This window comes from Rutidosis leptorrhynchoides, chromosome 11 (assembly GCF_046630445.1).
Source record: "Rutidosis leptorrhynchoides isolate AG116_Rl617_1_P2 chromosome 11, CSIRO_AGI_Rlap_v1, whole genome shotgun sequence".
Lineage (NCBI taxonomy): Eukaryota > Viridiplantae > Streptophyta > Magnoliopsida > Asterales > Asteraceae > Rutidosis > Rutidosis leptorrhynchoides.
The window spans coordinates 346496648-346568736 of record NC_092343.1 but is presented as its reverse complement, the minus strand read 5'-3'; positions in this window follow the sequence as shown (position 1 = coordinate 346568736).

Below are 72089 nucleotides of genomic sequence, written 5' to 3'. Positions count from 1 at the left end.
AATATGTCCGTCTGGTTTTTGTCCATAACAGTCCATCAGTCATAAATATAAAGTGCGAGTGTCCTCGTCAAATTATTCTTATACCCGAAGTTAAATATTCCAACTAATTGGGGACTTAAACTGTAACAAGATTTTAATACTTTGTTTAATAATTACACTAGGATGTCGACTGAGTGTAACCCAAGGTTTTAATATTTTGTTATCAATTATACCAAGTGTCCTTGTACATAATTTCACCCCTGTTTTAATTATTCTAGTGGCTATTAATCCATTCCCGTGTCCGGTTAAATGAACGATTATTCGTACATATAAATACCCCACCCATCGTGTCCGATCGAGTGTATATGGTAATTTATAGGGACGCCCAATTGTAAATCTTTATATTAACATTAACAAACTATCATTTAGTTAAACAAATATAAAGCCCATTAATAGCCCATAGTCTAATTTCCACAAGTGTCGTTCTTTTGTCCAAACCCCAATTATGGTACAAAGCCCAATTACCCAATTTTAGTAATTAGCCCAACATCATGATTACTTCGGATTAAGTAAGCATAATAATAACTTAGCTACGAAACATTAATATAAAAAGGTTGAACATAACTTACAATGATTAAAAATAGCGTAGCGTTACACGGACAGAATTTCGACTTACACACTTACAACATTTGCTAACATACCCTTATTATTAGAATTATAATTAAAATTAAAATATAAATTATAAATATATATATATATATATATATATACATATATATATATATATATATATATATATATATATATATATATATATATATATATATATATATATATATTACGATATAGATAGAGAGATGGATGGATATATTGTGATTTTTGCGATCAGAATTCGTTTGCTTTTATAGGGATTTTCAAACTTTGGGGCTCCGCGACTCGCGACATTTTTGGCCTTCAAACTCCGCGAGTCGCGGAGATTGAAAATACAGCTCACATTCTTTGGAGTCTTTCTTGCCGACGATTTATTTATAAATATAATATATATATAATTAATATAATTAATTATATATTATATTATATTTATATACATAGTTAACTTGTAATTTTTAGTCCGTTGCGTCGAGCGTTGAGAGTTGACTCTGGTCCCGGTTCCGGATTTTCGAACGTCCTTGCGTACAATTTTATATTTTGTACTTTGCGTTTTGAATCTTGTACTTTTGTAATTTCGAGACGTTTCTTATCAATAATTGGAACCTCTTTGATTGTCTTTTGTACTTTTGAGCTTTTTGGTCGTTTGCGTCTTCAATTCGTCGAATCTGTCTTTTGTCTTCACCTTTTATTATTTAAACGAATATCACTTGTAAATAGAACAATTGCAACTAAAAGCTTGTCTTTCTTGAGGAATAATGCTATGAAATATATGTTCGTTTTTAGCATTATCACACTACCGTGGTCAGCATTCAAGCACTTGATGAACGAGAAGTACCGTCCCAGAACCGAGGTCAATAAGCTCAAGACAGAACTTAGAGGGTTACGAACCCAAGGATTTGATATTACCACGTACGAAAGACGATTCACAGAATTGTGCCTATTGTGTCCGGGAGCGTTCGAAGATGAGGAAGAGAAGATCGACGCGTTTGTGAAAGGATTACCGGAAAGAATCCAAGAAGATATAAGTTCACACGAGCCCGCCTCCATACAACAGGCATGTAGAATGGCTCACAAACTAGTGAACCAGATTGAAGAAAGAATTAAAGAACAGACTGCTGAAGAGGCCAATGTGAAGCAAGTCAAAAGAAAGTGGGAGGAAAACGGTGATAAGAATCACCAATACAACAACAACAACAATTACAACAATAATCGCAACAATTATCCCAACAATCGCAACATCAATCGCAACTACAACAAACGGCCCAACAACAACAACAACAACAACTACAACAATTATCCCAACAACAATAATAACCGCAACAACAACAACAATCAGAAGCAGCTATGCCAGAGGTGTGAAAAGTATCACTCGGGGTTCTGCACCAAATTTTGCAACAAGTGTAAAAGAAATGGTCATAGCGCGGCGAAGTGTGAGGTCTACGGACCAGGGGTTAATAGAACGAAAGGAACAAATGGTGTCGGAACGAGTAATGGCGGAGCAAGTAGTGTCGGAGCAAGTTATGCCAATGTAGTTTGTTATAAATGTGGAAAACCGGGCCACATTATTAGAAATTGCCCGAACCAGGAGAACACGAATGGACAAGGCCGCGAAAGAGTTTTCAATATTAATACGGCAGAGGCACAGGAAGACCCGGAGCTTGTTACGGGTACGTTTCTTATTGACAATAAATCTGCTTACGTTTTATTTGATTCGGGTGCGGATAGAAGCTATATGAGTAGAGATTATTGTGCTAAATTAAGTTTTCTATTGACGCCTTTGGATAGTAAATTTTTACTCGAATTAGCAAATGGTAAATTAATTTCAGCAGATAATATATGTCAGAATCGAGAAATTAAACTGGTTAGCGAAACATTTAAGATTGATTTGATACCAGTAGAGTTAGGGAGTTTTTATGTGATAATCGGTATGGACTGGTTGAAAGAAGTGAAAGCAGAGATCGTTTGTTACAAAAATGCAATTCGCATTATACGAGAAAAAGGAAAACCCTTAATGGTGTACAGAGAAAAGGGCAACACGAAGCTACATCTTATTAGTAATTTGAAGGCACAAAAACTAATAAGAAAAGGTTGCTATGCTGTTCTAGCACACGTCGAGAAAGTACAAACTGAAGAAAAGAGCATCAATGATGTTCCCATTGCAAAAGAATTTCCCGATGTATTTCCGAAAGAATTACCGGGATTACCCCCACATCGATCCGTTGAATTTCAAATAGATCTTGTACCAGGAGCTGCACCAATAGCTCGTGCTCCTTGCAGACTCGCACCCAGCGAGATGAAAGAACTGCAAAGCCAATTACAAGAACTTTTAGAGCGTGGTTTCATTCGACCAAGCACATCACCGTGGGGAGCTCCTGTTTTGTTTGTCAAGAAGAAAGATGGTACATTCAGGTTGTGTATCGACTACCGAGAGTTGAACAAACATACTATCAAGAACCGCTACCCACTACCGAGAATCGACAACTTATTTGATCAACTACAAGGCTCGTCTGTTTATTCAAAGATTGACTTACGTTCCGGGTATCATCAAATGCGGGTGAAAGAAGATGATATTCCAAAGACTGCTTTCAGAACACGTTACGGTCATTACGAGTTTATGGTCATGCCATTTGGTTTAACTAATGCACCAGCTGTGTTCATGGACCTTATGAACCGAGTGTGTGGACCATACCTTGACAAGTTTGTCATTGTTTTCATTGATGACATACTTATTTACTTAAAGAATGACCAAGAACACGGTGAACATTTGAGAAAGGTGTTAGAAGTATTGAGGAAGGAAGAATTGTACGCTAAGTTTTCAAAGTGTGCATTTTGGTTGGAAGAAGTTCAATTCCTCGGTCACATAGTGAACAAAGAAGGTATTAAGGTGGATCCGGCAAAGATAGAAACTGTTGAAAAGTGGAAACCCCAAAAACTCCGAAACACATACGCCAGTTTTTAGGACTACCTGGTTACTACAGAAGGTTCATCCAAGACTTTTCCAGAATAGCAAAACCCTTGACTGCATTAACGCATAAAGGGAAGAAATTTGAATGGAATGATGAACAAGAGAAAGCGTTTCAGTTATTGAAGAAAAAGCTAACTACGGCACCTATATTGTCATTGCCTGAAGGGAATGATGATTTTGTGATTTATTGTGACGCATCAAAGCAAGGTCTCGGTTGTGTATTAATGCAACGAACGAAGGTGATTGCTTATGTGTCTAGACAATTGAAGATTCACGAGAAAAATTATACGACGCATGATTTGGAATTAGGCGCGGTTGTTTTTGCATTAAAGACTTGGAGGCACTACTTATATGGGGTCAAAAGTATTATATATACCGACCACAAAAGTCTTCAACACATATTTAATCAGAAACAACTGAATATGAGGCAGCGTAGGTGGATTGAATTGTTGAATGATTACGACTTTGAGATTCGTTACCACCCGGGGAAGGCAAATGTGGTAGCCGATGCCTTGAGCAGGAAGGACAGAGAACCCATTCGAGTAAAATCTATGAATATAATGATTCATAATAACCTTACTACTCAAATAAAGGAGGCGCAACAAGGAGTTTTAAAAGAAGGAAATTTAAAGGATGAAATACCCAAAGGATCGGAGCAGCATCTTAATATTCGGGAAGACGGAACCCGGTATAGGGCTGAAAGGATTTGGGTACCAAAATTTGGAGATATGAGAGAAATGGTACTTAGAGAAGCTCATAAAACCAGATACTCAATAGATCCTGGAACGGGGAAGATGTACAAGGATCTCAAGAAACATTTTTGGTGGCCGGGTATGAAAGCCGATATTGCTAAATACGTAGGAGAATGTTTGACGTGTTCTAAGGTCAAAGCTGAGCATCAGAAACCATCAGGTCTACTTCAACAACCCGAAATCCTAGAATGGAAATGGGAAAATATTACCATGGATTTCATCACTAAATTGCCAAGGACTGCAAGTGGTTTTGATACTATTTGGGTAATAGTTGATCGTCTCACCAAATCAGCACACTTCCTGCCAATAAGAGAAGATGACAAGATGGAGAAGTTGGCACGACTGTATTTGAAGGAAGTCGTCTCCAGACATGGAATACCAATCTCTATTATCTCTGATAGGGATGGCAGATTTATTTCAAGATTCTGGCAGACATTACAGCAAGCATTAGGAACTCGTCTAGACATGAGTACTGCTATCATCCACAAACTGATGGGCAGAGCGAAAGGACGATACAAACGCTTGAAGACATGCTACGAGCATGTGTTATTGATTTCGGAAACAGTTGGGATCGACATCTACCGTTAGCAGAATTTTCCTACAACAACAGCTACCATTCAAGCATTGAGATGGCGCCGTTTGAAGCACTTTATGGTAGAAAGTGCAGGTCTCCGATTTGTTGGAGTGAAGTGGGGGATAGACAGATTACGGGTCCGGAGATTATACAAGAAACTACCGAGAAGATCATCCAAATTCAACAACGGTTGAAAACCGCCCAAAGTCGACAAAAGAGCTACGCTGACATTAAAAGAAAAGATATAGAATTTGAAATTGGAGAGATGGTCATGCTTAAAGTTGCACCTTGGAAAGGCGTTGTTCGATTTGGTAAACGAGGGAAATTAAATCCAAGGTATATTGGACCATTAAAGATTATTGATCGTGTCGGACCAGTAGCTTACCGACTTGAGTTACCTCAACAACTCGCGGCTGTACATAACACTTTCCACGTCTGGAATTTGAAGAAATATTTTGCTAAAGAAGATCTCACTATTCTGTTAGATGAAATCCAAATCAACTAAAAACTTCAATTCATCGAAGAACCCGTCGAAATAATAGATCGTGAGGTTAAAAGACTTAAGCAAAACAAGATACCAATTGTTAAGGTTCGATGGAATGCTCGTAGAGGACCCGAGTTCACCTGGGAGTGTGAAGATCAGATGAAGAAGAAATACCCGCATCTATTTCCAGAAGATTCGTCAACACCTTCAACAGCTTAAAATTTCGGGACGAAATTTATTTAACGGGTAGGTACTGTAGTGACCCGAACTTTTCCATGTTTATATATATTAATTGAGATTGATATTTACATGATTAAATGTTTCCAACATGTTAAGCAATCAAACTTGTTAAGACTTGATTAACTGAAATATGTTTCATATAGACAATTGACCACCCAAGTTGACCGGCGATTCACGAACGTTAAAACTTGTAAAAACGACATGACGATATATATATGGATATACATATGGTTAACATGAGATTATGATAAGTAAGTATCTCCATAAGTATATTAACAATGAGTTATATACATATAAACATGACTACTAACTTAAGGATTTCGAAACGAGACATATATGTAACGATTATCGTTGTAACGACATTTAAATGTATATATATCATATTAAGATATATTAATATATCATAATATCATGATAATATAATAATTTAACATCTCATTAGATATAATAAACAATGGGTTAACAACATTAATTGAGATCGTTAACTTAAAGGTTTCAAAACAACACTTACATGTAACGACTAACGATGACTTAACGACTCAGTTAAAATGTATATACATGTAGTGTATTTAGATGTATTAAAATACTTTTGGAAGACTTCAAGACATATATTAAAACACTCATACTTAATGAAAATGGTTACAGTTACTTTCCCATTCTTTTCTTTCATCAAGAATTCTAGTCGTATTCTTACCCGTATTATACACAGCTTCAAAACGTACTTACTATGGGTATATACCAATAGGAACTAGCATGGAATTCCACTCTTGATTATGTCATGTATGACTAATCAATTTTAACTTCTACCATGAGCTAGTCAACTAACTAGAACTTCTTTTAACCCCACTCACCACTCACCAATTACCACTCATCATTCACTCCATTTCACTTCCAATTCTCTTTTTAATTCTCTCTCAACACACACACACACTATTATGAATGTATTTTTCCAGTAGTTAATCATAATCTTCATCAAAAATCACTTCAAGAATCAAGCTATAATCATCATAGGAAGAACACTTCAAGAACACTTCAAAAATCACTTCAAGTTTACTAATTTACTTCCAAGCTTTCTAATCCATTCCAAGTAATCATCTAAGATCAAGAAACCTTTGTTATATACAGTAGGTTATCTTTCTTATTCAAGGTAATATTCATATTCAAACTTTGATTCAATTTCTATAACTATAAACTATCTTAATTCGAGTAAAAATCTTACTTGAACTTGTTTTTGTGTCATGATCCTACTTCAAGAACTTTCAAGCCATCCAAGATCCTTTGAAGCTAGATCATTTCTTGTCACTTCCAGTAGGTTTACCTACTAAACTTGAGGTAGTAATGATGTTCATAACATCATTCGATTCATATATATAAAACTATCTTATTCGAAGGTTAAAACTCGTAATCACTAGAACATAGTTTAGTTAATTCTAAACTTGTTCGCAAACAAAAGTTAATCCTTCTAACTTGACTTTTAAAATTAACTAAACACATGTTCTATATCTATATGATATGCTAACTTAATGATTTAAAACCTGGAAACACGAAAAACACCGTAAAACCGGATTTACGCCGTCGTAGTAACACCGTGGGCTGTTTTGGGTTAGTTAATTACAAACTATGATAAACCTTGATTTAAAAGTTGTTTTTCTGAGAAAATGATTTTTATTATGAACATGTAACTATATCCAAAAATTATGGTTAAACTCAAAGTGGAAGTATGTTTTCTAAAATGGTCATCTAGACGTCGTTCTTTCGACTGAAATGACTACCTTTACAAAAACGACTTGTAACTTATTTTTCCGACTATAAACCTATACTTTTTCTATTTAGATTCATAAAAATAGAGTTCAATATGAAACCATAGCAATTTGATTCACTAAAACGGATTTAAAATGAAGAAGTTATGGGTAAAACAAGATTGGATAATTTTTCTCATTTTAGCTACGTGAAAATTGGTAACAAATCTATTCCAACCATAACTTAATCAACTTGTATTGTATATTATGTAATCTTGAGATACCATAGACATGTATACAATGTTTCGACCTATCATGTCGACACATCTATATATATTTCGAAACAACCATAGACACTCTATATGTGAATGTTGGAGTTAGCTATACAGGGTTGAGGTTGATTCCAAAATATGTATAGTTTGAGTTGTGATCAATACTGAGATACGTATACACTGGGTCGTGGATTGATTCAAGATAATATTTATCAATTTATTTCTGTATATCTAAATGTGGACAACTAGTTGTAGGTTACTAACGAGGACAACTGACTTAATAAACTTAAAACATCAAAATATATTAAAAGTGTTGTAAATATATTTTGAACATACTTTGATATATATGTATATATTGTTATAGGTTCGTGAATCAACCAGTGGCCAAGTCTTACTTCCCGACGAAGTAAAAATCTGTGAAAGTGAGTTATAGTCCCACTTTTAAAATCTAATATTTTTGGGATGAGAATACATGCAGGTTTTATAAATGATTTACAAAATAGACACAAGTACGTGAAACTACATTCTATGGTTGAATTATCGAAATCGAATATGCCCCTTTTTATTAAGTCTGGTAATCTAAGAATTAGGAAACAGACACCCTAATTGACGCGAATCCTAAAGATAGATCTATTGGGCCTAACACACCCCATCCAAAGTACCGGATGCTTTAGTACTTCGAAATTTATATCATATCCGAAGGGTGTCCCGGAATGATGGGGATATTCTTATATATATGCATCTTGTTAATGTCGGTTACCAGGTGTTCACCATATAAATGATTTTTATCTCTATGTATGGGATGTGTATTGAAATATGAAATCTTGTGGTCTATTGTTACGATTTGATATATATAGGTTAAACCTATAACTCACCAACATTTTTGTTGACGTTTAAAGCATGTTTATTCTCAGGTGAATACTAAGAGCTTCCGCTGTTGCATACTAAAATAAGGACAAGATTTGGAGTCCATGTTTGTATGATATTGTGTAAAAACTGCATTCAAGAAACTGATTTCGATGTAACATATTTGTATTGTAAACCATTATGTAATGGTCGTGTGTAAACAGGATATTTTAGATTATCATTATTTGATAATCTACGTAAAGCTTTTTAAACCTTTATTTATGAAATAAAGGTTATGGTTTGTTTTAAAAATGAATGCAGTCTTTGAAAAACGTCTCATATAGAGGTCAAAACCTAGCAACGAAATCAATTAATATGGAACGTTTTTAATCAATAAGAACGGGACATTTCACTTTAATCCACTTCTATCTCTTTCTCTCTACAATAATTAGTCATACTTTCAAGGCCTTCGACTCTGAGCGGGAAAATTAGTACCCGGAGAAGAACGCTGAATATTGTATTAGCAGCGGTCTAGAGTCTTGAAGTTGTCACTTTTGTACTTTTGGAACTCAATTAATCTACTGGTACTTCTATCCTTTATCTTTATATAATGTCTTCCATTGTTATGATTTACTATATTGTGACCATGATTAGCGAGTAGTTATCTTTAGTGTATGCGATTATGTAGTTAGTTATAATGCCGAAATAATATTATGGTTTGTCTATGTTGTAGAAATGCTTTCCGATTATGCTTTAAACTCAATCGCTTTTCCATCTAATAGAACGTAGTTATTGGCACTCATATTAGGAAGTCGCGAACCCCAATCCAGATTACATTATATGTGTCACCCTTGGTAAGGGAGGTCTTTTGGATACAACGCATGTTTGACCGAGGCACACCGGTTGTAGTAGATCCACCGAGCTTTGGATTCTAATTGAGGACTCTTTCGTAGTGAAACACCTAACTAGGCCTATATTACATAGTCGGTCTTAAGACCATGCTAGTGTAGTCACCAAGCATATAAACTTCGTACGTGCACACTGAAGCATAGCGATTGTTGTAAGCTATACCTCTGCTAAGTAAGGCCATGGAAACTGATCACTGCTGATTAGTACACTGCACCATAATGCGGTCTCAAGCATTGCACCCCTCTTGAGGGATTCATAGTTAATTAAGGAACTGTTTGTTTATACACATAAAGGATTAGACCGTTAGGATAATCGAACGTGTTCATGCAAGTTAAAACTAAACTTGGCCAGGGTGTTCTTTATGGTTAAACTCTTTTAAAGGGCCTAACTATCTTTTAAAACCCAATCATTAACGAAAGAATCAATATGCATCACGTCTCTCGGATACGGCAAATCTCATATTTCATTATGCTTAAGAAAGTTTAGACCATTGTCGCGGAATTAATACGTCACCTGTAACATCCCGCCTTTTTCCGGTTACTTTCCGTTTAACTATTTTAAAGTCCGTTATATATTTATAACATCTTTCGTTAATACGCGTTTTAAATTATCTCGATTAGGTAATTCACGCACCCGATTCAAACTTGAGGGACTAAAATTGACACGGGGCAAACTAGTTGACTAGGTCAACTAGTCCACCCCAATCACCACCATTCAACCATCTCCATCTCTCTCTCTTTCTCTCTAGCAAGAACACACACACAATTACCAAATTCATTCAATCATCATCTAAATTCGATCTAGGAGGCTTACAACAAAATAAATTACATATTCGTGATCCTCTCTTCATCCTCTTCATTTTGATACCAACTTCATCTCGTTTGGGTAACATTTCTAAAACTCTAGATTTCTCTAAATTCGTGTTTTTGATTTGAAATGGTGTTAGTTAGTGTCTATGGCTCATTGTGATGTCGTGTATGTAATTTGTAGGCTCGATCTTGTTATTTGGTGTAACTAGCATGAACACTAAAAATGGGTTAGTTTAACCTTTGATTTTGAATGATAAAATGTGTTTAGATGTTAATGGTTGTGTGTTCAAAGTGTTAGTTACTTCATTAACTTCGTTTTGGTGTGTTGATTGACATGAAAACCTTACATTAACATGATTATTGGTTTTGAGATTTTGGTTAGGGTTTGATAAGCTTTATACGAACTTTTGATGTATCAAATGCTATGAAATATTGTTGATAAGTGTTTTGTTGCAACGTGTGTTTGATTACCTTCGAAACGGCATATCATACATGTAAATTGGTTACCCGAATCATGAAATGCGTTTTTAGAACTTGAACCTTTGATTATGAACGTTTAATGCGGTTTTGGGTTGTTGTAGGTGTTAAATTACTTGTTGAAATGTGTCTAGTCGTTTTCTTCGTCAAATTACCTTCCCAACGGTATAAAATACTTGACTTGATTATTTGCGGATCATAAATTGTGTTTATTTGGTTTTTGGTTCGTGTACTTAGAAGTTTCTGCATCAGACTTGAATACCAACCTGGACGCCGTCCAGATCCTTGGACGCCGTCCCATATTTCAAAGTTGGACGCCGTCCAGATATTTGGACGCCGTCCCAGCCTTCAAAGCGGGACGCCGTCCAGAAAATCTGGACGCCGTCCAGATGCACTGACAGGCTTCTGTCTTCGTTGGTCATTTTACGAAAAATGTTTGCTATGCTATGGACCTCCGATTCACATGTAACTTGTTCTAACATGCTCATATATGATTAAAAACCTCAAAAAAATAGTTCGGGACCCGACCCGAACGTGTTGACTTTTTGTTGACTTTGACCCGACCTAAGTTGACTTTTAATCAAACTTAACCAAATGTTTGTGAAATCGTTCTAACATGCTTTTATACTTGTACCTTGCATGAAACATGACAATTTGATTCACATGCTATTATGATCGAGTCTTAACGAGCCATAGGACTAATTGAACATCTTTGACCTATCGTGTGTACCGTTATTGATACAACCTATTGTTTAGGTCAAGACTAGCATTGTTCTTTGCACACGTTTACTTGTTGAAGTACTTTACTACTCGTGCACTCAAGGAGAGATCATAGTCCCACTTTTACTCTTTTTGAACTTATATTTGGGATGAGAAAACATAAACATTTCTTTTACTAAGTGAACCCAAGTACAGGAAAACAAACATTCTACATACGAGTTTAGAACAAAATCCTCAATTCGATTATCATTAGTTACACTTGCAGGGTGTAAGTGTAGGCGTGAACTTATGTTGTATGGCCATATGGGTTTGACAAACCCTCATCTCGGACGGTTCGCTACCGTCCACAGATGAAATATATTTTCGAGAAACAGTGTTGTTCTAGCACTATGAATGGTGCATCAACGGACGGAATGTTAAGCCTTGATAATTGGGTGCTCGTGAATATTATCTTTTAGAATGTATTACTATTTTATCTTTGATGTAAATCTTGTGGTTCGACTTACTTTTACTCACTTACTTACTTAAACCTATGATTTCACCAACGTTTTCGTTGACAGATTTCTATGTTTTTCTCAGGTCCCTGAACGTTTTGTGATACATGCTTCTGCTCATTATTTTGATACTTGCATTGGATGTCGAGTATATATGCATACATGGAGCGTCTTTTCTCTACTTTTAAATTTTGTCGCATAAGTTTCATTTGTACTTATAACTTTGTAACGTAACTTGTGGTGGAACAATTCTTATAAACTTTGAACAATCTTTACACTTGAAATGAATGCGACATATCTTTTGGTCAAACGTTGTTTTAAAGACTTATGACCACGTAACGGGACCTAAGTAGACGGTGCCGTCAATGACAATTTTGTCGGGTTGCTACAGATGGTATCAGAGCCAGGTTTAATGCCGTTTATGAGCGGGTTAATCGTATAGGGGGTTCTCACAGTGTTACCTGTGACGAAGCATTGGCTCTTACTCCTCACGGTCCCTATTAGGGTTGGCTGTACGTTACCGAGAGGCGGGCCATAAAATCAGTGTCTGAGGTACGCTCAGTGGTCACCAGGCGGTTAGCTGGGAAGGCACTGAGTGGGATGCGTCCCCACTATTTTATAGATGGTATCAGAGCATTGGTTTTAGGGATTTAGAGTTCATTGGTGTCGACCCCGAGTCATAGGGTACATTGGTGAGTCTAGACTACAACCGGCATATAGACTTGAAGTAGGAATTACTTGACTACTTGTGCATTTATACTCGAACGCTTCTACTCATATCTACTCTTAGTTCATCTTAATCTCACGTTGTTTAATTTGATTGACACGCCACCTTGACTATATGAAATGATGTCGAATGCACATATGAATCAGGGTAATATAATTTCCGGGATTATATTACGGTGACTCATATGAACGTTCCGACATTGTGGCATAAAGAATTTAAGGCGAGTCAAGGAAAATTTTCTCTCTATCTTTATTCCGTATCACGGTTAGTATTATTTAGAATACTAATCAACAGTATTCTTTTGTTTTGAAGGAACAATGCCTCTTCGCCGTGCGCCTCGCCGTGAAACTCCCGAACAAGCTCTACAACGCATGATAGCCACCGCTGTAGATGCGGCCATGGCCGGTCACTCATCCAACAACAATAATAATAATAACCACAACAACAACAACAACAACAATGGAGCCGGTAACTCAAACGAGGGATGCTCCTATAAAGCTTTCATGGGGTGCAAACCTCAAACTTTCGATGGAACCGGAGGACCGGTTGCTCTCACTCGATGGTTTGAGCAAACGGAAGCCGTTTTCAGCATAAGCGGTTGTCGGGACCAAGACAAGGTCAAGTACTCCACTCACACTTTCTCCGGCGTCACTCTCACTTGGTGGAACACCTATGTACAATCGGTGGGTACCGATGAAGCCCACGCTCTCTCTTGGTCCGATTTGAAAGGAAAGATGATCACCGAATACTTTCCGCGCGAGGAAACCCGAAAGCTCGAACAAGAGCTAAGAACTCTAAAAGCGGTCGGAAACGATCTCAAGGCCTATAATCAACGATTTTCTGAACTAGCCTTGATGTGCCCAAACCTTGTGAACCCCGAGTCTTTAAGGGTTGAACTTTACATGGATGGTCTTCCAAAGAGTATCAAACACGGAGTAATGTCATCCAAACCCCCTAATCATCAAGCAGCTTTGAACATGGCCCACAAATTGATAGAGACGATGGACGAAATCGTAGTACCGGCACCTAAAGCCGAGGACAAGTCGGGTAACAACAAAAGAAAATGGGAAGCCACTCCATCAAGCAACTACAACAACAATACCTTCACCAAAAAGCCTTTCAACAACGACGGCAAGAAAGGTTATGTCGGAACTCAACCTTTTTGCAACAAATGTCACAAGCACCACTCGGGTGAATACGGCAAGCTAATTTGCCACCGGTGCCAAGGAGTTGGTCATAAGGCCAACAATTGCACAAGCGCCGCCCCCATCGCTCGAAAGGGTCCCAATACTCCAAAAACGGTAACTTGTTACGAATGTGGCCAAACGGGCCATTATAGAAATGCATGCCCGAAGAGGAAACATAACCCCAATACGCACGGCCGAGCTTTCAACATCAACACCGAGGAAGCCCGAGATGATAATGAATTGGTCACGGGTACGTTTCTTCTCAACAACACTTATATTACTTGTTTATTCGATTCGGGTGCTGATAAGAGTTTTGTATCCAAGACTTTGACTGACTCTTTTAATACTCCACCACATCCACTAGATACCACTTATACCATTAAAGTTGCCAACGGAAAACTATTGAGTGCCGACACATATTACCGGGGGTGTACGTTAAACATTTTGGCTAATGAGTTTGAAATCGACTTGATACCCATGGAACTAGGTAGCTTCGATGTAATAATCGGTATGAATTGGCTAGCCAAAATGAAATCTCACATCCTTTGTGATCTTAACGCAATCCGAATCCCTATCGAGAATGGTGAACCTTTGATTGTTTATGGCGATAAGAGTTGCACCAGACTCAACCTCGTTTCGTGCCTTAAAGTTAGAAAACTACTCCGTAAGGGTTGTTTTGCGATCCTTGCTCACGTTAAGAAAGTCGAGTCCGATGAGAAGCACATCGATGATGTGCCAATTGTTAGTGACTATTCCGATGTATTTCCCGACGAATTGCCGGGTCTTCCACCTCATCGACAGGTAGAATTCCAAATCGATCTTATTCCGGGAGCCACACCCGTAGCATGTGCACCGTATAGACTTGCTCCATCCGAAATGCAAGAATTGCAAAGTCAAATCCAAGAACTACTTGACCGTGGTTTTATCCAACCTAGCCATTCACAATGGGGCGCTCCGATTTTGTTTGTTAAAAAGAAAGACGGATCCCTACGAATGTGCATTGATTATCGTGAACTAAACAAATTGACGGTTAGGAACCGATATCCTCTTCCTCGCATCGATGACCTCTTTGATCAATTACAAGGGTCTTGTGTATATTTGAAAATCGATCTCCGCTCGGGTTATCATCAATTAAGGGTTAAGGGGGAAGATGTCTCCAAAACCACTTTCCGAACTCGTTATGGTAGTTATGAATTTCTTGTAATGCCATTTGGTCTCACTAACGCACCGACGGTGTTCATGGATCTTATGAACCGCGTGTGCAAACCGTATCTCGATAAATTCGTTATTGTGTTCATCGATGACATATTGATCTATTCTAAAAATGAAGAAGAGCACGAACAACATGTAGTGACCCGAACTTTTCCATGTTTATATATATTAATTGAGATTGATATTTACATGATTAAATGTTTCCAACATGTTAAGCAATCAAACTTGTTAAGACTTGATTAATTGAAATATGTTTCATATAGACAATTGACCACCCAAGTTGACCGGCGATTCACGAACGTTAAAACTTGTAAAAACGACATGACGATATATATATGGATATACATATGGTTAACATGAGATTATGATAAGTAAGTGATGATGTAGCGTGAGGGTACGAAATAGTATTATTTTTACTAGAAAATACTACAAAATATGACACAAGTTTTATTAATTTACGGATGGGATATACCTAAACCTTGCTACAACACTATAGGCAGTGTACCTAATCGTAGAGTAGTGTAGTTTTTAGTAAGTCCGGTTCGTTCCACAGGGAGCTGGTGATACTTACTATATTTTTAAAAACTATATTTATACAAAATATATATAATTATATAAGTAGTAATATTATTATAAAAGGGGGGTTTTACCGTTTAATGACCGGTTTGTCGATTCTATATTTTAAGCGCAAAGATAAATGACGATAATTAAAGTGCGTAAAATAATGACAATAAATAAAATGACAGTAAATAAAATTGCGAGTAATAAAATGACAGTAAATAAAGATACGATGAGAAATATAATAAAAGAATTATGCTTATTTAAACTTCCGTAATCATGATGTTTGTTGATTTTAATTTATTACCATGGGTTAATTGTCCTTTGTCCTGGTTTATTTGATACGTCTATCTGGTTTTTGTCCATAATAGTCCATCGGTCATAAATATAAAGTGCGAGTATCCTCGTCAAATTACCCTTATACCCGAAGTCAAATATTCCAACTGATTAAGGATTTAAACTGTGACGCAGTTATCACTTCTGTCAACAATTACACCAGTTATCACTGTATGTAATCCACCCCTGTGTTAATTAGTTTATGAATATTAATTCATCCACTTGATCAGAATGAATAATCAATTACCCAACCTAATTGATTAATTAAATGATTATAACAGATTCCATATGAACATCACTAAATAGGACAACCATAATCATTATTAATTATTAGGTTAATTAATTTGAAGATAGGTTCGACAGACTCCAATGAGTTGTCACTCAATTAGACAATACCCCCCATCTATTAATAGTCAATAGTCCAATTTCCACAAGTGTCGGTCTTTTGCCCAAACCTTAATTATGGTACAAAGCCCAATTACCCAATTTTAGTAATTAGCCCAACATCATGATTACTTCATTTTAAATAAGCATAATAACGACTTAGCTACGAGACATTAATGTAAAAAGGTTGAACATAACTTACAATGATTAAAAATAGCGTAGCGTTACACGGACAGAATTTCGACTTACACACTCAAACGATCTCTATCATAAATCTTATTATTATCATAATTTAAAATTAAAATTAAGATTATTGTTATATCTGATTACATTAACATTATGATAGAGAATTATAAATATAGATATTGATATTTGATATAGAAAAATAAGAAAAAAGATAGAAAGAAAAAAAGATCGAAAAAATATCTCTCCCTAATTCATCGAACATATCGTTCCTTTTATAGGAAAATTAGAATTCAAATTTTCATTTACGACCCCTGAACTATGCTCAATTAACAACTTTTTATTATTTAATATTATTCTTATTATGAATTATTTAAATATTATATTTTATTCTTGTGCATAGTTGACTTGTAATTTTTACACCGTTGCGTCGAGCGTTGAGAGTTGGTTCATGCCTCGGTTCTGGATTTTCGAACGTCCTTTCGTATAATTTAATATCTTGTACTTTGCGTTTTGTAACTTGTACTCTTGTCATTTTTAGACGTTCTTCATCAATAATTTGAACCTTTTTGACTGTATCTTGTACTTTTGAGCTTTTTGGACGTTTTGGTCTTTCAAATCTTCGTTTTTGTCTTTAAATCTTCATTTTCGAGCGATTTGCGTCTTTCGTCTTCGCACTTATTTATTTAACTATTACAACTAAAAATAAGGAAATTACATTTAAAAACTTTACATATTGGAACGATATTGCTACTAAATATATGTTCATTTGGAGCACTATCAAATATCCCCACACTTGAGCGTTGCTTGTCCTCAAGCAATACAGAACTTGAAATAAAAACATACATGAATCACTTTTTTATTCATCACATTTTGTACATCAGTGATTTTGATATAGCGGTATAAACAATGACAGTAATGATGGTTAAAGGTGGGTGTGTCATCCACAGTTGCCTCGGGTTTAGGTCAACGACACTTGCAATCAAATAGCCGATTTACTTTCGGTTTCCAAAGCAAAGTGCACATTTGAAAGGTGGTTTACAGTCCCACATGACTATTAAAATGTAGATCCTTAAGGAAATTGGATCTTTATGAAAACATTTGATCTTTTTGAAAATTTAATCTAGCTTTTACCCTAGATAAGTTTTCCGGAATAACCCTTCACCGGTGTTTGCAAAATATTTTTGTGGGTTGTGTGGGTTTCAGATTTGAAACTTTTAGCTCAACACTTGTGGTTTTGTGTTACCCACTTGCTAACCTTGTATTAGGAAAGCAACACGTCCAGTTTACTTGTCCCGTATATTACCTTTCGGCAAACTACCGTCCGGTTGTAAAGGAAAGCGATGAACAAGAAACTGTTAAGGCAATGTCCCGTGACATGCAGATGATTATGGTCTTATTAACGTGTCGGATGCTAGAACTATCCTTGGTAGGAGCGATAGTAAAGATCATCCTATAATTTTTCGGTCTGGCACAAGGTCCTGTCTCCGACCATGCTATGCAACCACCGTTCTTACGGTTGACACCCGATTTGGTTCAGGTGACCTAATGAATTCTGATGAATTCTCAGGATTTTACGTTCAATGGTAATGAACGCATTGAAAATGGGTTTTCAGAAAACAAATCGGTTTGTATTTTTGATCAAAATATTTTCTCGTTCAAGCTCGAGTTTAGATATCATTGAATTCCATGAGTTTGAATTCTCAATCTTTAAGGTCAATCTCTAGGATTGAGTAATATCAGTCTTAAAAGCTGATTTTTAATCTTTAAGGAGATTATCCTTTCTGGGGATCTGATTCATTAGTCTTATCAAGCTAATTTGCACGGTGCCCCCCCATTATACGAGATAAATCCTTCTCATGGTTAGGATAAATCTGACCACTTGGCAACCCTGTTTGATGCTGAGGTCCGTGGATTTCCTGCTGATTTTAGAGATGACTTTTCTAGATTTTTCGTCAACCTACAGCTGGTCTGGACGACAACTTCATGACCTAAATCAAGAAGCGCGTGTCTTTTTCGGAAGACTTTACTTCCTTCAAATGATGGAATTGATTCATCGTGTAGATCCATCTTTCTTTCAAATGTATTACAGTAAACCGGGTAAAACTGATTAGTATCGTCCAAAGCAAAAGTACCTGCAATAATCTTGTACAAAAATATGTGATATTTGTTTTAAATTGAATAACTTGGTACATTCTTCCCACACTTAGTTTCTTTCTTTGCCTTTTTATTTTCTTTTATTTCATTTTAAATGAATTCAAGCGTTTTAGGGTGTTTCTCAATTTATGTCCTTTCCGAGGTAACGATAATTTCGGTATTATCACCTAGTTTTCACCGTTCATAAATATGTATAAACATGATTTTGACTTCATTTAATTGAAAATTTTTCAAATTTTCACAAAATTTGGCAAATAAACTAAGTATAAACCTGAGAGAATTTATAACCCTTCCCCACACTTAAGATCATGCAATGCCCTCATTTGCATGAAATCAGACTATAATTTAAATTCATGAGGGTGATTAGCGTAGAAAAGTGATTAAAAATACCGAGTTTGTAATTACAAAGCTCGTCGAATGATAGATGGCGCCTCATCGTTCATTCCTTCATTTGTTATATCATATTTGTTGTTTTGCGTCTTGTCGTCAAAATTAGTACCTTTTGCTTAACTTTAATGACAGTCTTTGAAAGTGCATTGTTTTACTCTATTTTGTACATAAGATAAAATACAAACATATATATATATATGTATATATATTTTTGAAGTTTGGTTTATAACCCCACTTTTCAAAAATTTATAAAGTATAATATTTTTGGCATACTTTAAATCAATAAAATTAAAAATAATGATAACAAAATTTGTCGCCCCGCCCTCGGGTAAAGTAATTTCGGCTCTATGACCTAGTCTTCAACTTACGACGAATTTTATAAATCATTTTTTTTTTTTTCAACTTAATGAAATAAAGTAAATTTTGTTTTTAAATATCACACAAAACTTAAAAGCATATTAATTTCATATAAAACCTAAAAAAACAAAAATTCAGAATGGGGGGAGAAAACTAGTTCTTTAGTGTCTGCTAGCGGAAAAGACCAATCGGATTCCATTCTCGGAACTACACGAGAACAGAACAACTAACTCTAGATAGCATTTTCTTTTTAGAACATTTGAATCTCCCCACACTTAGGTAGCCGTGGTGTCAAAATTGTGATTAACTTTATCGTCAATTTCTCTTGGTCCATAATCAACTTGCATATCCGTGACTTTTTCTTTAAGCCATTGGTCGGATTCCTGTGTAATATCCATAATTTCAACTAGTTTCTCCTTTTCTTTAGGTGATAGATTGGATACTAACCGGTTACATAACTTAAAGTTCCCCTTGGTTCTAGCATCGCGAATCCGTTTAATAAGTTTCTTCATTGAACTATTAATAATGGGATCATTTAATTTCGTATCAACAACGGGGTTCTTTGTTATCATGTCATCATTAGGTGTTACTTCATTTTCCCCACACTTAGGCGTTTCATTATTGCTAAGTATTACCGTTGGAGTTGGTAAAACAACATGGTTATTACCAATCGTTTTTACTGGTTCAACGGTTTTAGTTGGTGGAGATTTAGACTTTCGAATCATAAAGGTGATTGATTTGTTACCACTTTTAAGTGTCATTCTTCCATTTCCTACATCAAATAACGCCCCGGTGGACGCAAAGAATGGTCGACCTAAAATTAGAGGAACGTTTGGGTCCTCTTCTATGTCAATGACAATAAATTCGACTAGAAAGGTTAAATTGCCTACTTGAACGGGTAGGTTGTCAGCAATTCCAACTGGGTGTTTAATGGTTTGATCAAAGAGTCGAACACTCATATCCGTTGGACTTAACTTACCTACTCCTAATCTCTTATATAATGAAAGAGGCATAACACTTACACTTGCACCTAAATCTGCTAGTGCATCATACATGACACAATCACTAAGTAGACAAGGAACAATAAATTCACCCGGATCACCTATCCTAGGAGGAGGTTTTGGTGGAACTGTCTTCACCGGGTTTACTTCTACGGCTTTTGTTTCTTGTACTTTCTTATTCTTTTTCTTCTTCTTCTTTCCAGAGGTATCACAATCTTTATTACCTATCACTTGCTCATACTCAACTCCTTTTCTTGGAAACGGGATGGGTGGTTTGTATGGTGCCACCACTGGCTTTACATACTCGGGTGGTGGTGGTGGTGGTGTAACTTCTTCATTGTTACTCACATCTAAAACCTTCCCATCTTCTGGAGCTAGTTTTTCAGAATTTGTTGATACCATATTAACATTCTCATTCCGAGGATTTACTTCAGTATTACTCGGTAGCTTTCCTTGTTCCCTCTCACTCATCATGCTAGCAAGAGTACCTACGTGTTTTTCTAGATTCAAAATGGAAGCTTGTTGAGTTCTTAATGACTGATCAAATCTCTCGTTCGTTTGGGTTTGAGTTTCAATAAATTGTGTTTGAGATTCAACTAGCTTGAATACCACGTCTTCCATATTTGACTTTTTCTCTTCAGTTTGTTGTTGTGGTTTATATAAGCCAGGTCTTTGTTGATTGAAAGTGTTGTTTTGAGTTGGTTGGTTATTCGGACCTTGTTGGTTATACCAGTTATTTTCGGGTCCTTTTGGATTGTAAAGAATGTTTTGATTTCGATTTAAGTTTAGCCTTGGGGGTTGATAATTATTTTGATAATTATTTCCAGGCCTTTGGTTCATATAGGAAACATTCTCTCGTTGTTCCATCGTTGGTTCAATGTGACAATCTTTCAATAAGTGTGGTCCACCGCATTGCTCACAACTGATTCGTATTGCGTGAATATCTTTATTCATCTTTTCCATTCGTCTTTCGAAAGCATCTATTTTTGCGGAAACGGAATCAAAGTCATGGCTAGAATCGGCTCTAGCCGCTTTAGATGATCGAAAGATATCTTTTTCTTGGTGCCACTCATGCGAGTGGGAGGCTGTGTTATCAATAATTTTGTAAGCTTCAGTTGCGGTTTTCTTCATAATGGAACCACCAGCGGTTATGTCGATGTCTTTTCGTGTGGCGATGTCTACGCCTTTATAGAAGATTTGTACTATTTGAAAAGTATCTAATCCGTGTTGAGGACATCCTCTCAACATCCTTCCGAATCTTGTCCACGCCTCATATAATGTTTCATTTGGATTTTGCGCGAACGTAACAATTTCTCCTTGAAGTCTCACGGCTTTAGATGCCGGAAAGAATCGTTTAAGAAATTTTTCAACTAAAACATCCCATGTGTCAATCGCCCCTTCAGGTAACGATTCTAACCAATCTTTGGCTTCTCCCTTTAAAGTCCAGGGAAATAACATGAGATAGATCTGCTCATCTTCCACTTCTCGAATTTTGAATAGTGTACAAATTCTTTTAAACGTACGAAGGTGTTCGTTAGGATCTTCATTCGGTGCACCACTGAATTGGCATTGGTTAGTTACCATGTGTAGAATTTGTCCTTTGATTTCATAATCTGGCGCATTAACTTCTGGTTTAATAATGGCATGACCTTGGCCCGTGCGTGTGGCTCTCATTCGATCTTCCATACTTAGAGGTTCCGTTACTTCCATAATTGAATTTGTTGAATACGAATCACTAGAGGACTCTGATTTAACGGTTTGTGGTTCAGGAGGAATAATTAGTGGTTCAGGATCTTGGAATTGTCCTTGAATATGCTCCGGGTTCTTAATTGTGAAGTCGGGTTCAAAAGATGAATTATCGGAAATTTGAGTTAGAGTTCTTGGTCGACTAGATGATGATTCTAAAGAAAAATCAACGGCAGCTATATTTGTTAAACGATGTCTTGATCGAGTTACAGGTGGTGAACGTACAAAAGGTGGTGAACGTCTTGCTCGGTGCATTCACTGAATATCCTATTAGTTTTAAAAATGAAAGAAAAATTATAATAAGTTATCCAACCAATAGACTTTTCTGATTTTGCCCACGTTTCGAATAGCCAAAAGATGCAGCAGAGGGGCAGGATTCGTTTGGTCTCAATATAATTGAGGACTGTTTGGCTCCAATAACCCGGTCCACGTACAAATCCAACTATTACTACGAACCAGAAAATTTTGATGTCTATCAATTTAACCACTTAAAATAAATTTTCGTAATTTTAAGAAATTTAGAGAAGAAGTAGAAAAAAATTCTAAGTCCTAAAAACTAGAATGGCGAGAAATAAGAAAGAAATAGATTGCGCGTCGAAAAATGTCGAAAAATAAAAGGTCGAAAAATAGGCGTCGAAAAATAAAAATAAGAAAGTAGTGCGAAATACGGCGTCGTAAAATTCTAAAGCACCTAAAACTTAGTCTAAGGAATAAGCACTTAAGGGATTTTACGGCAAAGCCTAAAAATTCTAGAAGTAAAAATAACTATGGCAAAACTAAACTTAATACTAAAAGTTGCGACTATAGTCTAAAAATCTAAAGGTAATAAAACTAAAAAAAAACATTTTTTTTTTTATAGACAAAATTTTAAAAATATATATATTATTTTTTTTAATAATTTTTTTTTTTTTTTTTTTTTTTTTTTTTTTTTACGTTTTTGTTTTTTTTTTTTTTTTTACGTTTTTTTTTTTTTTTTTTTTTTTTTTTTTTTTTTTTAAAAACGATTTTTTTTTTTACAAATTAATAATTTTTTTATAATTATAATTTTTTTTTTAAAACTTTTTTTTTTTTAATTCATTTACTATTCATGAATAGTAAATGAAAATAAATTAATTAATTTACTATTCACATGAAAGCGACATGATAGCAATTATTAATTATAAGTTACATAATATACCCCTGAAGTATTTAATAAATACGACTTTTTTTTTTTTAAAATTTACGTAAATGTTTGATTCTTAAATATTCTTAAATATTTTTATATTATTATATTCTATTTCAATATTATTATATTATTATATTCTATTTCAATATTATTATATTATTATATTTTATTTCAATATTATTATAATTAAAAATATAGCGTTTTAGCGCTCCCCGGCAGCGGCGCCAAAAACTTGATGATGTAGCGTGAGGGTACGAAATAGTATTATTTTTACTAGAAAATACTACAAAATATGACACAAGTTTTATTAATTTACGGATGGGATATACCTAAACCTTGCTACAACACTATAGGCAGTGTACCTAATCGTAGAGTAGTGTAGTTTTTAGTAAGTCCGGTTCGTTCCACAGGGAGCTGGTGATACTTACTATATTTTTAAAAACTATATTTATACAAAATATATATAATTATATAAGTAGTAATATTATTATAAAAGGGGGGTTTTACCGTTTAATGACCGGTTTGTCGATTCTATATTTTAAGCGCAAAGATAAATGACGATAATTAAAGTGCGTAAAATAATGACAATAAATAAAATGACAGTAAATAAAATTGCGAGTAATAAAATGACAGTAAATAAAGATACGATGAGAAATATAATAAAAGAATTATGCTTATTTAAACTTCCGTAATCATGATGTTTGTTGATTTTAATTTATTACCATGGGTTAATTGTCCTTTGTCCTGGTTTATTTGATACGTCTATCTGGTTTTTGTCCATAATAGTCCATCGGTCATAAATATAAAGTGCGAGTATCCTCGTCAAATTACCCTTATACCCGAAGTCAAATATTCCAACTGATTAAGGATTTAAACTGTGACGCAGTTATCACTTCTGTCAACAATTACACCAGTTATCACTGTATGTAATCCACCCCTGTGTTAATTAGTTTATGAATATTAATTCATCCACTTGATCAGAATGAATAATCAATTACCCAACCTAATTGATTAATTAAATGATTATAACAGATTCCATATGAACATCACTAAATAGGACAACCATAATCATTATTAATTATTAGGTTAATTAATTTGAAGATAGGTTCGACAGACTCCAATGAGTTGTCACTCAATTAGACAATACCCCCCATCTATTAATAGTCAATAGTCCAATTTCCACAAGTGTCGGTCTTTTGCCCAAACCTTAATTATGGTACAAAGCCCAATTACCCAATTTTAGTAATTAGCCCAACATCATGATTACTTCATTTTAAATAAGCATAATAACGACTTAGCTACGAGACATTAATGTAAAAAGGTTGAACATAACTTACAATGATTAAAAATAGCGTAGCGTTACACGGACAGAATTTCGACTTACACACTCAAACGATCTCTATCATAAATCTTATTATTATCATAATTTAAAATTAAAATTAAGATTATTGTTATATCTGATTACATTAACATTATGATAGAGAATTATAAATATAGATATTGATATTTGATATAGAAAAATAAGAAAAAAGATAGAAAGAAAAAAAGATCGAAAAAATATCTCTCCCTAATTCATCGAACATATCGTTCCTTTTATAGGAAAATTAGAATTCAAATTTTCATTTACGACCCCTGAACTATGCTCAATTAACAACTTTTTATTATTTAATATTATTCTTATTATGAATTATTTAAATATTATATTTTATTCTTGTGCATAGTTGACTTGTAATTTTTACACCGTTGCGTCGAGCGTTGAGAGTTGGTTCATGCCTCGGTTCTGGATTTTCGAACGTCCTTTCGTATAATTTAATATCTTGTACTTTGCGTTTTGTAACTTGTACTCTTGTCATTTTTAGACGTTCTTCATCAATAATTTGAACCTTTTTGACTGTATCTTGTACTTTTGAGCTTTTTGGACGTTTTGGTCTTTCAAATCTTCGTTTTTGTCTTTAAATCTTCATTTTCGAGCGATTTGCGTCTTTCGTCTTCGCACTTATTTATTTAACTATTACAACTAAAAATAAGGAAATTACATTTAAAAACTTTACATATTGGAACGATATTGCTACTAAATATATGTTCATTTGGAGCACTATCAGTAAGTATCTCCATAAGTATATTAACAATGAGTTATATACATATAAACAAGACTACTAACTTAAGGATTTCGAAACGAGACATATATGTAACGATTATCGTTGTAACGACATTTAAATGTATATATATCATATTAAGATATATTAATATATCATAATATCATGATAATATAATAATTTAACATCTCATTAGATATAATAAATAATGGGTTAACAACATTAATTGAGATCGTTAACTTAAAGGTTTCAAAACAACACTTACTTGTAACGACTAACGATGACTTAACGACTCAGTTAAAATGTATATACATGAAGTGTATTTAGATGTATTAAAATACTTTTGGAAGACTTCAAGACATATATCAAAACACTCGTACATAACAAAAATGGTTACAGTTACTTTCACATTCTTTTCTTTCATCAAGAATTCTAGTCGTATTTTTACCCGTATTATACACAGCTTCAAAACGTACTTACTATGGGTATATACCAATAGGAACTAGCATGGGATTCCACTCTTGATTATGTCATGTATGACTAATCAATTTTAACTTCTACCATGAGCTAGTCAACTAACTAGAACTCCTTTTAACCCCACTCACCACTCACCAATTAACACTCATCATTCACTCCATTTCACTTCCAATTCTCTTTCTAATTCTCTCTCAACACACCCACACTATTATGAACGTATTTTTCCAGTAGTTAATCATCATCTTCATCAAAAATCACTTCAAGAATCAAGCTATAATCATCATAGGAAGAACACTTCAAGAATACTTCAAAAATCCCTTCAAGTTTACTAATTTACTTCCAAGCTTTCTAATCCATTCCAAGTAATCATCTAAGATCAAGAAACCTTTGTTATATACAGTAGGTTATCTTTCTTATTCAAGGTAATATTCATATTCAAACTTTGATTCAATTTCTATAACTATAAACTATCTTAATTCGAGCAAAAATCTTACTTGAACTTGTTTTTGTGTCATGATCCTACTTCAAGAACTTTCAAGCCATCCAAGATCCTTTGAAGCTAGATCATTTCTTGTCACTTCCAGTAGGTTTACCTACTAAACTTTAGGTAGTAATGATGTTCATAACATCATTCGATTCATATATATAAAACTATCTTATTCGAAGGTTTAAACTCGTAATCACTAGAACATAGTTTAGTTAATTCTAAACTTGTTCGCAAACAAAAGTTAATCCTTCTAACTTAACTTTTAAAATTAACTAAACACATGTTCTATATCTATATGATATGCTAACTTAATGATTTAAAACCTGGAAACACGAAAAACACCGTAAAACCGGATTTACGCCGTCGTAGTAACACCGCGGGCTGTTTTGGGTTAGTTAATTAAAAACTATGATAAACTTTGATTTAAAAGTTGTTATTCTGAGAAAATGATTTTTATTATGAACATGAAACTATATCCAAAAATTATGGTTAAACTCAAAGTGGAAGTATGTTTTCTAAAATGGTCATCTAGACGTCGTTCTTTCGACTGAAATGACTACCTTTACAAAAACGACTTGTAACTTATTTTTCCGACTATAATACTATACTTTTTCTGTTTAGATTCATAAAATACAGTTCAATATGAAACCATAGCAATTTGATTCATTCAAAACGGATTTAAAATGAAGAAGTTATGGGTAAAACAAGATTGGATAATTTTTCTCATTTTAGCTACGTGAAAATTGGTAACAAATCTATTCCAACCATAACTTAATCAACTTGTATTGTATATTATGTAATCTTGAGATACCATAGACACGTATACAATGTTTCGACCTATCATGTCGACACATCTATATATATTTCGGAACAACCATAGACACTCTATATGTGAATGTTGGAGTTAGCTATACAGGGTTGAGGTTGATTCCAAAATATATATAGGTTGAGTTGTGATCAATACTGAGATACGTATACACTGGGTCGTGGATTGATTCAAGATAATATTTATTGATTTATTTCTGTACATCTAACTGTGGACAACTAGTTGTAGGTTACTAACGAGGACAGCTGACTTAATAAACTTAAAACATCAAAATATATTAAAAGTGTTGTAAATATATTTTGAACATACTTTGATATATATGTATATATTGTTATAGGTTCGTGAATCAACCAGTGGCCAAGTCTTACTTCCCGACGAAGTAAAAATCTGTGAAAGTGAGTTATAGTCCCACTTTTAAAATCTAATATTTTTGGGATGAGAATACATGCAGGTTTTATAAATGATTTACAAAATAGACATAAGTACGTGAAACTACATTCTATGGTTGAATTATCGAAATCGAATATGCCCCTTTTTATTAAGTCTGGTAATCTAAGAATTAGGGAACAGACACCCTAATTGACGCGAATCCTAAAGATAGATCTGTTGGGCCTAACAAACCCCATCCAAAGTACCGGATGCTTTAGTACTTCGAAATTTATATCATATCCGAAGGGTGTCCCGGAATGATGGGGATATTCTTATATATGCATCTTGTTATTGTTGGTTACCAGGTGTTCACCATATGAATGATTTTTATCTCTATGTATGGGATGTGTATTGAAATATGAAATCTTGTGGTCTATTGTTACGATTTGATATATATAGGTTAAACCTATAACTCACCAACATTTTTGTTGACGTTTAAAGCATGTTTATTCTCAGGTGAATATTAAGAGCTTCCGCTGTTGCATACTAAAATAAGGACAAGATTTGGAGTCCATGTTTATACGATATTGTGTAAAAACTGCATTCAAGAAACTGATTTCGATGTAACATATTTGTATTGTAAACCATTATGTAATGGTCATGTGTAAACAGGATATTTTAGATTATCATTATTTGATAATCTACGTAAAACTTTTTAAACCTTTATTTATGAAATAAAGGTTATGGTTTGTTTTAAAAATGAATGCAGTATTTGAAGAACGTCTCATATAGAGGTCAAAAGCTCGCAACGAAATCAATTAATATGGAACGTTTTTAATCAATAAGAACGGGACATTTCACAACATCTCCGACTTGTGCTTGAACTCTTGAGACAAGAACGACTTTATGCCAAATTCTCCAAGTGTGAATTTTGGTTGAAGGAAGTTCAATTTCTTGGTCATGTTGTAAGTGATCAAGGTATTAAAGTCGATCCCACGAAAATCGAAGCCATTAGTAAATGGGAGACTCCTACTACTCCTACTCACATTCGTCAATTCTTGGGTCTCGCCGGGTACTATCGTAGATTCATCGAAAACTTCTCTTTGGTTGCACGTCCTCTAACTGCATTAACTCACAAGGGAAAGAAATTCATTTGGGCGACCGAGCAAGAATCCGCGTTTCAAATCTTGAAGACAAAGCTAACCACCGCTCCTATCTTGTCACTTCCCGAAGGCAATGATGATTTTGTTGTATATTGCAATGCCTCGAAACATGGTTTTGGGTGTGTATTGATGCAACGGAAGAAAGTCATTGCTTATGCCTCTCGACAACTAAAAATTCATGAACGGAATTACACGACTCATGATCTCGAACTCGGAGCCGTTGTCTTTGCACTTAAAATGTGGAGACACTATCTTTATGGAACCAAGAGTACTATCTTCACCGATCACAAAAGCCTTCAACACATCTTCGATCAAAAGCAACTAAACATGAGACAACGACGGTGGATTGAAACTTTGAACGATTACGATTGCGAGCTTCGTTACCATCTCGGGAAGGCAAATGTAGTAGTCGATGCCTTAAGTCGAAAAGAAAGGGCGGTGCCTCTTCGTGTCCGAGCCTTAAACATCACCATCCACACAAACCTTAATAGCCAAATTCGGGTAGCCCAAGATGAGGCTCTCAAGGACGAAAACATCTCTCTCGAACACTTGAACGTCCTCACCTCTCGATTCGAAGTTAAAGAAACCGGACTCCGATTTTTCGCCGGAAGAATTTGGGTACCTAGTTATGGGGACTTGCGAAGCCTTATTTTAGACTAAGCCCATAAGTCAAGGTATTCGATTCACCCCGGTGCCAATAAGATGTACCACGACCTCAAAGAACAATATTGGTGGTCGAACATTAAAAGGGACGTCGCTACTTATGTTGGAAAGTGCCTAACTTGCTCCAAAGTCAAAGCCGAACATCAAAGACCGTCCGGACTACTTCAACAACTTGAAATCCCGCAATGGAAATGGGAAAGGATAACGATGGATTTTATCACCAAACTACCAAAGACGGTTGGCGGTTATGATACTATTTGGGTCATTGTTGACCGACTCACCAAATCCGCGCACTTCCTAGCCATGAAGGAAACCAACAACATGGAGAAACTCGCACAACTCTACATCAAAGAAATCGTAGCCCGACACGGTGTACCCTTATCGATTATCTCCGACCGAGATGGCTGTTTTGTTTCTAGATTTTGGTGTACTTTACAAGAAGCATTGGGAACGCGTTTAGACATGAGCACCGCATATCATCCACAAACCGACGGACAAAGTGAACGCACAATTCAAACCTTGGAAGACATGCTACGAGCTTGCGTGGTTGATTTTGGAAAAGCTTGGGACAAGCACTTACCTCTCGCCGAGTTCTCTTACAATAATAGTTATCACGCGAGTATTAACGCCGCACCATTCGAAGCATTATATGGCCGAAAATGTCGTTCTCCTCTTTGTTGGGCCGAAGTAGGCGACAAACAAATCACCGAGAAGATCGTACAAATCCGAGATAGGCTTCAGACTGCCCGGAGTCGTCAAAAGAGTTATACCGACAAACGACGCAACGACCTCGAATTTCAAGTCGGTGACCGAGTAATGTTAAAAGTCGCACCTTGGAAAGGTGTAATCCGCTTTGGGAAACGCGGGAAGCTAAATCCGCGGTATATTGGTCCTTTCGAAATCTTGGAGCGTGTTGGAACCGTTGCTTATCGTTTAGATCTTCCACCTCAACTGAGTTCCGTTCATCCTACTTTTCATGTATCTAACTTGAAAAAGTGTTTAGCCGAACCCGAACTCATCATCCCTCTCGAGGAGCTTACTATCGATGACAAACATCATTTTGTGGAGGAACCGGTTGAAATTGTGGACACCTCCGTCAAAACGTTAAAACAAAGCCGAATCCCAATTGTCAAGGTCCGTTGGAATGCCAAAAGGGGACCCGAGTTTACTTGGGAAAGAAAAGATCAAATGCAAAGGAAGTATCCTCATCTATTCATAAATTCGGAAACGCAAGATCTCGAGGAAGGAACAACGACTACTACGCCTACTTAAATTTCGGGACGAAATTTCTTTTAAGGAGTAGGTAATGTAACATCCCGCCTTTTTCCGGTTACTTTCCGTTTAACTATTTTAAAGTCCGTTATATATTTATAACATCTTTCGTTAATACGCGTTTTAAATTATCTCGATTAGGTAATTCACGCACCCGATTCAAACTTGAGGGACTAAAATTGACACGGGGCAAACTAGTTGACTAGGTCAACTAGTCCACCCCAATCACCACCATTCAACCATCTCCATCTCTCTCTCTTTCTCTCTAGCAAACACACACACAATTACCAAATTCATTCAATCATCATCTAAATTCGATCTAGGAGGCTTACAACAAAATAAATTACATATTCGTGATCCTCTCTTCATCCTCTTCATTTTGGTACCAACTTCATCTAGTTTGGGTAACATTTCTAAAACTCTAGATTTCTCTAAATTCGTGTTTTTGACTTGAAATGGTGTTAGTTAGTGTCTATGGCTCATTGTGATGTCGTGTATGTAATTTGTAGGCTCGATCGTGTTATTTGGTGTAACTAGCATGAACACTTGAAATGGGTTAGTTTAACCTTTGATTTTGAATGATAAATTGTGTTTAGATGTTAATGGTTGTGTGTTCAAAGTGTTAGTTACTTCATTAACTTCGTTTTCGTGTGTTGATTGACATGAAAACCTTACATTAACATGATTATTGGTTTTGAGATTTTGGTTAGGGTTTGATAAGCTTTATATGAACTTTTGATGTATCAAATGCTATGAAATATTGTTGATAAGTGTTTTGTTGCAACGTGTGTTTGATTACCTTCGAAACGGCATATCATACATGTAAATTGGTTACCCGAATCATGAAATGCGTTTTTAGAACTTGAACCTTTGATTATGAACGTTTAATGCGGTTTTGGGTTGTTGTAGGTGTTAAATTACTTGTGGAAATGTGTCTAGTCGTTTTCTTCGTCAAATTACCTTCCCAACGGTATAAAATACTTGACTTGATTGTTTGCGGATCATAAATTGTGTTTATTTGGTTTTTGGTTCGTGTACTTAGAAGTTTCTGCATCAGACTTGAATACCAACCTGGACGCCGTCCAGATCCTTGGACGCCGTCCCATATTTCAAAGCTGGACGCCGTCCAGATATTTGGACGCCGTCCCAGCCTTCAAAGCTGGACGCCGTCCAGAAAATCTGGACGCCGTCCAGATGCACTGACAGGCTTCTGTCTTCGTTGGTCATTTTACGAAAAATGTTTGCTATGCTATGGACCTCCGATTCACATGTAACTTGTTCTAACATGCTCATATATGATTAAAAACCTCAGAAAATTAGTTCGGGACCCGACCCGAACGTGTTGACTTTTTGTTGACTTTGACCCGACCTAAGTTGACTTTTAATCAAACTTAACCAAATGTTTGTGAAATCGTTCTAACATGCTTTTATACTTGTACCTTGCATGAAACATGACAATTTGATTCACATGCTATTATGATCGAGTCTTAACGAGCCATAGGACTAATTGAACATCTTTGACCTATCGTGTGTACCGTTATTGATACAACCTATTGTTTAGGTCAAGACTAGCATTGTTCTTTGCACACATTTACTTGTTGAAGTACTTTACTACTCGTGCAATCAAGGTGAGATCATAGTCCCACTTTTACTCTTTTTGAACTTATTCTTGGGATGAGAAAACATAAACATTTCTTTTACTAAGTGAACCCAAGTACAGGAAAACAAACATTCTACATACGAGTTTAGAACGAAATCCGCAATTCGATTATCATTAGTTACACTTGCAGGGTGTAAGTGTAGGCGTGAACTTATGTTGTATGGCCATATGGGTTTGACAAACCCTCATCTCGGATGGTTCGCTACCGTCCACAGATGAAATATATTTTCGAGAAACAGTGTTGTTCTAGCACTATGAATGGGGTATCAACGGACGGAATGTTAAGCCTTGATAATTGGGTGCTCGTGAATATTATCTTTTAGAATGTATTACTATTTTATCTTTGATGTAAATCTTGTGGTTCGACTTACTTTTACTCACTTACTTACTTAAACCTATGATTTCACCAACGTTTTCGTTGACAGATTTCTATGTTTTTCTCAGGTCCCTGAACGTTTTGTGATACATGCTTCCGCTCATTATTTTGATACTTGCATTGGATGTCGAGTATATATGCATACATGGAGCGTCTTTTGGCTACTTTTAAATTTTGTCGCATAAGTTTCATTTGTACTTATAACTTTGTAACGTAACTTGTGGTGGAACAATTCTTATAAACTTTGAACAATCTTTACACTTGAAATGAATGCGACATATCTTTTGGTCAAACGTTGTTTTAAAGACTTATGACCACGTAACGGGACCTAAGTAGACGGTGCCGTCAATGACGATTTTGTCGGGTCGCTACATCACCTAACCGACTCTCTCAATTGGATAAGCCGTCTGAACGTGTATGCCTATAGTCAAGCTGCATGGGCGTCGGGGGTATGGGACATTGCTGTCTATTCAGAATCTTCAAGCATAACGCATTACCCAGTGACATGTCTTAAGACAGGGGCGGTAGAACCAGTGTAATAAATATGAAGTCACTACCCATTCACGAGCTAGCATTCCATAATCTCGGCAAAGTAACTAACGAAATCATAGTATGCACTTGATTTAACCTTATCTGAATTACAATTTTTATCGCATTTACTTTATTTTATCTTATAAAATAGAAAACCCAAAAATTACAACTACTCCTCTACCTTAGGATTATCTTAAATATTTAATAGATTCGATTCTACTGACTTCTTAAAAATTCGACCCTAGGTCATATTTCCCTTACTCATAATAAGGAGTAGTAAGGCTTAGGCCCCGCTAAATATAAATTTAAAACTATCGCAACCCCCTCGATTAACCAAATCTGACGTTGTGCGGCCTGACGACACCGCATTAATTAAACCGTCTGTTTTGGCCACATCAGGGGTAGATGGGTTTTTGGCGCCACTGTCAGGGAACTGGTATCAGACAATACTACTTTCGCCAAACTTATTTGCAAGCTTTGAGTGGTGTCTAAGAAAGGCTATTATACACGGACTTGGTTGTTGGAATTTCTGAATAGTCGCCAATTATATTGGCACCAAAAGGATCCCGCCTCTCCGTAAGTTGATCTGGCCACTTGGGTTTGTCAGATAGTTCGTGTGAAGCTCTGTTATCTAAATACCAGGGATTCAGTAGCAAGAACCAAAAACATATTAACATTTAGGATAATTACCTTAGAATACCTTAGATTACTTTAGATTACCTTAGCCTAATACCTTAGATTGCGCTAGTCACCTTAGATTACCTTAGATTACTTTAGCTTAATTACCTTAGACTACTATTAGGATTACTCTAGATTAAATTAGGAACTTAGTATATCTATCTAAAAATCAAAACAAGAGGGCATACTCAGTGTATGACCCACACCCGATCTAGACCAAGGTCGTTGTTATTCGTACCTGATCCAGACGCAATAATCTATAAAGCACGCAAGGAAGAACAAATCAAAAACCAAATGGCGTTACGCGTTACTCTAGCAGAAAATACCAAACCCTCGATTGAAGGTCAAGCAGGACCAATCAGATTCCCGGAGATCCAAGGACGATCATTCTAACTAAAATATCACATCATACAACTCATCCAAAATGGCTGTCAATTTCACAGATTACCGAATGACGATCCTAATTCTCACATTGATAAATTCATATCTCTTTTAAACACCTATAAACAGCCAGGGATAGGACAAGATATATCCGGCTATACTTGTTCCCTTACTCTCTCACTCATCATGCGCAAATGTGATTTGAAGGATTGGAAAAAATTCCATCATGTCTTGGATGGAGATGGCTACTAAATTCCTAACCAAATATTTCCCTCTTTCTAAATAAACCAAACTTAAGAATGACATCATTAACTTTAAGCAAAGTTATGATGAATATCTTTACACCGCATGAGAGCGTTTCAAAACCCTGCTAAAGAAATGCCCTAATCACCAACTAGAACGGTCAGCCCAAATATGTACCTTCTAAAATGGTCTTACGGTAAATTATAGGATGATGATCGATGCAGCAGCTCACAAAAATCTGATGAACCAAACCGCAAACGAAGCATGAGAGTTTCTCGAAAATATGACGATGCATCATCATGACTGGAACAGTGATGAAATAACTTCATCATCCGCTCCACTCTCCGCGCTTAATAATCAAACGGAGGCCATCAAAACCCTCACGGATAAGATGGAGTCTCTTGCCAAACAACTGAGAGAATTGAAGACGCAACCGCAACAAGTTAACCAGGCCCAATCCTGTGTTGACTGTACCAACCCTCAACCTACTGAATAATATCAAGTTGAGTACGAGAATTCTGACGATTCAGTCTGTTATGTTCAATACCCTGCTCGTCAATCTAATCCAGGATTCAATTAACAACCTAGGGTTAACCAATTTCAAAGAAGTAACAAACATTTTAGCTATCGTTACCCACCTTATCCAACCCAACAACCTCAACTAAACTACGATCAACCACTTTCACTCACTGCACCACCAGCTGAGGAAAACCTTCCAACCACCCAAATTACGAAAGTTAACAACCATATTATCAGGACCGATGTTCAGTTGACTCAGTTCATTCAAGGTCAACAACAGTTAAATCAGAGAACCGCATCTAGACAAGACCAGAAAGAAATACTCATGCGAAACCAATTAGCTCTGCTTAAAAGTCTACAAACGCAGCTCGGACAATTATCACAATGCCTTGAAACCCGACCGCAATGAAGATTACCTAGTAATACTATCTAAAATCCCCACATAGAGGAGGCTAAGAAAATGGATTCCATTCTCTCGAAAGAAGAACCAAGGAGGAGGTCAGCTAGGCTCAAGAACAAATCAACATATACCCAAAAGCTGCCCCCGCAACCTCCAGTTCTTGTACCTTATCTCAGAAGACTATTGGAAGAACCATCCAAGCTGGATACGTACAAACTTGACGGAAGATTCCTAGACACCATGTCCAAGGTTCCCAACCAGAAGAGATATATACAGAGGCTTCTCTATACAAAGGAAAGGATACCAGACTCTAAAATTCTACGGAGTGAAGAGTGCTCAACACTACTCAGGAACTCTCTACCTAAGAAACTAGGAGATACGGGCTGCTTAATTTTTCCATGTTCGATCTATCAATCTGGAACCATTCATGCACTAGCAGATTTAGGAGCAAGTATCAACGTCATGCCCAATTCTCTCTACAAGAGATTAGAGCTAGGAGACTTAACACCTACGTAAATGACAATCCAACTTGCTGATCATAAAATCTGATATCCAAAAGGCATAGTTGTGAACGTCTTGGTGAAAATCGACAAGTTCTTGTATCCTACGGATTTCGTAATAATGGATATTAAGGAAGACCTACATACTCCAATAGTATTAGGAAGACCTTTTATGAACACGACTAGGACTGTCATTGATGTGTACAATCAAACCTTGATCTTACGATCACATGGGAGAGTGTTACCTTCAAAATTGACCAACCTGCTAATCTTTCTATACAGGCAGAGATGTTTTCTATTTCCACCAGACGGATCACTTTCGATGATGAGTCCCCACCACCTGCCGATGATATCGAGATAGGTATCGAATCACAGTCTGCTGACGATTCAGAAATGGAAGAAGAGGACCCATCGAAGAAATACTGGAAGAGTCTGAGGAGGAAGAAGAAGTGGGAGACATAGGGAAAACTGTGACAATACCCTCTCTAAGCTCAGGAACTAAACACGCAGAACACGACGAAATAATAAGGCTAGAGATGGAAGATCGCAGTTTGATACTTCGTTTTAAAAAGAAAAATGATAAGGTGGTCGAATTTAAAGATATTGAGATTGACTCTGCCAGTTTGAAAGTGAACGATCAGAATACCGAAGAAACTCGTTCCTCCGAAGAATCTAATGAAGAAAGCTATACCGATGAGGATGAGGAGGAAGAACACGATGAAGAAGTTCTGGACGATTCACACTCTCTCGAGGAGCCGAACTCTCTTTCGGATCACTCGGAGGCCCCAGTCATATCTAATCTTGCCGATATGATAACATTCATCGATAACAACGATGGATTTGAAGAAATTTTGGAAGCCATCCACCATTCAACAATTGAATTCATACAACGGTAGAAGGATCAGATCAAGGCTATAGAAAAAGAGTACGATCTTTACCTACTAAGAGAAGACAACAACACGGAGCTATTGGAAGATCACATTTAGGAATTCGTTAATGCTATTCACGATCACATTTTTAGAGAAGAAAGGCAACGGGAACAAGAATCAGCAGTCTGCGCTATCCTCGAAACAAGGTTTTGCAAGGAACAGAAGGTCATATACTCTAAGGGTTACAACGCCTTAGCAGGATCTGCCCTTCCATACTCCTCATTCCAACGGTCACTGCTTATTCTCATCCGAAAGCATATGGATCATTCCACCGGACATCCAACCTTTCACTCCGATTCCAGAATGATTGATGATATTCATAGCCTTCTTGCTCTTTTAACAAGGGATGATTTCAACAGTACACCACACAGGCTAGTGATCTAAGTTACGCTCGATCACCACGCGACTCTAATCATCAAAGCATTACAAGACGTAGTAGCACAAGAAGCAAGATGCAATAATCCATTCTTAACCATAAATCCCAATCGAGTCAACATTGCCACCTTTGTGACAAAACAGCTCGAGTGCATCTTCAACACAATAGCAATCGCACTCGGAACCTTTAATGCAGGATGCCGTGAAATCTACTCAAAAATTGTAATAATGCTGCTTGAGTCAGGATTGCTATTCACTTCGTTCCAAGTTCGACTCTTCATAAATCTATGTCGCACAACCAACTCTTTCTGTGGAGACCATAATTCCGAAGAGTTCAAGATAATGAAGATTCGTTTTCTGACACTTTTTGAAGATCTCAGCAATAACCACCCAATTCGAGAAATAATCACAACCAGCACAGACATGATGATTGATATGCATGGACCAACTAGCAAGGCTGTGGACTTCATTCTCCTGGGACTTCAAGATTTATCACGAGTAACACCTGCTCATTATCTCGCCTTCAGAAGACATTCTAGAGAAATCCCGGACTTGCTGCCAATGATGGTTCGACACTTTCTCATGATTTACCCACCAAGACTCGTAACCTTTTCACTCGTTATTAGCTCTTTAAATTATACCACATCCTAACTTATCACTAAGTGTGGGATTCTAGCCCAAATAAACACTAGACAAATAATCCCAAAATCTTTAACTAAAACTCCTAAGTGTGGGATACACTAGGAACATTAGGGACAATGTTCGTCTAAGTGTGGGATGTTGGTATATCATTTGCATGTCATATCACAATAAGCCCGTTACAAAGATTCTTGATTCTTAAAGCCAAATTTTAAAAATTTTAAACAAAAGAAAGCCTTTTCAAAAAAGTACCTTCAAAAACCAAAAACGTTTGTAAATAAAAATTAAGGCTTAACTAAGGTAGGAATCTTGTTGGGACGAATCGAGTCTCTAATAGAGCATTGCATGACTAGGCATTATCGACGTAAATTAATTATAATGAGGCACCCCAAATAAGACCATATAAGCATTCATCTTTAATGTGAAATGTCCCGTTCTTATTGATTAAAAACGTTCCATATTAATTGATTTCGTTGCGAGGTTTTGACCTCTATATGAGACGTTTTTCAAAGACTGCATTCATTTTTAAAACAAACCATAACCTTTATTTCATAAATAAAGGTTTAAAAAGCTTTACGTAGATTATCAAATAATGATAATCTAAAATATCCTGTTTACACACGACCATTACATAATGGTTTACAATACAAATATGTTACATCGAAATCAGTTTCTTGAATGCAGTTTTTTTTACACAATATCATACAAACATGGACTCCAAATCTTGTCCTTATTTTAGTATGCAACAGCGGAAGCTCTTAGTATTCACCTGAGAATAAACATGCTTTAAACGTCAACAAAAATGTTGGTGAGTTATAGGTTTAACCTATATATATCAAATCATAATAATAGACCACAAGATTTCATATTTCAGTACACATCCCATACATAGAGATAAAAATCATTCATATGGTGCACACCTGGTAATCGACATTAACAAGATGCATATATAAGAATATCCCCATCATTCCGGGACACCCTTCGGATATGATATAAATTTCGAAGTACTAAAGCATCCGGTACTTTGGATGGGGTTTAGTAGGCCCAATAGATCTATCTTTAGGATTCACATCAATTACGGTGTCTGTTCCCTAATTCTTAGATTACCAGACTTAATAAAAAGGGGCATATTCAATTTCGATAATTCAACCATAGAATGTAGTTTCATGTACTTGTGTCTATTTTGTAAATCATTTATAAAACCTGCATGTATTCTCATCCCAAAAATATTAGATTTTAAAAGTGGGACTATAACTCACTTTCACAGATTTTTACTTCGTCGGGAAGTAAGACTTGGCCACTGGTTGATTCACGAACCTATAACAATATATACATATATATCAAAGTATGTTCAAAATATATTTACAACACTTTTAATATATTTTGATGTTTTAAGTTTATTAAGTCAGCAGTCCTCGTTAGTAACCTACAACTAGTTGTCCACAGTTAGATGTACAGAAATAAATCGATAAATATTATCTTGAATCAATTCACGACCCAGTGTATACGTATCTCAGTATTGATCACAACTCAAACTATATATATTTTGGAATCTACCTCAACCCTGTATAGCTAACTCCAACATTCACATATAGAGTGTCTATGGTTGTTCCGAAATATATATAGATGTGTCGACATGATAGGTCGAAACATTGTATACGTGTCTATGGTATCTTAAGATTACATAATATACAATACAAGTTGATTAAGTTATGGTTGGAATAGATTTGTTACCAATTTTCACGTAGCTAAAATGAGAAAAATTATCCAATCTTGTTTTACCCATAACTTCTTCATTTTAAATCCGTTTTGAGTGAATCAAATTTCTATGGTTTCATATTGAACTCAATTTTATGAATCTAAATAGAAAAAGTATAGGTTTATAGTCGGAAAAATAAGTTACAAGTCATTTTTGTAAAGGTAGTCATTTCAGTCGAAAGAACGACGTCTAGATGACCATTTTAGAAAACATACTTCCACTTTGAGTTTAACCATAATTTTTGGATATAGTTTCATGTTCATAATAAAAATCATTTTCTCAGAATAACAACTTTTAAATCAAAGTTTATCATAGTTTTTTAATTAACTAACCCAAAACAGCCCGCGGTGTTACTACGACGGCGTAAATCCGATTTTACGGTGTTTTTCGTGTTTCCAGGTTTTAAATCATTAAGTTAGCATATCATATAGATATAGAACATGTGTTTAGTTAATTTTAAAAGTCAAGTTAGAAGGATTAACTTTTGTTTGCGAACAAGTTTAGAATTAACTAACTATGTTCTAGTGATTACGAGTTTTAACCTTCGAATAAGATAGTTTTATATATATGAATCGAATGATGTTATGAACATCATTACTACCTCAAGTTTAGTAGGTAAACCTACTGGAAGTGACAAGAAATGATCTAGCTTCAAAGGATCTTGGATGGCTTGAAAGTTCTTGAAGTAGGATCATGACACAAAAACAAGTTCAAGTAAGATTTTTACTCGAATTAAGATAGTTTATAGTTATAGAAATTGAATCAAAGTTTGAATATGAATATTACCTTGAATAAGAAAGATAACCTACTGTATATAACAAAGGCTTCTTGATCTTAGATGATTACTTGGAATGGATTAGAAAGCTTGGAAGTAAATTAGTAAACTTGAAGGGATTTTTGAAGTGTTCTTGAAGTGTTCTTCCTATGATGATTACAGCTTGATTCTTGAAGTGATTTTTGATGAAGATGATGGTTAACTACTGGAAAAATACGTTCATAATAGTGTGTGTGTGTTGAGAGAGAATTAGAAAGAGAATTGGAAGTGAAATGGAGTGAATGATGAGTGGTGAGTGGGGTTAAAAGGAGTTCTAGTTAGTTGACTAGCTCATGGTAGAAGTTAAAATTGATTAGTCATACATGACATAATCAAGAGTGGAATCCCATGCTAGTTCCTATTGGTATATACCTATAGTAAGTACCTTTTGAAGCTGTGTATAATACGGGTAAGAATACGACTAGAATTCTTGATGAAAGAAAAGAATGGGAAAGTAACTGTAACCATTTTTGTTAAGTATGAGTGTTTTGATATATGTCTTGAAGTCTTCCAAAAGTATTTTAATACATCTAAATACACTACATGTATATACATTTTAACTGAGTCGTTAAGTCATCGTTAGTCGTTACATGTAAGTGTTGTTTTGAAACCTTTAAGTTAACGATCTCAATTAATGTTGTTAACCCATTGTTTATTATATCTAATGAGATGTTAAATTATTATATTATCATGATATTATGATATATTAATATATCTTAATATGATATATATACATTTAAATGTCGTTACAACGATAATCGTTACATATATGTCTCGTTTCGAAATCCTTAAGTTAGTAGTTTTGTTTATATGTATATAACTCATTGTTAATATACTTATGGAGATACTTACTTATCATAATCTCATGTTAACCATATGTATATCCATATATATCGTCATGTCGTTTTTACAAGTTTTAACGTTCGTGAATCGCCGGTCAACTTGGGTGGTCAATTGTCTATATGAAACATATTTCAATTAATCAAGTCTTAACAAGTTTGATTGCTTAACATGTTGGAAACATTTAATCATGTAAATATCAATCTCAATTAATATATATAAACATGGAAAAGTTCGGATCACTACATAATGCTTCACTATTTTTCGTTGAGAGTGCCGATGTCTATGCTAAGAATCAGAACTTGCTTTAGATCTGCATTTTTGAGCAACGAAATGTGATATAGGTGTAACCAGAAGAGCTAGTCATTTGTCAAAACCTTACCTAAAAGAAACACTACACACACCACCACTTCTACCTCATCAAACCATCATTCACATCATCAAACCATCATTCACATCATCATCACTATCACCCGAGAAATCCAGAAAACGAGATTCTCTGTGAAAACCTAATGTTATAAACTTCTCAAGTATCATGGCAAAGGTCTTGCAAAAAGTTTACCGGCAAAAAGGTTTCTCGAGACAAAGTCTCTAAATAATAATAATAATAATAATAATAATAATAATAATAATAATAATAATAATAATAATAATAATAATAATAATAATAATAATAATAATAATAATAATAATAATAATAATAATAATAATAATAATAATAATAATAATATGCTCCAAAAGGAGAGCAAAACTTATAGAGAAACTCCGAAGAAAAAAATCGATCGAAGAGTGCCTAAAAACACTCCAAAGGAGAGAAAATTCATAGTGCTTCTCAACAAATATTTGCACTCTTATCTATCTTTCTGAAATCAGAATAAAAGTCTTTAAAAAGATTATTTTTCCCTTCACAACTTCACTCCATAATCCCTTTTTCACCCTTCAAAATGACAAATGACCTAGAAGATAAGGTTATTACCGCCTTCACATTAGTAGCAAGGATTTGAGTCTTTATCAAGCATATGACGATGGGTGCAACATGACTGGCTACAAGTGAATTCATTTCTTAAATCTATAGGGAACCCTAAACATTTAAGTGATTTGAGTGACCCGTGAAAGCTAACCTAAGTCATGTAACCTCCTCACATACTTGCAGAGATAGTTTCAACCCTAACATAGAGGACTCACCTTATCTTTCGCTCTTATAAATAAAAAGTAAACCGCTTAGGCCATTAGAACGGAAACTTCGAAAAGATTTCTTGAAGTTAAAAACAAGAAATTTTCTTGAGGATAAGCAAAGTCTAAGTGTGTGATATTTGATATCGGCTAAAAAGTAACATTTTTACCCCGATATTAAGGCCCAATAATAACAAAGTTCTGAGCTTTATTGACAAAATAATTGTTTTGTTAGTTTATTTTATAGATTTAGTGATTACGAAGACATTGCAAAAAGAATCAAGTAAAACGGAGCTAAAACCAAGATTCTAGAGCGAAAACGATAATAGACAAGTTACGACCCCGGAAATCAAGTTACGATCCCGGAAACAAGCAAAAACGATCCAAGAAAAAAGCTGATCAAGTCAAATCCGGGCACCCAATCTGGCCAACCGATACGGATTTCCCTTATCGAGTACGACTTGCCCTTCCTCGGACACCGGCCACTTGATCCACCCCATTGATCCGGCTTACAAGGAAAACGGGCACTCGATCCGGCTTGATGATCCAGCCTGCCAATTTGGCTTGCCACCCGGATCCAACCAAATTTCAAGTATAAATAGGTCCATTTGTTGTCCATTTTAACACATACTTCAATCCACTTCTATCTCTCTCTTTCTACAATAATTAGTCATACTCTCAAGGCCTTCAACTCCGAGTGAGAAAATTAGTACCCGGAGAAGAACGCTGAAGATTGTATTAGGAGCGGTCTAGAGTCTTAAAGTTGTCAATTTTGTACTTTCGAAACTCGATTAATCTACTGGTAGTCACTTTATCTTTATATAATGTCTTCCATTGTTATGATTTACGATATTGTTACCATGATTAGCGAGTAGCTATCTTTAGTGTATGCTATGATGTAGTTAGTTATAATACCGAAATAATATTATGGTTTGTGTATGTCGTAAAAATGCTTTCCGATTATGCTTTAAACTCAATCGCTTTTCCAACTAATAGAACGTAGTTATAGGCACTGATATTAGGAAGTCGTAAACCCCAATCCAGAGTAAACTATCTGTGTCACCCCTTGGTAAGGGAAGTGTTGTGGATACAACACAAGTTTGACCGAGGCACACCAGTTGTAGTAGGTCCACCGAGCTTTGGATTCTAATTAAGGAATCTATCATAGTGAAATACCTAACTAGGCCCATAGTACATTGTCGATCTTAAGACCATGCTAGTGTAGTCACCAAGCATATAAACTTCGTACGTGCACGCTGAAGCACAGTGGTTGTTGTAAGCTGTACCTCTGCTAAGTAAGGCCATGGAAACCGGTCAGTGATGATTAGTACACTGCACCATAACGCGGTCTCAAGCATTGAACCCCGCTTGAGGGATTCATAGTAAATTAAGAAACTATTTGTTTAAACACATAAAGGATTGGACCATTAGGATAATGATCAAGCATATTTCCACAGAATGCTAGAGATACGCTTGAGTGCAATAAATGAGGGTTTGTTATGTACAGCGGCTTTAACCTCCGGTCCGGTTACCGTGATAACCCTAGCCGAGATGATGATTTCGGGAGGGTGGTTATGGCTGTTTGGCCACCATCGAGGCATGTCGATTGGCGGCTAGGGAAAAACCCTACACGGTGGTGCAGGTAAAACCCTAGAGGGGAGGAGGAGATCGTTTGAGCTTCCCGAATATGTGTGTATTTTTAGGGTAGAAGTCATACCCTTTATTTATAGAGGCAATATTAGGGTTTTAGGGGAAAAGGATAATGGACCGCTAACGGGCCAGGCTCAAGCATAAGACCAAATAATAGCCCGATGCACTATGCGGATCATCAAGTCCCCCAAGTTCGGTATGATATATAGAAAATGTATCGTATCGAACTTATAATATATGCCACCGCATGTAACTTGAAAGAAGTGTCACATTTAATAAAGTTGCAATAAGCATTTGATGCGCATATTGTACGCCAAGTAATGATGCATAATAAGCATCTATTGCGCCAAGTGACGTCGTGATCATGATAGCTCCAATGTCGAACACCTATACTTATGAATGATATACTTTAGGTGTGATTTAGACAATTATGTCTATGCGGGACAGTTTTGAAACATAAACCCCATATAATAATGCCGTAAAAGTATACTAATAGTATATTAGTATATCGTTACTCCCCCAGTTCAATATAACTAAAGTTTTTTAGTTGTGCTGAATTATGATCATGAGCATTTCGCGATCATGAATTTACAAAGTACTGCCATGCGTCCATGGTCTTACTCATAACGGCCAAGGGCATTTTGCGACCAAGGACTTCTAAAGGTATGCCATGGGTGCACTTACGCGACCATGGACTTTAGTGAAGAGTAGGCCATAGCACAAAGTCATGGTCTACTCATAAAACGTTTTCTTGTAAGGTGAGGTTTTCCTGAAGCAAACATTGTTCAAAATTTCCGTTTGCGTTCAAGACATCTCGCTAGTGACTTTGAGTTTCGAATCTCAACGCCACATCGAGGCTTCTCCAGCTATTCGCATAGGAGCCTTCTTGATGCAACAATGCGATAAATCGGAGATTGATGTTGTATTCAAGGCATCTCTGACTTGCAAGCTCCGTACGCAGTCATTTTGAGGCATCCCAACCAAAAGGTGAGGGGTATTTAATTGTACGGGCAATTCAGTGCCGCAATTTTCGTATATTTGCGTATATTTACGCAGGCAAACTAATGCCTTTTTTTATTTTTGATAGTATTTTTATGCGCGCGTTGTTATTCTGCATTTAGTGTTTATTCTGGCATATGCTCGAGCAAAGAAACAACTTAGTTCCTTAATATTTGCAAGATAGCAAATTAAGAAGCCAGCTTTCATTATTTGCACAATAACGTAGAATAAATGTTATGCTGCATGACGGGAGCGACCCCTCTATACAGACATAATCTTTTTATTCTTGCGGCAACAATCCAATGTTGTCCGCAAAGAGAGCAAGCCAATGCTCTAAAGATTATACTCTTGACTTTTATAAATTTCTTATAAGTATTTTACGCATGGACAAACCAATGTCACTATCCGTATATAAGCAAACCAACGCTTATTCAAGAGTCTTCCGGCCAATCCAATGCCCGTGATATTGACAAGTAACTAAACTTGTATTTTATAGTCATGACTTTACAGATCTCCGTCCTGTGCGGTGTACAAGCGTTTGAAACAAACCAATGTTTTAGTACTGTCACCATTATTTATAGTTTTAGTAGCCAAACTAAACTATGCCACTTGGGATTCGGAGCGTTCCCTGTGCAGCGGTGGTGCAATCAACATACTTAATGTTTATAATGTTTTGGACGCACTAAATAAGAAACACTGAGTTTGTAGAGGGTGGATCAACTCCCTTGATAAGTGTGTTTTCTTAACGGGCTTAACCGCGAAAATAATATATTTGATGTGTATGCGGGTCTATCCTACCTGTTTAAAGGATTTTCGGCATGCGACCGCTAATCAGTGAAAGGAAAATAATCCTCTCTAATAAGTTATGCTGATATCGTGGTAGCCCCCATTTCAATAGTACTAAAGTATTTAGTGGTGTTGAAATCTAGAATGAAACTTAAACCACTTTTAGAGAGGAAGTGCCTAAGCATGTATGCGACCATGAGCAAATAAATTGATCTCATGGACTTACGCAATGCTGCCACTAGATTATAAGAATTGTCCATGGTCTTACACGTTGCAGCCATGAGATTATACTAAAGATGCCATGGGCGCGCATAACGCGACCATGGTCTTTAAACAATTTTCCATGGTCTTACGCGTTGCGGCCATGGACTAATAAATATGCCATGGGCGCGCTTACGCGGCCATGGTCTTTAAATAATTTTCCATGGGCTTACGCCTTGCGGCCATGGACTAATAAATATGCCATGGGCGCGCTTACGCGGCCATGGTCTTTAAATAATTGTCCATGGGCTTACGCGTTTCCGCCATGGATTTAATAAATATGCCATGGGCGCGCTTACGCGACCATGGTCTTTAAATAATTTTCCATGGGCTTACGCATTGCGGCCAAGGATTAATGTAGTACGCAACTAGTGCAGAATGTGATATCGTGTGATAGACAGCACGAGGGGGTATTTATGGAGCGGTATTATGGAGTAGTATTGCGGAAATTTTAGCACCACATTTCTATTAATGGCATCGTGGAGTATTAATCAGTGCTCTCCACATGTGTCATGATGTTCATCTCCGAAGGGAGATACATTTCGACCTTTCAAAAGGTTTTTAGGTGTACGACTGTCACCGATAAAGTAGGCATTCATTTCCCGCTAGTTAATAGTCTATACCATGCCAGCCCCCAGTTCATGATAACTAAAATATTTAGTTGTGTTGAATTTTGCTCAATACTTTCACATTAAAGGATTGCGCTAGATATAACGGCTATGCGCAAATTAAATTTCGCATATTAAGCTTCGCTAGATGAGCAAAATGCTACTCCCATTACAGGACTCGTGGACTTGCTTTTGGGTTTAGCCTCGGGTTGATGCTCCCTGCAAGTTTGGGTGAAACTGGCGCTTACAATGCTCGGGTAAAACCGATGCGTACAAAGTTCGGGTAAAACCGGCATGCGCAGGTTGAATTCAAAACACACAAGATCGATTGAATGTGGTGCGCACAAAGCTTTTTGGACGCACTTCCGTAAGCTTTTGTCAAAATGGGAGCGCGCATCTTGCGATAAAGGTTGTGCAGATGCTATTTTTTAGCTATGTTAACGCTGTTTTCGAAGCACTACTCAGAGCTCCAATCTTGCAGTATGAGACATTTTGCTCATTATACCCTGCGCATCCGATATTGCGTCTCCAAGATAAACATAACCAAGCGCCTCCTTGTATAATTATTTCTAGGAGATAAGAGATATACTCGTTTGAAAACTAAAAATATTATGGCTAGTTGACCACAAATATGGAGTAAAACACGCTTTCAGTTAACATATCAATTTCAAAAGTTAAAAAAGGCAACAAAGATGATCATCAATGCAATATATTACTTGATACTTACAAATCAATATAAAATTAGCAAAAATTTACCATTCCTTTTTCTTCTCAAGAAAATATAGAACATATATCTTCGATTATTAATTATTCAAATATTGCCATCGTACATTAACGTGAGATATTGCTTTCCGATTTACTTAACAAAGTCAATTTTTTCATTCCAGCAATCTCCGATAGTGATTATCGTAGACAATAGTTTGAGAATTTATTTTCATGTCTTTAAAATTGTTCAAGATCCATCAATTGTTATTTGATTGGTTAATAGCAAGATAAAATAAACGATTATGTATAAAGGTTACGTCTCCGAGATAGACGTGTAAAAGCTCCTGTTCTAGCCTTCGTTTTGGCAACGCGTAGTGAAATCCTAGCAATATCAACGGCTGCGATTGGCCGGCAGTACGGCTGTGTTCTAGCAGCGTCCAGGCTGCTCTTGGAGCAACTGATAAGTTGTGATAGGGAAGCACGATGGAGGTAGTCCACCCACTCATGAGTTGTGGTATGAGCTTACAATAAACTCCTTGTCAGAGCTTAGAATGAACATGATATTTCTCACAAAGAAAAGTTGTTATTTCTCATATATAATATGTAAAGAATATTGAAAGAACCAGTTGCAAAAGAATAATAATGATCGTAAGGATGCATGTATCCCATATAGTAAAGCATTGCATCTCTTTTCTTTCTTCTTGTTTAAAAACGATTTAATTGAAGATTTAATCTGGCATGTAAACCATGGTAATCAAAATATTCTAGCATCTCATAGTAAGCTTTACGGTTCAAGCCTACAGTCAAGGCAAAAATATTTACTTATGAAGATCAAATCGTCCGTTAACGGTAACAAAATCACTTGGTGATATTTCTATTGCAATAGATAGTATGAAACATCTACAAAATCCATGCCTTATTTAGTTACTGAATTTATTGTATGTAACCATAATTGTTACCTGCATCATACTAAAATAATGGGGCTGACTTTCAGTCACCGTAAGTGTCAATCTCGTAAATGTGCCCACATATGACTTTAATCAATTATTAATTATTGATTCTTGTTATGACTAATCAAACACATATTCACAGAAAACCATCCATGTTGCTTAATGGCAAAAGTAATCGATCATATTAGGTGGATTTAAATTCTATTTTTAGATTAGACGGTTTCCGTTTCACCGATTGGCCCAGTCAACGAGTTCTATGGGAAATCCATTCCTTCTGGGTTCGTACATGAAATTGGGAAAAGATTATAGTATAAAGCAATTAAATAAGCTAGCCCATCAAGCAATTATTTGCAATTATTTGCAATCAACGTGTTCGTACAAAATCACTATCTTGAACTGTGATATTTGCAAAATTAATTAAAGCATGATGTTCTCAAAAAGGTGATAGCTATTTATCATGATGTATCATATCTCATAAATTTATAATTGGGATTTCATGTTAACGAATAAGAGAGTACCCCATGAAATCTTGTTTTTCGTTATTGGGACTGATTTCAAATAAATTAAAAATTACGGAAGCGAGATATCCATCCGATTTGTTGATAACGTTGATAGTAAAATATACTTTAGCACTAGCTAATAGGTATTATATGTTTTTAATAATACAAAATAAATCCTTGTAAAAAGACATCAGTTTATGCATACGTGTTATGTATGAGATACAAGCCAGGTACCATTCATATACAGGTGTCACTATGTTTAGGTAGGATAAATTTGTATACAGTAAATAATATGCAAAATCATGAAACGTGATACTACCTCGATACGCCATGTGCCGTCATTAGAATTGTCAAAGACATACCTTGCAATTCGTTACGAATTTCCACGGATGAAACTGATATCAATTTGATTCGCTGCACCAAAAACACGAGCTGTTATTGTGCGGTCCCACGGATGGCGCCAATTGATCAAGCATATTTTCACCGAATGCTAGAGATACGCTTGAGTGCAATAAATGAGGGTTTGTTATGTACAGCGGCTTTAACCTCCGGTCCGGTAACCATGATAACCCTAACCGAGATGATGATTTCGGGAGAGTGGTTATGGCTGTTTGGCCACCATCGAGGCGTGTCGATTGGCGGCTAGGGAAAACCCTACACGGTGGTGTAGGTAAAACCCTAGAGGGGAGGAGGAGAGCGTTTGAGCTTCCCGGATATGTGTGTATTTTTAGGGTAGAATTCCTACCCTTTATTTATAGAGGCAATATTAGGGTTTTAGGGGAAAAGGATAATGGACCGCTAACGGGCCAGGCTCAAGCATAAGACCAAATAATAGCCCGATGTGCTATGCGGATCATCAGATAACCGAACGTATTCATGGAAATTAAAACTAAACTTGGCCATGGTGTTCTTTATGGTTAAACTATTTAAAGGGCCTAAATATCTTTTAAAACCCAATCATTAACGAAAGCATCAATACGCATCACGTCTCTCGGATACGGCAAATCTCATATTTTATTATGCTTAAGAAAGTTTAGACCATTGTCGGGGAGTTAATACGTCACCTAACCGAGTCACTCAATTGGATGAGCCGTCTGAACGTGTATGTCTGTAGTCAAGCTGAACGGGCGTCGAGGGTATGAGACGTTGCTGTCTATTCATAATCTTCAAGTTTAACGCATTACCTAGTGACATGTCTTAAGACATGGGCGGTAGGACCAGTGTAATAAATATGAGGTCACTACCTATTCATGAGCCAACATTTCATAATCTCGGCAAAGTAACTAACGAAATCATAGTATGCACTTGCTATAACCTTATTTGAATTACAAATTTAATCGCATTTACTTTATTTTATCTTATAAACTAGAAAACCCAAAAATTACAACTATTCCTCTACCTTAGGATTATATTAAATATTTAATAGGTTCGATTCTACTGACTTCTTAAAAATTCGACCCTAGGTCATTCTTCCCTTACTCATAATAAGGAGTAGTAAGGCTTAGGCCTCGCTAAATATAAATATAAAACTATCGCAACCCCCTCGATTAACCGAATCTGACATTGTGCGGCATGACGACACCGCATAAATTAAACCGTCCCTTTTGACCACATCAGTTGTTTATGGACGTGAGGTTTGGAATCAAAATAAGGATTCTTAAGCTTGTTATTTTGGTAAAATACATGATATAAGATGCCAAGAATTAAACCCCACATGTTTTTTCATGTTTAATGGGTGAAAATGATGTTTTTCTATTGGTAAATACCAATAGTAAATACGTCTGGAAGTTGCGTATAATACGAGTATATATACCGTATAAATACGAGTAAAATTCTTGATGAAATCGAATGGGAAAATGAGTATAGTTATCTTTATTGAGTATAAGTAAGTTAATGTAAGTATTCAAGTCTTTTAAGTATGTATTAATACAGTTAATACAATACATATTAATTCAATTTAACTTAAGAGTTATTACGTCGTTAAATGAGCGCGCGCACACACACACACACACATACACACACACACACACATATATATATATATATATATATATATATATATATATATATATATATATATATAGTGGTTGGATCAAGAGGGAAGTAACCAATTGGGGGGAAGCGGGGGGAAGCAAAAAAATTTTTTTTTTTTTGTTTTTTGAAAAAACTTTGTTCACAAACATTATAGATGGGATGAAAATATGAACATTTAATAAAGACACTTTGTGATAAATGTTTTTATTTTGGCGGGAAAACGCTCGAAGAAGTAATATATAACAATTATCGTGTTTTTCGAGCGTATGTTGAGGTTTTAGCTATTAGGGTTTAGATATTAGGGTTTATAGGGTTTAGATATTAGGGTTCAGAAATTTAGGGTTTAGGGTTTAGATTTAGGGTTTAGATTTAGCTTTTAACACAAACGGTTTAGAGTTTAGGGTTTAGGGTTTAGGGTTTAGGGTTTGGTGTTTTGCGTTTATGGAATATACCCAAAACACCAAACCCTAAAGCCTAAAGCCTAAAGCCTAAACCCTAAACTCTAAACTCTAAATCGGGCTAAATTTTACTTCACAAAACATGAAGAAAAAAAAAACGTTAACATTTTTCACGAACAATATTATCTTGAATGTTATTTTTGTCGATCTTTTTCCCGCCTAAATAATAACATTCATCACGAAGTGTCTTTTCTAAATGTTCATATTTTCGTGTGATCTTGATGCCAGAAAAAACAAAAAAAAAAATTTGCTTCCCCCCGCTTCCCCTATATATATATATATATATATATATATATATATATATATATATATATTGTTTCAAAACCCTTAAGTTAGTAGTATCAAAACTTGTATATTAACATTTGTTAATATATTTAAAGAGATACCTAATTATCATTTTTTCAAGTTAGATATATATAACCATATATATTCACAAATATATAATTAATACAAGATATATATATATATATATATATATATATATATATATATATATATATATATATATATATATATATATATATATATATATATATATATATATATATATATATATATTGTTTCAAAACCCTTAAGTTAGTAGTATCAAAACTTGTATATTAACATTTGTTAATATATTTAAAGAGATACCTAATTATCATTTTTTCAAGTTAGATATATATAACCATATATATTCACAAATATATAATTAATACAAGTTATGACATTCGTGAATCGTCGGATAAATGGGTGGTTAATTGTTTGTATAAAACTCTTTCAAAAGTTTTAAAACTTGTCAAACTTCATTGCTTATCATGTCGGAATTGTATTATCATGCAAAGATTAAGTTTAAATTTCGGCGGAAATTTCCAGGTTGTGATAGTACCTACCCGTTAAAATAAATTTCGTCCCAAAATTTGACTGAGGTCGTCATTGTTGAGAACAAGAATATTTTCATGAAGAATACTAGTGGAGTAGAATTAGAGTTTATCACCATTGAGTAATATGAATAAAACAATTCGGTAACACGGAGAGTATGAGTGAAGCTGTCGTAAAAGAGTGAAATTAGGTAATAAATGTTCGCCTTGACTTTTGGCGTAGTTACAGTTGATTTTCGAAATTCAAGAGATTTAAAGAAAATCTTCATAATCTATATAAGATTTGATTCTTTGTTAATTAAGGATATTAAGATCCTCTTTAATTAAATGTGGTGATCTGCCTCGATTTGTATATCTGATAATTTCACTATAAATTTACCTCATTCGTTTCCTGATTTTCACAACTCCCATATTCTGTTGCTCATTTTAATTAAAAAATATCCGCGAGTATGCTCAATCCAGCTCTGGTTCTTGACATTATCCTGACTATTGCAACAATCATCCTTTTTTTCAATACCACCAGAGGAATCTGTTTACTTCTACTATGCTATATGAATTATTGTATTTATCATTCTCCCGTGTCTTTACATTGCTATACGCATTGATATACATGGTTTGTAATTTCTATGTTGTTGTCGTGCTTATATTCTCGCTTATATTTTGAAGTTTCATGCTTTTGTTTTCTGTTCTCGACTTTAAGTAAAGCAAGTAAAACGTCTCGAACTTGTAGGTATGAAATTTTGAATGAATATAACTAATGTTCAAAGCAAAAAAGAAAAATGTAATAACACGATTAAATTTAGCAAACTGCTGGAATCATGGAAAAGATAGACCTATCAAGAAAAAAAAATTCTTGATACGTTCAGAGGTTGAGTAGAATAAAAGAGTCATGTAACATGGCACGTGGTGAGGGTAAGGTCTGCCAATCATTACCATCATCACGTTCCATTAGAAATTCAGCATGACTTACTTAATATAACCACGTTGGTCGGACGTCATTATATTACACTAACTCATGCTTCCATTCCAACACTACTCCAAACATATTCATAAATTTAAACTCGAATGTTACAGAAATTTAAAAACTAAAATAGTTTCCTTAATGATTTAATACAGATAGCGCGAAGATACCAATAATTACGGACAAGAACGATTATGAAGATATCCTCCAGTAATGTTGAGGATATTTATAATGAAAGGAGATATTATAATATCTTGGAATTTTTAAATATTCATAATCGAAGAATGATAAGGAAAATTTCTTCTTCAAGAAATTATAATACAAAAGGAGCAAGATGTTCTCTAAGGATTTCATCAGATACCGAATTATCTAAATTCTTTATGTATCGGTTTAGTCCTTATAATTTGTCAACAGCCTCCTTCCTGGTTTGTTCAATCCGTTTTTCAGTTCCAAATTTTCTCTTAGTCTTTTTCTGAGCTTTGCCAACATACCATTCTTTATTATCAACTTTTGGCCATTAAGACCATCTACAGGAGCTGCTTCCTCAGCATTCTAAAGGTTAACAAATCTGAATCATTGATTATCAATCTGAGGTGTTTTCAAAAATTTTGAATTAAAGTGTTTAAGCGCATGATGTGACTGTCAATATATATAATGGTTGACGTAAAAATGTTGTAAATTTCAAAAGTAATGAATGATAGTTCCGGTGGTTTGATTTGGCGATTCATCACATAATACGAATGAATATAAAATATGGTTCAAGAATTTGTGATTTTTAGAGAGATAACACATGCTAAAGCTTTACTTAGATGCTAGTATGTAAAAATCAGAATATGTAATCGAGTTCATATGTAAATGGTTGTCTTGATTTTTATGAAAGAATGTATATCACTGTGAAACTAATGAGTATAATTAATGAATATTGAATCAAAATTGAAGAATGTACAGTGTAACAAATTAATTGTGAACTTAAGTATTTTTCGAGTATTACCTACCCGTTAAAATTTTTTTTCCACAAGTAATGAAATATCTCGTTCATATCGATTATAAATGTTTCATTTTTTGTTTGGTTTCGTTGCGAGGTTTTGACCTCTATATGATACGTTTTTCAAATCTTGCATTCTTTTATAAAACAAATCATAACCATTATAATATCAATAAAGTCTAAATGACATAACATAGATTGTCGATCATCGACAATCTCAAAATACATAATGTTACACAACATAACCATTACAATATATTACAAAAGATATAATCTCTCCGAATGCAAGTTTATTATTATGATACAAACATGCTGACTCCCAAATCTTGAACATAAACAGCGGAAACTTTTAATATTCACCTGAGAATAAAACATGCTAAAACGTCAACAAAAATATTGGCGAGTCATAGGTTTAACCTATATAATAAATCATATCAATAGACCACAAGATTTCATTTTCATAAATACCATACACATATCAAGTGTATAAAATCATTCTAACATTGAGTTGCTTGGTAACCAACTTTAACATAACATCAAGTAATATACCTTAGCATACAGGCCGCATTCTGTATACAAAATCGAAATACCAAAGTATTCCAAAATTCCAGAATGGGGTTGTACAACCCAATAGATCTACCTTTAGGATTCGCGCCAATTAGTGCGCACACTGATTATTTAGTTACCAAGCTTACAATAAGGATATCCGGTATAAAAATTCTCAAACGTAGAATATATTTTTCATCACTTGTGTCTATTTTGTAAAATATTAGAAAAATAGCATGTATTCTCATCCCAAAAAATTTATAGATAGTAAAATTGGGACTATAACTCAAGGTAGTAAAATAGAGAAGTAATAAGTTTTCAACTTATTTAAATATGGCCGACCTCCTTGGAATCACGAACCTATAATAATAATATTGATTCAGATAATAATACTTATATGACCAAAATAAATAAATCAAGTTCATAAAATACTTATATAATAATTCTTAACATTTTTATGTTAGTTGTCCTTTATTAGTAGTCCGAAACAGTCCGAGATGTCCAACAGTCCAATAAATACGTCTTGGGGTAATTCTAATATATATATATATATATATATATATATATATATATATATATATATATATATATATATATATATATATATATATATATATATATATATATATATATATATATATTAAAATTACCCCAAGACGTATTGTATAGGTGTTGTCTTTGCATCAATCCAGAGACGTAATGTACATGTGTTGTCTTAGGATTTATTAAAACTTATTGTATACGTGTTGTTTTGGATTGAGTCAAGATTATTATATATATACAATCTCAGAATTAATGAAGATTATAATATTTTGTTATTGTAACATCCCGCATTTTTCGGTTAAATTATTTTAACGCCCGTCTTTTTTTTAGAAAATATCTTCCGTTATCTAAATTCGTACCTTTCATTGACTAACATTCTAAATATTTCCGTTATTTGGTTATAACATCTCCTGGTTACTCTAGCGTTTTTAAAATATTCGTTCGGTTAATTCACGCACCCGCTTTCAAACTCGAGGGACCGAAGTTGCCAAGGGGCCAAACTAGTTAACTAGGTCAACTAGTCAACCCTATCTCATTCATTCATTCATTCATTCATACTTCCACCTCCCTCCTTATTTTTCCTCTCTAGCTCAAGAACCCATTTTTAATATCTTCAAAGAATCATCATCTAAATCAATTCAAGCAAGCAAACATCAAAACAAATTACATATTCGTGATCTTCTCATCATCTTCTACATTTTGGTACCAATTTCATCTTGTTTGGGTAACATTTCTAAAACTCTAGATTTCACTAATTCGGGTTTTTGACTTAAAATGGTGTTAGTTAGTGTCTATGGCTCGTGTCTAGCATGAATATATGATTTAATTACTCGATCTTGTTGTTTTGCATAAACTAGCATGAACTTGAAATGGGTTTATTTAATCTTGAATTTTGGATGATTAAATATTGTTTAAATGCTAAAGTTCATGTATTAAATGTGTTACTAGAATCATTAGCTTCAATTTGATGTGTAGGTTGATTTGGAAAACATCACTAACATGATTACTGATTTTGTGATTCTTGACTAGGGTTTGATAGCTTTTAAAATGAACTTTTGATGCTTTGAATGCCATGAAATGTTATTAGTAAGTGTTTAGTTGTGTTGTATGTTTAATTATCTTCGAAACGGCCTATCGTATGTGTAGATTGGATTCTCGAGTCAAGAAATGCATATTATGAACTTGAAACTTTAATTTTGAACATTTAACGATCATTCGATGAGGTTTTTGTTTTTGTAAATGATGTTTTTGTTTGATGAAATGTGTTTAGTTGTATTCCTCGTCAAAATACCTTTCCAACGATATAAGATACGTATTTTGAATGTTTACGGTTCATAAGTTATGGTTGTTTGAAGTTGGATTCGTCTAAGTGTTAAACTGCCCCAGAATTGCTGAACTAGACACAGATGCGTCGCATCTTCCTTGGATGCGGCACATCTGAGGCAGACTGCCCAAAAATGTCCGTTTTCGTTTGATTCTAGCTATGCTACGCACCCCCGATTGACATGAAACTTGGCCAACATACTCATATATGATTTCTAAGCTTAGGAAAATAGTTCGGGACCTGACCCGAACGTGTTGAATTTTTCGTTGACTTTGACTTTGACCAAGTTTGACTTTTAATCAAACTTAACCAAACACTTATGCAATCATTCTAACGTACCTTTATACTTGATTCCTGCATGAAACTTGACAATGTGATTCACATGCTATACTATTCGAGTCATAACGAGCCATAGGACTAATTGAACACATTTCGCCCAACCTTGTGTCGTAACCGGTTAATTGATACGACTTACTTGTTTAGGTCAAGGCTAAGAAACTTTCATGCACACGTTTACTTTGTGAAGTACATTTATACTCATGCACTCGAGGTGAGATCATAGTCCCACCTTTTCAATAACTTTTATACGTTTAAATCGTGGGCTAAGAAACATATACTTTGTATACATTTTATACGGTTTATACTTTTATACTTTGAACACAAATACGAAAGCAAAGATACGTACGAGTTAGAACAAAAATCCTCAAGTCCAATTATCATCAGTTACACTTGTAGAGTGTAAGCGTGAACTTATGTTGTGTGGCCATACGGGTTTGACGAACCCTCATTCGGATGAATGAAACGCATTTTCGATAAATAGTGTAGGTTCTAACACTATATGCAGAGGTAAGATTCAGTTAAGCTTTGATAATTGGATGCTCGTGATACAAACACATCTTTTGAGATGTATACGCTTGATAATCGGTTTATACTAAATCTTGTGGTTCAAAAACATACTTTTACAAATACACCTATGATTTCACCAACATTTTTCGTTGACAGTTTTCTATATGTTTCTCAGGTTCATACTTGGCTACTTGATACATGCTTCCGCACACTTTGATTACTTGCTTGGAGTCAAGCATACTTGCATACGCTAGCGATCGCACTTTTGGATTTAACATAAGCATACACACTTACGCTATTTATAGCAAACTGTGGTTTTCATTTATACTTTACTACTTTTGTAAACTTAAACTTGTTGTCGAACAGTTTGGTAAACTAAACTTTGCAATTCTTGTACGTTTCAAATGAATGCGACATAATTTTGGTCAAACGAGTCTCATATAGGGACTATGACCACGTAATGGGACCTAAGTTAACGACGCTGTCAATGACGATTTTGTCGGGTCATTACAGATGGTATCCGAGCATTGGTTGTAGGAAACTAGGATATGCATTAGTGTGTCTGACAGAGTCGTTAGGACGCATTAGTGAATCTTGACTACAACCGGATAGTTAGCCATTGCATTCTGACATACATTTGGTATAGATAGCACTTACTTGACTACTTGTGCATTATACTTGAATCATTGTTAAGAAAACTTCTTAGTGGTACCAAACTTTCATCATACGAACTCGTATTCTGCAACTTTCGGATAACACACGTAAACTTAAGATTCATACCCGTAAGGACGACGACGACTTCATTAGTCATGCTTGTACGAGAACTCTGTCTCCCAGGTTATTATTCGCCACTGTTTCAACTTACTATCGGTGTAACACCGGTGTTCCTTACTATCTACCACTTTTTGTTATTACCATCACTACTCTAGATGAGTATCGTCATCACTATTTATCACTACGATTGCGTACTATTCGTTATCATGATTCGTTACACTTCTCGTACCGGAATACATTATTCTTTAACTTGAACCGCATTGACGTAAACAATCATTTATACACTTCCCTCGGGGAACGCTTCTTTAGAGTTTCACTAATTCTTTCAATTCAATACGAGTCACGTTGGAGATGTCGTTACACTTTGTTCATTTTAAATTTTCACGATTACACGAACTTGAATCTATGGAGTGATGTGGGAATGGAGGTATGAGTTAGCGTAATATAACGACACTCGATGAATGTGGTTATATTACGATAAGTCATACCAAAGTTCTAATGACTCGTGATAGTGATTGGACTCGATCAACCTAATCACCTCAATGTGCCATGTACATGATTTCATTTTTCTTGTTTGAACAGCCGAAAACTCCGAGAATACTGATAACAACCATACACGGGACACATCTTCGATTATTGTCGAACCATATTTATGCTTCCAAATGAATGGCAAATTCTTTCAACTCCAAACGTATGTTACACGTGTATACTATCTCGTTTTCGCACAGTTTTATCGACGAACTACAACATGCTTGATATGCTCATATCGAGGCGGAAACTTCTCTCGCATTTCACTCGTACTTCCGTTTAAGGAAATCTTTATTCTAAATTCTCAATGAAGGGAGAGACTCTTCACGTTATACTAGTATTCACCACGAGGGAGAATAGTCCTAACGAACGTTTTCGAAAATCGATAAATCTTCCGCGGCGCGAAATTCTTGAGAAAACAGAAACTTGTTCCAACAAACGTTTTCAGGTCCTAACAAGCTTGTTCAACTGTATCTTAAAAGAACTGTACCTCATTTCAGATCGAGATCCTCGTTCACTTATAAATTTCGGGGTGCTTTACAAAAAGCCTCGGGACCACGTTTAAACAAGAGTACAACACATCAACCACATCTCGAAGGACCAAATAAACATACGATTCAAACCTTGGAAACCATAATACGAGTTCGTATTATCGACTTCAAAATTTCTTGAGAAAAGTCTTTGCCTTTAACCAAATTCTCTTATAACGATAGTTATCACACGAGTATTGGCGCCACACCTTTCAAAAATTCATATAGCCGCAATTTTCGTTTTCTTAATCGTTGGGCCGAAGTAGGTGACAAGCAAACCACCGAACCCGAACTCATTCATGAAACAACCAAGAAGTTGTTCAAATCCAAAAGACCCAAAACGACCGTAGTCGCCAAAGGAGCTATGCCGATGTTAGACGTAAACCTCTCGAATTCCAAGTGGGAAACCGCATAACGTTAAAAGTCACACCTTGAGGAGGTGTAATCCGTTTCGGGAAATGTAGGAAGCTAAATCCGCGATACATTAATCCTTTTGAAATCTTGGGGTGTATTGGACCCGTTACTTACCGTTTCGAATTCCCAATTCAAACAAATTCCGTTCACCCTACATTATGTGTATCAAACTTAAAGACGTGTCTTGCTAAACAAGAACTTGTTATCCTCTTCGATGAACTTACTATCGATACTAAACTTCACTTCCTAAGAGGACCAGTTGAAACAATGAATCGTGAAACCAAATTTTGAAACAAAGTAAAACCCCGATTTTTGAAGTTTGTTGAAATACCCAAAGAAGTACCTTCACTTATCCGTAGAATGGACAACACAATATCTCGAGGGAGAAATAACGACTACTACTTCCAACTAAATTTCGGGACGAAATTTCTTTTAAGGTGTAGGTAATGTAACATCCCGCATTTTTCCGTTAAATTATTTTAACGCCCGTCTTTTATTTTTAGATAATATCTTCCGTTATCTAAATTCGTACCTTTCATTGACTAACGTTCTAAACATTTCCGTTATTTGGTTATAACATCTCCCGATTACTCTAGAGTTTTTAAAATATTCGTTCGGTTAATTCACGCACCCGCTTTCAAACTCGAGGTGAAATGTCCCGTTCTTATTGATTAAAAACGTTCCATATTAATTGATTTCGTTGCGAGGTTTTGACCTCTATATGAGACGTTTTTCAAAGACTGCATTCATTTTAAAACAAACCATAACCTTTATTTCATCAATAAAGGTTTAAAAAGCTTTACGTAGATTATCAAATAATGATAATCTAAAATATCCTGTTTACACACGACCATTACATAATGGTTTACAATACAAATATGTTACAACAAAATAAGTTTCTTGAATGCAGTTTTTACACAATATCATACAAGCATGGACTCCAAATCTCGTCCTTATTTAAGTATGCGACAGCGGAAGCTCTTAATAATCACTTGAGAATAAAAATGCTTAAAACGTCAACAAAAATGTTGGTGAGTTATAGGTTTAACCTATATATATCAAATCATAATAATAGACCACAAGATTTCATATTTCAATACACATCCCATACATAGAGATAAAAATCATTCATATGGTGAACACCTGGTAACCGACATTAACAAGATGCATATATAAGAATATCCCCATCATTCTGGGACACCCTTCGGATATGATATAAATTTCGAAGTACTAAAGCATCTGGTACTTTGGATGGGGTTTGTTAGGCCCAATAGATCTATCTTTAGGATTCGCGTCAATTAGGGTGTCTGTTCCCTAATTCTTAGATTACCAGACTTAATAAAAAGGGGCATATTCGATTTCGATAATTCAACCATAGAATGTAGTTTCACGTACTTGTGTCTATTTTGTAAATCATTTATAAAACCTGCATGTATTCTCATCCCAAAAATATTAGATTTTAAAAGTGGGACTATAACTCACTTTCACAGATTTTTACTTCGTCGGGAAGTAAGACTTGGCCACTGGTTGATTCACGAACCTATAACAATATATACATATATATCAAAGTATGTTCAAAATATATTTACAACACTTTTAATATATTTTGATGTTTTAAGTTTATTAAGTCAGCTGTCCTTGTTAGTAACCTACAACTAGTTGTCCACAGTTAGATGTACAGAAATAAATCGATAAATATTATCTTGAATCAATCCACGACCCAGTGTATACGTATCTCAGTATTGATCACAACTCAAACTATATATATTTTGGAATCAACCTCAACCCTGTATAGCTAACTCCAACATTCACATATAGAGTGTCTATGGTTGTTCCGAAATATATATAGATGTGTCGACATGATAGGTCGAAACATTGTATACGTGTCTATGGTATCTCAAGATTACATAATATACAATACAAGTTGATTAAGTTATGGTTGGAATAGATTTGTTACCAATTTTCACGTAGCTAAAATGAGAAAAATTATCCAATCTTATTTTACCCATAACTTCTTCATTTTAAATCCGTTTTGAGTGAATCAAATTGCTATGGTTTCATATTGAACTCTATTTTATGAATCTAAACAGAAAAAGTATAGGTTTATTGTCGGAAAAATAAGTTACAAGTCATTTTTGTAAAGGTAGTCATTTCAGTCGAAAGAACGACGTGTAGATGACCATTTTAGAAAACATACTTCCACTTTGAGTTTAACCATAATTTTTGGATATAGTTTCATGTTCATAATAAAAATCATTTTCTCAGAATAACAACTTTTAAATCAAAGTTTATCATAGTTTTTAATTAACTAACCCAAAACAGCCCGCGGTGTTACTACGACGGCGTAAATCCGGTTTTACGGTGTTTTTCGTGTCTCCAGGTTTTAAATCATTAAGTTAGCATATCATATAGATATAGAACATGTGTTTAGTTGATTTTAAAAGTCAAGTTAGAAGGATTAACTTTTGTTTGCGAACAAGTTTAGAATTAACTAAACTATGTTCTAGTGATTACAAGTTTAAACCTTCGAATAAGATAGCTTTATATGTATGAATCGAATGATGTTATGAAAATCATTACTACCTTAAGTTCCTTGGATAAACCTACTAGAAAAGAGAAAAATGGATCTAGCTTCAACGGATCCTTGGATGGCTCGAAGTTCTTGAAGCAGAATCATGACACGAAAACAAGTTCAAGTAAGATCATCACTTGAAATAAGATTGTTATAGTTATAGAAATTGAACCAAAGTTTGAATATGATTATTACCTTGTATTAGAATGATAACCTACTATAAAAAACAAAGATTTCTTGAGGTTGGATGATCACCTTACAAGATTGGAAGTGAGCTAGCAAACTTGAAAGTATTCTTGATTTTATGTAACTAGAACTTGTAGAATTTATGAAGAACACTTAGAACTTGAAGATAGAACTTGAGAGAGATCAATTAGATGAAGAAAATTGAAGAATGAAAGTGTTTGTAGGTATTTTTGGTCGTTGGTGTATGGATTAGATATAAAGGATATGTAATTTTGTTTTCATGTAAATAAGTCATGAATTATTACTCATATTTTTGTAATTTTATGAGATATTTCATGCTAGTTGCCAAATGATGGTTCCCACATGTGTTAGGTGACTCACATGGGCTGCTAAGAGCTGATCATTGGAGTGTATATACCAATAGTACATACATCTAAAAGCTGTGTATTGTACGAGTACGAATACGAGTGCATACGAGTAGAATTGTTGATGAAACTGAACGAGGATGTAATTGTCAGCATTTTTGTTAAGTAGAAGTATTTTGATAAGTGTATTGAAGTCTTTCAAAAGTGTATAAATACATATTAAAACACTACATGTATATACATTTTAACTGAGTCGTTAAGTCATCGTTAGTCGTTACATGTAAGTGTTGTTTTGAAACCTTTAGGTTAACGATCTTGTTAAATGTTGTTAACCCAATGTTTATAATATCAAATGAGATTTTAAATTATTATATTATCATGATATTATCATGTATGAATATCTCTTAATATGATATATATACATTGAATGTCTTTACAACGATAATCGTTACATATATGTCTCGTTTAAAAATCATTAAGTTAGTAGTCTTGTTTTTACATATGTAGTTCATTGTTAATATACTTAATGATATGTTTACTTATCATAGTATCATTTTAACTATATATATATATATATATATATATATATATATATATATATATATATATATATATATATATATATATATATATATATATATATATATATATATCCATATATATGGCATCATATAGTTTTTACAAGTTTTAACGTTCGTGAATCACCGGTCAACTTGGGTGGTCAATTGTCTATATGAAACATATTTCAATTAATCAAGTCTTAACAAGTTTGATTGCTTAACATGTTGGAAACATTTAATCATGTAAATATCAATCTCAATTAATATATATAAACATGGAAAAGTTAAGGTCACTACAGTACCTACCCGTTAAATAAATTTCGTCCCGAAATTTTAAGCTGTTGAAGGTGTTGACGAATCTTCTGGAAATAGATGCGGGTATTTCTTCTTCATCTGATCTTCACGCTCCCAGGTGAACTCGGGTCCTCTACGAGCATTCCATCGAACCTTAACAATTGGTATCTTGTTTTGCTTAAGTCTTTTAACCTCACGATCCATTATTTCGACGGGTTCTTCAATGAATTGAAGTTTTTCGTTGATTTGGATTTCATCTAACGGAATAGTGAGATCTTCTTTAGCAAAACATTTCTTCAAATTCGAGACGTGGAAAGTGTTATGTACAGCCGCGAGTTGTTGAGGTAACTCAAGTCGGTAAGCTACTGGTCCGACACGATCAATAATCTTGAATGGTCCAATATACCTTGGATTTAATTTCCCTCGTTTACCAAATCGAACAACGCCTTTCCAAGGTGAAACTTTAAGCATGACCATCTCTTCAATTTCAAATTCTATATCTTTTCTTTTAATGTCAGCGTAGCTCTTTTGTCGACTTTGGGCGGTTTTCAACCGTTGTTGAATTTGGATGATCTTCTCGGTAGTTTCTTGTATAATCTCCGGACCCGTAATCTGTCTATCCCCCACTTCACTCCAACAAATCGGAGACCTGCACTTTCTACCATAAAGTGCTTCAAACGGCGCCATCTCAATGCTTGAATGGTAGCTGTTGTTGTAGGAAAATTCTGCTAACGGTAGATGTCGATCCCAACTGTTTCCGAAATCAATAACACATGCTCGTAGCATGTCTTCAAGCGTTTGTATCATCCTTTCGCTCTGCCCATCAGTTTGTGGATGATAGGCAGTACTCATATCTAGACGAGTTCCTAATGCTTGCTGTAATGTCTGCCAGAATCTTGAAATAAATCTGCCATCCCTATCAGAGATAATAGAGATTGGTATTCCATGTCTGGAGACGACTTCCTTCAAATACAGTCGTGCTAACTTCTCCATCTTGTCATCTTCTCTTATTGGCAGGAAGTGTGCTGATTTGGTGAGACGATCAACTATTACCCAAATAGTATCAAAACCACTTGCAGTCCTTGGCAATTTAGTGATGAAATCCATGGTAATGTTTTCCCATTTCCATTCCGGGATTTCGGGTTGTTGAAGTAGACCTGATGGTTTCTGATGCTCAGCTTTTACCTTAGAACACGTCAAACATTCTCCTACGTATTTAGCAACATCAGCTTTCATACCCGGCCACCAAAAATGTTTTTTGAGATCCTTGTACATCTTCCCCGTTCCAGGATGTATTGAGTATCTGGTTGTATGAGCTTCTCTAAGTACCATTTCTCTCATATCTCCAAATTTTGGTACCCAAATCCTTTCAGCCCTATACCGGGTTCCGTCTTCCCGAATATTAAGATGCTTCTCCGATTCTTTGGGTATTTCATCCTTTAAATTTCCCTCTTTTAAAACTCCTTGTTGCGCCTCCTTTATTTGAGTAGTAAGGTTATTATGAATCATTATATTCATAGATTTTACTCGAATGGGTTCTCTGTCCGTCCTGCTCAAGGCATCAGCTACCACATTTGCCTTCCCCGGGTGGTAACAAATCTCAAAGTCGTAATCATTCAATAATTCAATCCACCTACGCTGCCTCATATTCAGTTGTTTCTGATTAAATATGTGTTGAAGACTTTTGTGGTCGGTATATATAATACTTTTGACCCCATATAAGTAGTGCCTCCAAGTCTTTAATGCAAAAACAACCGCACCTAATTCCAAATCATGCGTCGTATAATTTTGTTCGTGAATCTTCAATTGTCTAGACGCATAAGCAATCACCTTCGTTCGTTGCATTAATACACAACCGAGACCTTGCTTTGATGCGTCACAATAAATCACAAAATCATCATTCCCTTCAGGCAATGACAATATAGGTGCCGTAGTTAGCTTTTTCTTCAATAACTGAAACGCTTTCTCTTGTTCATCATTCCATTCAAATTTCTTCCCTTTATGCGTTAATGCAGTCAAGGGTTTTGCTATTCTGGAAAAGTCTTGGATGAACCTTCTGTAGTAACCAGCTAGTACTAAAAACTGGCGTATGTGTTTCGGAGTTTTTGGGGTTTCCCACTTTTCAACAGTTTCTATCTTTGCCGGATCCACCTTAATACCTTCTTTGTTCACTATGTGACCGAGGAATTGAACTTCTTCCAACCAAAATGCACACTTTGAAAACTTAGCGTACAATTCTTCCTTCCTCAATACTTCTAACACCTTTTTCAAATGTTCATCGTGTTCTTGGTCATTCTTTGAGTAAATAAGTATGTCATCAATGAAAACAATGACAAACTTGTCCAGGTATGGTCCACACACTCGGTTCATAAGGTCCATGAACACAGCTGGTGCATTAGTTAAACCAAACGGCATGACCATAAACTCGTAATGACCGTAACGTGTTCTGAAAGCAGTATTTGGAATATCATCTTCTTTCACCCGCATTTGATGATACCCGGAACGTAAGTCAATCTTTGAATAAACAGACGAGCCTTGTAGCTGATCAAATAAGTCGTCGATTCTCGGTAGTGGGTAGCGGTTCTTGATGGTAAGTTTGTTCAACTCTCGGTAGTCGATACACAACCTGAATGTACCATCTTTCTTCTTGACAAACAAAACAGGAGCTCCCCACGGTGATGTGCTTGGTCGAATCAAACCACGCTCTAAAAGTTCTTGTAATTGGCTTTGCAGTTCTTTCATCTCGCTGGGTGCGAGTCTGTAAGGAGCACGAGCTATTGGTGCAGCTCCTGGTACAAGATCTATTTGAAATTCAACGGATCGATGTGGGGGTAATCCCGGTAATTCTTTCGGAAATACATCGGGAAATTCTTTTGCAATGGGAACATCATTGATGCTCTTTTCTTCAGTTTGTACTTTCTCGACGTGTGCTAGAACAGCATAGCAACCTTTTCTTATTAGTTTTTGTGCCTTCAAATTACTAATAAGATGTAGCTTCGTGTTGCCCTTTTCTCCGTACACCATTAAGGGTTTTCCTTTTTCTCGTATAATGCGAATTGCATTTTTGTAACAAACGATCTCTGCTTTCACTTCTTTCAACCAGTCCATACCGATTATCACATCAAAACTCCCTAACTCTACTGGTATCAAGTCAATCTTAAATGTTTCACTAACCAGTTTAATTTCTCGATTCCGACATATATTATCTGCTGTAATTAATTTACCATTTGCTAATTCGAGTAAAAATTTACTATCCAAAGGCATCAATGGACAACTTAATTTAGCAAAAAAATCTCTACTCATATAGCTTCTATCCGCACCCGAATCAAATAAAACGTAAGAAGATTTATTGTCAATAAGAAACGTACCCGTAACAAGCTCCGAGTCTTCCTGTGCCTCTGCCGCATTAATATTGAAAACTCTTCCACGGCCTTGTCCATTCGTGTTCTCCTGGTTCAGGCAATTTCTAATAATGTGGCCCGGTTTTCCACATTTATAACAAACTACATTGGCATAACTTGCTCCGACACTACTTGCTCCGCCATTACTCGTTCCGACACCATTTGTTCCTTTCGTTCTATTAACCCTTGGTCTGTAGACCTCACACTTCGCCGCGCTATGATCGTTTCTTTTACACTTGTTGCAAAATTTGGTGCAGAACCCGAGTGATACTTTTCACACCTTTGGCATAGCTGCTTCTGATTGTTGTTGTTGTTGCAGTTATTATTGTTGTTGGGATGATTGATGTAGTAGTAGTTGTTGTTGTTGTTGTTGTTGTTGTTGGCCCGTTTGTTGTAGTTGCGATTGATGTTACGATTGTTGGGATAATTGTTGCGATTATTGTTGTAATTGCTGTTGTTGTTGTATTGGTGATTCTTATCACCGTTTTCCTCCCACTTTCTTTTGACTTGCTTCACATTGGCCTCTTCAGCAGTCTGTTCTTTAATTCTTTCTTCAATCTGGTTCACTAGTTTGTGAGCCATTCTACATGCCTGTTGTATGGAGGCGGGCTCGTGTGAACTTATATCTTCTTGGATTCTTTCCGGTAATCCTTTCACAAACGCGTCGATCTTCTCTTCCTCATCTTCGAATGCTCCCGGACACAATATGCACAATTCTGTGAATCGTCTTTCGTACGTGGTAATATCAAATCCTTGGGTTCGTAACCCTCTAAGTTCTGTCTTGAGCTTATTGACCTTGGTTCTGGGACGGTACTTCTCGTTCATCAAGTGCTTGAATGCTGACCACGGTAGTGCGTACGCATCGTCTTGTCCCACTTGCTCTAGATAGGTATTCCACCATGTTAACGCAGAACCTGTGAAGGTATGCGTAGCGTACTTTACTTTGTCCTCTTCAGTACACTTACTTATGGCAAACACCGATTCGACCTTCTCGGTCCACCGTTTCAATCCGATCGGTCCTTCGGTTCCATCAAATTCCAAAGGTTTGCAGGCAGTGAATTCTTTGTAGGTGCATCCTACACGATTTCCTGTACTGCTAGATCCAAGGTTATTGTTGGTATGTAGCGCAACCTGTACTGCGGCTATGTTTGAAGCTAGAAAAGTACGGAATTCCTCTTCATTCATATTCACGGTGTGTCGAGTAGTCGGTGCCATTTCCTTCAAAATAGTCAAATGGAACAAGTTAATCATACAGAATATTAAGAGTAGTTAATAGTATTTCGTAGCATAATATGAACTCATTTATAAAAGCTTTTTCTTCATATTAGCGTTTTATAAGTTTAAATTCGGGTAGTACCTACCCGTTAAGTTCATACTTAGTAGCTAATATACAATTCAACTACTACAATTCTATATGAAAAACTGATTATAATAATATTTCGCGTTCAAACTTTTACACAATATTTTACAAACTTACAATATCGCTTATTTTACATATAGCATGAAATATAGCACACAATAAATTTGATACAAGATGGTTGTGAAGATAATTCTAGCTAGTACACAAGTCGTTCAGCAAAGGCAATAAAGACACGTAATTCATACGTCCAGAAACAAGTCATGCATTCTGGTTTTACTAGGATTACTTCCCATCCTTGGTCTTGTGGAACATAACCATTATGGCCGTTGATAAGACAGCGTGTTGTAACGTCGTCAAAGGGACGAGGGTTACATAATGTCCAACAGTCCCGTAACAATCTAAAAACCTCATTTCTTACCCCAATTACAGACTCCGTCACTTGTGGGAACATTTTGTTTAATAGTTGTAGCCCGATGTTCTTGTTCTCACTTTGGTGAGAAGCGAACATTACTAATCCGTAAGCATAACATGCTTCTTTATGTTGCATGTTAGCCGCTTTTTCTAAATCACAAAGTCCAATATTCGGATATATTGAGTCAAAATAATTTCTTAACCCATTGCGTAAAATAGCATTTGGGTTCCCCGCAATATATGCGTCAAAGTAAACACATCGTAACTTATGGATTTCCCAATGTGATATCCCCCATCTTTCGAACGAAAGCCTTTTATAAACCAAGGCATTCTTGGAACGTTCTTCGAATGTCTTACAAACTGATCTCGCCTTAAATAGTTGTGCCGAAGAATTCTGACCGACTCTAGACAAGATTTCATCAATCATGTCTCCGGGTAGGTCTCTTAAAATATTGGGTTGTCTATCCATTTTGTGTTTTTATACTGTAAAATAGACAAGTGTTAGATTCATAAAAAAAAATACTTATTAATACAAGCAATTTTTACATATATCATAAAGCATAAGCACACTATATTACATATATTACACCACACGAATACAACTATCTTATTCCGACTCGCTTGTTTCTTCTTCTTCGGTTTTGGTTCGTTTTGCCAAGTTTCTAGGGATATATGATGTTCCCCTAATACGAGCCGTCGTTTTCCACATTGGTTTAGAAAAACCTGGTGGTTTAGAGGTTCCCGGGTCATTGTTACAACTTAAGGACTTCGGGAGTTGACGATACATATAAAGTTCATCGGGGTTGGAATTAGATTTCTCTATTTTTATGCCCTTTCCCTTCTTATTTTCTTTTGCCTTTTTAAATTCAGTTGGGGTAATTTCTATAACATCATCGGAATTCTCGTCGGAATCCGATTCATCGGAGAATTGGTAATCCTCCCAATATTTTGCTTCCTTGGCGGAAACACCATTGACCATAATTAACCTTGGTCGGTTGGTTGAGGATTTTTTTTACTTAACCGTTTTATTATTTCCCCCACCGGTTCTATTTCTTCATCCGGTTCCGATTCTTCTTCCGGTTCCGATTCTTCTTCCGGTTCCGACTCTTCTTCCGGTTCCTCTTCGGGAACTTGTGAATCAGTCCACAAATCATTCCAATTTACATTTGACTCTTCATTATTATTAGGTGAGTCAATGGGACTTGTTCTAGAGGTAGACATCTATCACATAATATCAAACGCGTTAAGAGATTAATATATCACATAATATTCACATGTTAAAAATATATAGTTTCCAACAAAATTTGTTAAGCAATCATTTTTCAAGTAAACACGGTCGAAGTCCAGACTCACTAATGCATCCTAACAAACTCGATAAGACACACTAATGCAAAATTCTGGTTCTCTAAGACCAACGCTCGGATACCAACTGAAATGTCCCGTTCTTATTGATTAAAAACGTTCCATATTAATTTATTTCGTTGCGAGGTTTTGACCTCTATATGAGACGTTTTTCAAAGACTGCATTCATTTTAAAACAAACCATAACCTTTATTTCATCAATAAAGGTTTAAAAAGCTTTACGTAGATTATCAAATAATGATAATCTAAAATATCCTGTTTACACACGACCATTACATAATGGTTTACAATACAAATATGTTACAACAAAATAAGTTTCTTTAATGCAGTTTTTACACAATATCATACAAGCATGGACTCTAAATCTCGTCCTTATTTAAGTATGCGACAGCGGAAGCTCTTAATAATCACCTGAGAATAAACATGCTTAAAACGTCAACAAAAATGTTGGTGAGTTATAGGTTTAACCTATATATATCAAATCATAATAATAGACCACAAGATTTCATATTTCAATACACATCCCATACATAGAGATAAAAATCATTCATATGGTGAACACCTGGTAACCGACATTAACAAGATACATATATAAGAATATCCCCATCATTCCGGGACACCCTTCGGATATGATATAAATTTTGAAGTACTAAAGCATCCGGTACTTTAGATGGGGTTTGTTAGGCCCAATAGATCTATCTTTAGGATTCGCGTCAATTAGGGTGTCTGTTCCCTAATTCTTAGATTACCAGACTTAATAAAAAGGGGCATATTCGATTTCGATAATTCAACCATAGAATGTAGTTTCACGTACTTGTGTCTATTTTGTAAATCATTTATAAAACCTGCATGTATTCTCATCCCAAAAATATTAGATTTTAAAAGTGGGACTATAACTCACTTTCACAGATTTTTACTTCGTCGGGAAGTAAGACTTGGCCACTGGTTGATTCACGAACCTATAACAATATATACATATATATCAAAGTATGTTCAAAATATATTTACAACACTTTTAATATATTTTGATGTTTTAAGTTTATTAAGTCAGCTGTCCTTGTTAGTAACCTACAACTAGTTGTCCACAGTTAGATGTACAGAAATAAATCGATAAATATTATCTTGAATCAATCCACGACCCAGTGTATACGTATCTCAGTATTGATCACAACTCAAACTATATATATTTTGGAATCAACCTCAACCCTGTATAGCTAACTCCAACATTCACATATAGAGTGTCTATGGTTGTTCCGAAATATATATAGATGTGTCGACATGATAGGTCGAAACATTGTATACGTGTCTATGGTATCTCAAGATTACATAATATACAATACAAGTTGATTAAGTTATGGTTGGAATAGATTTGTTACCAATTTTCACGTAGCTAAAATGAGAAAAATTATCCAATCTTGTTTTACCCATAACTTCTTCATTTTAAATCCGTTTTGAGTGAATCAAATTGCTATGGTTTCATATTGAACTCTATTTTATGAATCTAAACAGAAAATGTATAGGTTTATAGTCGGAAAAATAAGTTACAAGTCGTTTTTGTAAAGGTAGTCATTTCAGTCGAAAGAACGACGTCTAGATGACCATTTTAGAAAACATACTTCCACTTTGAGTTTAACCATAATTTTTGGATATAGTTTCATGTTCATAATAAAAATCATTTTCTCAGAATAACAACTTTTAAATCAAAGTTTATCATAGTTTTTAATTAACTAACCCAAAACAGCCCGCGGTGTTACTACGACGGCGTAAATCCGGTTTTACGGTGTTTTTCGTGTCTCCAGGTTTTAAATCATTAAGTTAGCATATCATATAGATAT